General features: G+C 36.3%; 1 protein-coding gene across 1 annotated transcript; it reads left to right on the forward strand.

Moving 5' to 3' along the window:
- Positions 1-18,600: 18,600 nt before the first annotated feature.
- Positions 18,601-41,172, forward strand: LOC137246893 (uncharacterized). Its single transcript, XM_067777916.1, has 2 exons — positions 18,601-22,226; positions 41,036-41,172. The coding sequence occupies exons 1-2, from the start codon at positions 19,886-19,888 to the stop codon at positions 41,140-41,142; spliced, it is 2,448 nt and encodes an 815-aa protein (XP_067634017.1). The 5' UTR covers positions 18,601-19,885; the 3' UTR covers positions 41,143-41,172.
- The last annotated feature ends 30,917 nt before the right edge of the window (positions 41,173-72,089 follow it).

Here is a 72,089-nt window from a genome sequence, read left to right on the forward strand (position 1 = left end):
TGAGTGGCAGCTTATTCATGTCACATACATACAGACACATTAAAGAGATTTGCTTCAAGGCATTTCAGCATGGATGCTTCTGTCGTTCATTTTCTCATTTGATGCTACTACCAGATTTGTTATAATCACATGCAATTGACCGAGTAAAACACCTTATAACTGAGTAATGGACAGTTGGATATGTATTATGGCTGTGTAACTCTGTGCGGCGTTGAGCTATTGAGTTGACATCGAGGGTGGAGTTACTGGTGCTGACACACTATTACGAGACACCGTGGCGTAATATGGCGCCAATAAAACTAGATAACCCTTCAAAAAACGCGAGTACTCTATAAATAATGTAAGGAATACTCCTTTGGGAGTATAGGACTTCTCCAAATCTAATCTGTATTCATTCAAAAAATTTGCTCCAATTAACATTGCGATGTCCTAGGAGAAGAGTAGGTTATCCTACTCTCGCTTTGTTTGTGAGTATTCTATAGAGTACATACGTGAGAGTACTTTCCAAAGTACTTTCACTGTAGTACTCCATGGAGCACCCACAGAGGATCATATGCCAAAGTACTAAAAAGGAATTGTGTCGGAAAGAATTATCGAAGTGAATTTAATTTAAAATAAAAGTAAATGAAGAGGGGCAATACAACTTTTATATTTTATACTACGAATATTCTTATGTTATTTAGCATTTGCGTCAATAAAGAAACTAATGTAATATGTATACATAAAACCAGTGCGCTGTTGCATTTTATCAGAGTTGCCAAAGTAAAATTTTATTATTAGTTATTTGCATGCAATATTTTACTTTTGGCAACTCTGTCGATCGTCATCGTGTCGCGATCACTGTCGTTAAAAAACGAGCAATGATCGGCTGATGGTGGTCCGCAAACGCATTGCAAAGGAGTATTGTTAGAGTACTCCAACATGAAGAAAATGGAACACGTAATCCAACAATTTTTTTAGGGAAGTACAAACTCTGTATGAGCTGGCAGCACTTCAACTCACTTCCGCCATGACTGCTAAAAGCTTTAGGAGCAAATCTCTTGACAGCTATTGTGTTGTCAGCCATTTTATCTCTATTTGGTTATTACTCAACATTTTTACTCTGTAAGGAGCATTTTCACAAGACAGAAAAATGATGCGCAGTAGCCGAAATCAAAACCAATTACATAGAACTCAGACGATTGTTGATTTGTGATTGACATGCTGAATTACCAGCACTGCCGTTATCAACTCAGTGCCGCCAGTAGCGCCAGTAACACCAAATTTGTGACTGTTACACAAACATCATTCGACTCAATGGCGTATGCAACACCACCAACTCACTGCTAAGCAGCGTCAAAAAATGAGTTGGTGATATCATGCTAACTCAGTGAGTTGACGCTGGCCACTGGTCTTTGTGTCAACATCACAAAAAGGCGCCGAAGCCCAGGCTTAATTTGCATGTATACATATGTGTATATAAGTACAAAAATTACTTTTTTAAGGCATTTTACATTAATTGCCAGGAAAATCCAACGCTAGCTACATATAATTCAACACATACAGATACAAAACCGATGTGTTTTTTCGCCATACATTTTGCTTATGTTCTTCATATCCTCCCTTTGATGCACAGAATATGAAAATAGAGCGAGGTAGAGAAATAAGATGAAACAAAAGTTCACTTTTTCAAAAATTGAGACCGCTACACAGAAAACCAAGATTTTCGAAAATAGTTTATGATGGATTTAGGTCCTCCTACAGAGGTAGTGGAAGATATATATTCTCTCGTACTCTCTATGCCAATAGAGGCCTAATTTATACCAATCGCGACTCTAAGGACTGATCCCTGGACTGAGGAGACGTGCACCAGAAAATCCCAACGCTATTCCCTACTACTCACGCATTGGTTGGTCCATGGCCAGGGTAAGAGCTGAGGAGAAGTGGTTGTGCAGTCATTAGGACATCGAGCCACTATGAGAGCTATGGGAAGGTAAAGAGCCTTAAAATATCTGGTCCTCTGGTCCAGAAAATGCGAGAAGTGACCTATGCCATGGCGGTCCCTTTCGAGATAACTAACACGAGTAGCTTCAGTAGGAGGCACTTATGCCTTCAATGCAATCTCCAACGGGTTAAGCGGCTTAGAATTATCCCGCTTTAATGCGACATGCCTGCCGAAGTAGGTGACAAACAGCTGAAAACCCGAAGGTTTGTTGAGTAAAAAAACGCTTTATCGAGGCGATTGGGTATTAGAAGAAGTGGCTTGTACCGGGTGTAACTGAGTCATAGCTCACAAAACGCCGTCTAAATCCATAGCACACCCTGTGCATCTACTACCTTAGGTTTACGAAAAGTACGCTTCCTTGCTGTGCTTCACCGCCTCCGTGAATTATATGTGACATAGTAGGCGTTACCTTGGACACGTAATTGAAACCAGATTTATAAAAGAATTTTTGAACTGTCAAAGTTTTTGAAATTTCAATAATTAAACACAATTTTGTAGAACTTTATTGGGCATAATTTTGAAGAACAATTTGTCACCTTTTTAGACTCTTGTACTGCAAGAATTGTAGAATATCAGAACTTTTTGGAAATTTTAAAAATATGGCGCAGGCTTTTTTTTTTATCCTTTTGCGAAAGTTTCTAACTATTGTAAAGCCAGTCAGAACAGTTTTCTTTTTGAAATTTTTGGAGAAATTCTAAGTTTTGTGAAATTTTGCAGAGTTTTTTGTATGATTATTTTCAGGAACATTAAGACTGTTGAGAAGATACATGGAACCTATTTTGCTGATTTTTTTTTTTTAATAAATAAAATGCTACAATTTTCTCCAATTTTTTTTTTTTTGGTTCACGCCTCAGGCAAAGCAACATCAAAATTTTAGAAACCAGTTTTTTCAATTACAATAAAAATTTTCTAAGCGGGGTCGCCCCTCGATAGGCAAGCACTCCGAGTGTATTTCTTCCATGAAAAGCTCTCACTGAAAACTCATCTGCCTTGCATATGCGGTTCGGAGTCGGCATAAAACATGTAGGTTCTGCCCCGCCAATTGGTAGGAAAAATTAAAAAGAAGCACCATGCAAATTGGAAGGGTAACTCGACCTTAAATCTCTTCGGAGGTTATCGCGCCTTATATTTTTTTTATACTCAGTTGAGCAGAGCTCACAGAGTATATTAACTTTGATTGGATAACGGTTGGTTGTACAGGTATAAAGGAATCGAGATAGATATAGACTTCCATATATCAAAATCATCAGTATCGAAAAAAAAATTTATTGAGCCATGTCCGTCCGTCCGTCCGTCCGACCGTCTGTCCGTTAACACGATAACTTGAGTAAATTTTGAGGTATCTTGATGAAATTTGGTACGTAACTTCCTGGGCACTCATCTCAGATCGCTGTTTAAAATGAACGACATCGGACTATAACCACGCCCATTTTTTCGATATCGAAAATTTCGAAAAACCGAAAAAATGCGATAATTCATTGCCAAAGGCGGATAAAGCGACGAAACTTGGTAGATGGGTTGACGTTATGACGCAGAATAGAAAGTTGGTAAGATTTTGGACAATGGGCGTGGCACCGCCCACTTTTACAAGAAGGTAATTTAAAAGTTTTGCAAGCTGTAATTTGGCAGTCGTTGAAGATATCATGATGAAATTTGGCAGGAACGTTACTACTATTACTATATATGTGCTAAAAAAAATTAGCGAAATTCGATGAAGAACACGCCCACTTTTTAAAAAAAAAATTTTTTAATTAAAATTTTAACAAAAAATTTAATATCTTTACTGTATATAAGTAAATTAAGTCAAAATTCAACTCCAGCAATAATATTATGCACCAAAATACAAAAATAAAAGAAAATTTCAAAATGGGCGTGGCTCCGCCCATTTTCATTTAGTTTGTCTAGAATACTTTTAATGCCATAAGTCGAACAAAAATTTACCAATCCTTCTCAAATTTGGTAGGGTCATAGATTATATGACGGTAACTGTTTTCTGTGAAAATGGGCGAAATCGGTGGAAGCCACGACCAGTTTTTATACACAGTCCACCGTCTGGCCTTCCGCTTGGCCGTTAACACAATAACTTGAGCAAAAACCAATATATCTTTACTAAACTTAGTCCACGTACTTACCTTAACTCACTTTATCTTGGTATAAAAAATGGCCGAAATCCGACCATAACCACGCCCACTTTATCGACATCGAAAATTACAAAAAATGAAAAAAATGCCATAATTCTATACCAAATACGAAAAAAGGGATGAAACATGGTAATTGGATTGGTTTATTGGCGCAAAATATAACTTTGGAAAAAACTTTGTAAAATGGGTGTGACACCTACCATATTAAGTAGAAGAAAATGAAAAAGTTCTACAAGGCGAAATCAACAGCGTTTGGAATCTTGGCAGGAATACTGTTAGTGGTATTGCATATATAAATAAATTAGCAGTACCCGACAGATGATTTTCTGGATCACCTGGTCCACATTTTGGTCGATATCGCGAAAACGCCTTCACATATACATCTAAGGGGCACTCGCTTTTAAAACCCTCATTAATACCTTTAATTTGATATCCATATCGTACAAACACATTATACAATCACCCCTGGCCCACCCTAATGGCAATATCTCGAAAAGGCGTCCGCTTAAAGACCTAATGCCCACTCCCTCTTAAAGTGCTCAGTAACACCTTTCGTTATTTACCCATATCGTACAAACATTCTAGAGTCACCCCTGGCCCACCCTAATGGCGATATCTCAAAAAAGCGTCCGCTTAAAGACCTAATGCCCACTCCCTCTTAAAATGCTCAGTAACACCTTTCGTTTGATACCCTTATCGTACAAACATTCTGGAGTCACCCCTGGCCCACCCTAATAGCGATATCTCGAAAAGGCGTCCACCTATAGACCTAATGCCCACTCCCTCCTAAAATGCTCAGTAACACCTTTCGTTTGATACCCATATCGTACAAACGTTCTAGAGTCACCCCTGGCCCACCCTAATGGCGATATCTCGAAAATGTGTCCACCTATAAACCTAATGCCCACTCCCTCCTAAAATGCTCAGTAACACCTTTCGTTTGATACCCATATCGTACAAACATTCTAGAGTCACCCTTGGTCCACCTTTATGGCGATATCTCGAAAAGGCGTCCACCTATAGAACTAAGGATTACTCCCTTTTAAAATACTCATTACCACCTTTCATTTGATACCCATATCGTACAAACACATTCTAGAGTCACCCCTGCCCACCCTAATGGCGATATATCGAAAAGGCGTCCACCTATAGACCTAATGCCCACTCCCTCTTAAAATGCCCAGTAACACCTTTCGTTTGATACCCATATCGTACAAGCATTCTAGAGTCACCCCTGGCCCACCCTAATGGCGATATCTCGAAAAAGCGTCCACCTATAGACCTAATGCCCACTCCCTCTTAAAATGCTCAGTAACACCTTTCGTTTGATACCCATATCGTACAAACACATTCCAGAGTCGCCCTGGCCCACCCTAATGGCGATATCTCGAAACGGCGTCCACCTATAGACCTAATACCCACTCCCTCTTAAAATGCTCAGTAACACCTTTCGTTTGATACCCATATCGTACAAACATTCTAGAGTCACCCTTGGTCCACCTTTATGGCGATATCTCGAAAAGGCGTCCACCTATAGAACTAAGGATTACTCCCTTTTAAAATACTCATTACCACCTTTCATTTGATACCCATATCGTACAAACACATTATAGAGTCACCCCTGGCCCACCCTAATGGCGATATTTCGAAAAGGCGTCCACCTATAGACCTAATGCCCACTCCCTTTTAAAATGCTCAGTAACACCTTTCGTTTGATACCCATATTGTACATACATTCTAGAGTCACCCCTGGCCCACCCTAATGGCGACATCTCGAAAAGGCGTCCACCTATAGACCTAATGCCCACTCCCTCTTAAAATGCTCAGTAACACCTTTCGTTTGATACCCATATCGTACAAACATTCTAGAGTCACCCCTGGTCCACCTTTATGGCGATTTCTCGAAAAGGCGTTCACCTATGGAACTAAAGCCCATTCCCTTTTAAAATTCTCATTACCACCTTTCATTTGATACCCATATCGTACAAACACATTCTAGAGTCACCCCTGGCCCACCTTAATGGCGATATCTCGAAAAGGCGTCCACCGATAGACCTACGGCCCGCTCCCTCTTAAAATGATCAGTAACACCTTTCATTTGATACCCATATCGTACAAACAAATTCTAGAGTCAGCCCTGGTCCACCTTTATGGCGATATCCCTAAATGGCGTCCATCCATAGAACTATGGCCTACTCTCTCTTAAAATACTCTTTAATACCTTCCATTTGATCCACATGTCATACAACCACATTCCAGGGTTACCCTAGGTTCATTTTCCTAGATGGTGATTTTCCTTATTTTGTCTCCATAGCTCTCAACTGAGTATGTAATGTTCGGTTACACCCGAACTTAGCCTTCCTTACTTGTTTATTTTACTTTCTATTTTTCGCTAATAATGGATAACTTTTCTGAAACCTATCAAATTCCGAATGAGCTTACCAGCACCAATTTGAAGAGATCTAAAACAGTTTAGGTAGAAAAAGCCCATATTAGACAACTCTAATCATTACTTCGTTTTTTGCTCCTTCACCTTCTTTTCAAGCTGCAATTTGTTTACTTGCTTGATGTAGAGTCAGTTTTGGAGTATGTAAGTGGTACGCGGCGTATGAGCAACTTTAAGCTTAGTGAGTCAGCGTATCTATGTATTAACAATTGGAATAATACGTTTATTTATGAATATGTATGTATTAAATAATATATACATATGTATATCCTTTATATTATATATTAGATTATAATATTAATATCTTCCGATTTCTTGCCGTTAAATTTTATTGGCATTATTACTTTTTTATGCAATTTTCCACTTTTTTTTATTGATCTCATTATATTCAAATGCGTTCGCCATACGTAGATCGCGCACAGAGGAAACAAATTCAAATTCAAATTTCTGCACTTGTTTTTTAATCTCCCTATATACATATATAGCCTTTAGTTGCCCATGATTGTTAACGTTAGACTGGTATTGTTTTCACCTAATGCTACTTCACTTCGTCGTCAGCTTGCTCGCCGTGCCCGTATGTACATATGTAAGTGAATTTGTACTACGTAAGATCTATGTATGAGTTGTCTCGCATACTGTCTTCACTGTCAACAGTAATGTTGTTATTTTTTTTTTTTTTTTTTTGTTTTTTGTATTTCTCTAAAACTGCAAACTATCAGCCTTACACTGAAAGAAAAAGACTGGTAAAATCAACCGAAATACGGGTCAATTCAACCGAAATTTCTGTTAATTTTTGTCCATCGCAACAAGATGTAGAATCAACGGCGCACAAATCGTTGATTCGTAATTGACCGTTTTAGTAGTCAAATGAACCAAAAAAGTTGTTGCCACAGCTTTGTACGAAAGTACCTATGTTGCCATATACATAAATAAATAAATGTAAGGCGCGATAACCTCCGAAGAGATCTAAGGCCGAGCTCCTCTTCCAATTTGCCTCGTGCTCCACGTGATTTTCCCTACAAATTGGCCGGACGGGACCTACATGTTTATGCCGACTCCGACCGGCATCTGCAAGGCAGATGAGTTTTCACTGAGAGATTTTCACTGCAGAAATACACTCGGAGCGCTTGCCAAGCACTGCCGAGGGGCGACCCCGCTTAGAGAAATTTTCAACTAATTGAAAACCCTTATTTCTAAAATTCTGATGTTGCTTTGCACGGGGGTGCGAACCCAGGGCATACGGTGTGGCAGGCGGAGCACGCTACCATCACGCCACGGTGGCACTTACTAACCGAACGGCAATTGCGCTACATCCATACATGTTAAATTCCAATTAGAATTAGTAATTGATGCAATTGGTTTATATTCTTTAATTCTTTAAACAATTAGAAATAGTTCACCTAATTCCCATTATATAATTGAAATTTATTTTCTAATGATAAATCTAATTGCAATTAGTTGCCATTAGCAAAAAAAATTGGTGTACCTTTACAATTAGAAATCTAATTGACTTTTGCTAATGCAATTAGTTATTCAATTAGCTCGAATTAGAATCAACCATAATTCGATCAATTTCACCGAATCTCCGTTCAGTCAAGAACAACAGAACCAATTTGTTGATTTTACTAGCACCATTTCTTTCAGTGTATGAGCACCATTACAAATTTGCATATACTCGTATAGTTTGCCTATTTCTTCGTTGACAAAAGTTGAGTTTTTAATCGTTTGCAACTCAAGTACTGACATTGATTGTTGCTGACATTCACAAAATGCAATTTATATTCAAACTCATTAAAGCAGCCATACACATTTGACTATACGTACTTAGTTGTGTGTTTACTCTCAGTTTAGCTGGTATTTGGTAGCATAACAACACGTTGCCAACTAATTTGATTTCGTTACAGTTTTGACAACAACTATTGATTTGTAAACATCTGGGGGAATATAGAATGTAAGCGAAAGCATATTAGGAACTGTTATGCTATGGAGTACAGAATTTAAGCGTATGTGTTGTCACTTCATTGTATCATAATGTAGGAGCAATGCAAGGCAAGGCAAGGAACGTAAAGGAAAGTTTGTTATAGGTTTGTCATCGTGTAAGGGGATATCGACAATTATCGGTTTTTATCGAAGTTTTATAGATTTTTTATCGATAACAATGGCACCGTGTTGTGATGGTAGCGTGCTTCGCCTACCACACCGTATGCCCTGGGTTTACACCCCGGGCGAAGCAACATCAAAATTTTAGAAATAAGGTTTTTCAATTTGAAGAAAATTTTTCTAAGTGGGGTCGCCCCTCGGCAGTGTTTGGTAAGCGCTCCGGGTGTATTTCTGCCATGAAAAGCTCTCAGTGAAAACTCATCTGCCTTGCAGATGCCGTTCGGAGTCGGCATAAAACATGTAGGTGCTGTCCGGCCAATTTGTAGGGAAAATCAAGAGGAGCACGACGCAAATTGAAAGAGAAGCTCGGCCTTAGATCTCTTCGGAGGTTATCGCGCCTTACATTTATTTTTTATTTATTTAATGGTTATAGATGAGTTATCGATTTTTATTGACGAGTTATAGGTTTGTTTTAAAAAATTATCGATTATTTATTGATGTGCTATCAAAAGGTTTTCCAAAAGTCATCGATATGTTAACAAAAAATTATCGATTTATCAGAAAGTTATTGCTTATTTATCGAAAAGTTTACTATGCGTCATCGGAAAAGTTTTGAATAGCTGTCGATCAAAAAATTATCGATTTACTATAGAGTATTTAATATAGATATTATTTAATATAGATATTAATTATAGACAATTTTCGATATGCTATCAAAAAGTTATGATTTCTTATCGCAGTTTATCGTAAAGTTATCGGTTTGTTTTCAAAACCTTGTCGATTTGTGGTTTGAATTTTAGAACTTTCTTCATACGATCATACGATCTGTTTCCTCATCATTTTTAGAGCAATTTAAGATCTGTGCGAGATCATCTGTGTATCATTACGAGACTACATCAGAATAGTATCGGAATTGTTTTACGGATAGTTTCATGATCATTTTAGTATTATTTCGGGAATTCAAGTGCTTATTGGGCGACCTTTTTACTTTATAAATATGTTTTAAGCTGGCCAGAGGTCCATGGATCATAAATCAAAATGCAAGCAGCGAAGGCGTGATAAATCATTTCCTCTGAAGACGATTACCGTGTATAATCGAAATATATTGGGAATAAAATAAATACAACTTGCGCTTTAATTTACGACCCAGGGACCTCAAGCCAGCTTAAAACATATTTATTATTTCGGAAATATGTCCGGATTTTTTTAGAAATTTTTTAGGGATATTTTCGCAACTATAACTGTATTATTTTGGGCCCATGCCCGTATTATTTCGGAGTTATATATGTTTTGTTTTGGGTATTTTTTCGGTCTATTTTCTGGTCATTTCTTCTTTCTTTGTCTTACTTCAGGATTGTTTTCAATGTAGATTTAGCACTATTTCGGTACAGTTTTGTACAGTTTTTCCTCATATAATTTCGAAACTCTATGCGGAACATTTGGGGATAGTTTTTGGTAACATGTTGAGCTACTGCACCCTCATTTCGGGACTATATACGAAACATTGAGGGACTGTTTCGGTATAATTTTAAATTATTTCGCTATGATTGGGGCATTATCTCCGAACTATTTTGACAATGTTTTCGGATAATGTTGCTATTTTTTATTTTTATCTTTAGTTCACATTGGGACTAATCCCGAACGCATCTCGAACTTAATACATTGTTTGCAAAGTTGCTATTTCCATGGTTACACACATCTTTCGATTATGCGTGTAGCTAAGTTCTAATGGGTGGTTGAGGCCTTTTTCTTAACTTTCGTTTATCTCTTGCTGCCGGTGTTTTCATGTTCTTGTTGTGCTGTGTTGTTGTTTTATATCTGTTGCATTTGTGACTTTTCTTGCTAATTGAACTATTTTCTTGAGTGGGTATTTTCAATGTGTCTTTAGAAATATTTAACCACAAATTGCAAATTGAATTATAAGTGATATGAATCTGTTGACTTATTCAGTTAATTATTCATGTGGTCATTTGAATGTTATTTAAAAAATATATATATATTTTACACATTTAAAGGGAATTTTATGTGATTGTTTTGTATGCAAAAAAGTATTGAATTAGCCATTTTGAAAAAGCATATATAATTTGCTAATTAACCAATATCTACTTTCATTTAATTTTAACTAGTATCGCCCGTGGTCGCAATTCGACCAACTTGTATTTTTTTCAACTCAGTCTATGCATCCAGTGTTGGGGTAGTGCAATAATGGGTTAATAGTTGAGCAGTGCGTGGAAATATAGCAAACTGATCTATCTTAGTTAAAGTTCTCATTAAAATTTTAAATTTGACCTAAGACGTTATAATCTTTGATTGTATTTTCTTAAATTTTCTACAAACTTTTCAAATGTAATTATAAGTTTTGGTATGGAGCTCCTTAAAAAAAATATAACAAATATGTAAAATCAAAAGAAATTTACATAGAATTGTGGTGAAATTACTTGAATTGAAAATTTGCTTTTTCCACACCACCCGGGAGATACGCCGTTGGCGCGCTATCGAAGTTAGTTTTGGGTGCTCGGTTCCCCAGTAGGCCTATATCACCAATATAAACTACATATACATATATCGCCCATTTACCTCAATAGCGTCATAATACAAAAAACACGAATTTTTAGTTAAGAACGAAGAAATGTGCTAAAGGAATTTAACCTATTTCACACCACCGGTTAGGTATGCAATTGGCGCTTTACTATTACATAGGTATTTATAATTAATTAAATTAAATTATAATTAATTAAATTAATTATAAATGGCGGCCACCGTGGTGTGATGGTATCGTGCTCCGCTTACCACACCGTATGCCCTGGGTTCACACCCCGGCAAAGCAACATCAAATTTTTAGAAATAAGGTTTTTCAATTAGAAGAAAATTTTTCTAAGCGGGGTCGCCCCTCGGCAGTGTTTGGCAAGCGCTCCGGGTGTATTTCTGCCATGAAAAGCTTTCAGTGAAAACTCATCTGCCTTGCAGATGCCGTTCGGAATCTGCATAAAACATGTAGGTCCCGTCCGGCCAATTTGTAGGGAAAAGCAAGAGGAGCACGACGCAAATTGGAAGAGAAGCTCGGCCTTAGATCTCTTCGTAGGTTATCGTGCCTTACATTTATTTTTATTTTATAATTATAAATACATATGTAATATGTAAACGAAAACGAAAATTTCGAATCGAATAGAGGATACCTTCATAAAAAATAAAATAAAAATATAAAAATAAATTAGCATAAAAGACAATATACAAATTTTAATGTAATATCTTTGTAGCAAATTTATTTATTTTTGTTCACTATAAGACGTGCTATATCCAAAATGAGCATAAAATCTGGAAATGCAAAAAATATTTGGGTCAAATTTGCAATTAATTGTTATAAATAAATAAATTTAGTGAGTTTGAACAACAGTTGACTCATTATTTCTGATTTAATTTTTTTTAAAGCACCTAAAATGAAAAACAAAGAATCTCTTAAATAAAGACCTATGCTTTTACGTGTAAGTAAAATTTGTCCAAAAAAATAGGCCGGTTAAGTTATTACTTCTCTTTAAAGTTTTCTTGTGCACTAACAATTATTTTAGAACAATTTTTTAAGGATTTTGGTACAGACCAATATAGGTAATTGGCAACAATGGGAAACAATATTTTATTTCAACAGAAAATGAGCGAAGCAGTAGTTGTCTCACCATTAGGCGTGTACAAATATATACATATGTAGAGATGAAACATTTGAGCAACGCGACAATTGAGAATTTGGAGCTTTGTACTCAGGGAACATAATTCGCCCTACAGATGGCAATTTCGATAGTTGCACAGATTTTCGAATTTGCAAAAAACTTTTTCTATTAATTATAAACAAATAGAGTAATATTTGTTAACAAAAATAGGCCTATGCACTGCGGCTGATCCATACGAATCGATTCATATAACTTTTATATGATTTTACGTATGCTAAGTATGCGAAACAGCCGGTCAATTGATTGTTTGGAAATTTTGTTAGCGTATTAATATATAGATTATATTGCCGGAATATTCTATGAATTCATTAACAGATAAAAAACAGTTAAATGGTATGTTATTAGAAGTAGCTTGACAGAACAAAAATTGCACTGCAAATGGCACAACACCAAAATCACTTTGTCTTAAATTGGTTCTAATATAATAATTAATTGGCGCTTAACCGTTGAAGCGAATATGGCCGCCCACCAAGGCGCGCCCGCCGCTTCTTCGCTGGATTAACTGGCACCAATTGGTCACCCCAAGGAAACTTAAATCGTTTAAATATATAAAAGAAAAATGTATGTTTAAATAAGTATTTATATGGTTGGTAATGTAGCCAGTAGTTCGCTAACTTGGCGCCATTTTCCATTCCGTCTTAAAAAAACAGACGAGCAGGGCGGTATTTGAACCTGCATTTTCTTACATTTTAAAATTTCTAAATTAATTAAATTAAATTCAAATTCATAATAAAACATAAAACCTTTTGCTAAATATAATAAGATATTTCTCCTAAGGTCTAGACTTTTCACGAACATTGACCAGTTTTATCGCATACTTTCATGGCAGAAATACACTCGGAATGCTTGCCAATTCTTCTAATTGAAAAACCTTATTTCTAAAATTTTGATGTTGCTTTGCCCAGGGGTGAGACCCCGGGGCATTTGGTGTGGTAGGTGGAGCACGCTACCATTAAACCGCGATGGCCCAGAAACAACTTCTGCTTTTAGCTAATGAGCACATGTGTGTATGTGAGATATCTCTTCACTTCGAGCTGCTGATTATGTATATTCTTCGTTACCTTGTTCATAAGCGTGGCTGCTTGTTTTAGTGTGTAAATGTAAACAAGTGTGGCTGCTTGCTGCTTTTGTTGTTGTGATTATTTACTAACAGCATAGTGATGCCAACATTTACCACAATACTTATTTACTATAAAATATATCATCTTAAGAAAAATCATAGAAATGTTATAAATGTTAACACCAGTTGAACCTGTTAACAGTTAACATTGAAATTGGAAGGAAAGTGGTGAAACGAAAGACGTGTCCGCACGCAAAAAAGTTGGAATCTAACAAAAATGCCTTCTCATTGACAAAGAGTGCTTCTTTAAGGCACAGAGTTTTGCGTATAAATCTGCAGCTGTAGGATTAGTTTTTCAGAACAAGTTAAATTTGATTTGTCAGTTTAACAACGTTTAAACTAATTTGCAGTTTTTAAGTCAACTTTTACTGAAGTTTAGCGGAGGTTAAGTGGACGATGTGGCAGAATTAAACTCTAGTTAACCCAGCGGCTGTTTGTTTTGATTGCAAAATATTAAATTGATCATATCAAAAGTTGCACGATTCTTTAAATTCACATATAAACGAATAAATGTTTTTATACACATACTTTTTACTTGTTTGATTATCGGGGTTTTCTGAGTAATGCTTCCGAATATGTTAACAAAAGCCAGCTGTTGGCGTATCTACAAACTATCTAGATAATGAAGAGCCAATGTTGCCATACAAAGAAGCTTACACAAAAGCGACCATAAACTGGGGCTGGGATACTTCTTTATAACTCAACTTGAGTTTATATTTAACAAGAGTTTAAGGAAACTCAGTTAAAGCTTAGCTTAACAAACTACTGAAAAACTAGATACAACAATAATAATAAAATTTCTTATTCTAAAGAACGTTCCTAAAATTAATCACGGTATTTTTAATATCATGTAAATAAATGAAGCTGATGCCTGATCAGTTTAGCCAAAGAAAAACGTTTGATTCGCTATCTTTCTTTTCATGAAAAAAAAATCCTATTACGTATTACGATCAGTGACTGAAACCCATTTTCACTCAAGTGATAACTATGCCACTGTAAAATCTTTCTAAAAATTATAATAGGTTATGGATCTAACGAGTACTATTTGTTGCTAGCTCACATATGGCATTAATATGATCCCATTTTAGCCATATCACTAAAATTTATTGTGAAATATCACTGGAAAACTCCAGACGCTTTCTGCACTATAACTCAGGATAATGTTGGCTGATGTCAGAATGTACCGGATATACATCCCCCAAAGGACCATCAACATCGATAGAACTTCTAAAAGCCTTCGTCTATATATCTACTACATAGTAGATTATCTCTTATTTTTCCAGCGTAGGTAGGTCATGTTTGTTTGGTTGTCCTACAGGCGTTCGATCACTTATAAAGTTAGTTTATTTTTATTTTTAAAACTAAACGATGCATCGTGAACGCTTCAGTAATGTTCGACATTGCCCCTGCTTTCGTCAATTGATCTTCCTTTTCATTACACTCATGTCCTCTGTCCAGGTACATTTTCGAGCATAATTTTTGAGAAAACTTTAATGGAACTCTATGCGTTGCATTTCCGCTTTAGACGTGCTTGGGCGATAGGTGGAGTATTTAAGATCTCACAGGCCTTCTCTTAACCATAAAAGATCATATCAGGTATTTACTCCCTGCCGGCCAAACCTTTCCTCCAGCCGCGTTCTAAGGAGAACTTCACCTTATAGCTCCTGTCAGCCTTTCATTATTGTACAGTTCCCGCATGGCGGAACGATATAAGGTGGCAGCATGGGACAGCTGGTTATAAATACATCAACTTTCGGCGCAGTACGATTTTGACATTTGTCCATCGAATTTACAAAAACAAAGTACATGGAATTTTTATTTATTTATTTATGTTGTAACTGTAGCTGTGTTAGTAAGACTAAAATCATCGTAGTGGTAGTGGTTTAGTTCTTGATTAATGAGGTAGGGCGTATGCACGCATGTCCGTTAATATCCAAAAAATAATTCCTAAATATGACACACAAATACCACTCCCGTGCTTGAATCTAACGAAAAAATTTTAACAAAGTAAATTGTCCTCATTAAAACATGAAAATATTCTGCACATGAGCATTTGTTTGAAAAGTATTCTAACGAATTAGGGAAATTCCGCTTATTTGAAACCTTCTGCTAACGTTCGAATCGCTAAACCGTCTAATAAATAACTCCTATATTCAGTATTGCAAACTGGTTTTATTTAGATTAATTTGGGAGTAGTACTTCACAACCAATAGCGTATTTAAATCAAAACTGATTCCTTATTACTCAGCTTGCGCTGCTTATATACTCTCTGTTGTCTTTTCTGCATATTTCTCCAAAGGTCTAGACGTTGCACCTTCTGGAACTCTTGTATCTCCTGCTGGGTAATTAGTTATATGCGAGTGTATGTGTGAAAAAGAACTTCGGCTGATAATGACATGTGTGCGTGTGAGATATCTCTTCACTTCGAGCTGCTAGTTATGGGTGTGCATGCACTTCTTGTCGCCTTCCATGTGTATATGTGTGTAAATGATGATTGATGTGTTGATGTACACAAGTGTAGCTTTAATGTTTTTGTTGTTGTGCCTTTATTTACTTACAGCTTAGTGATGCAAAAATTCGCCACAATATATTTTCGCAAATAAATAATAGCCTCCTCCATGTTACTACTCTGCTTGTTCAGCGCCGCCTAAACGAAAGAGAATAATAATACGTGTGAATTGAGCACGACTAATTATTTCACTAGCTGACGACCACTGTATTAGAGAGAGGATGATTTGGAGAGAGAGAGAGAGCTAGCGCAGAGGGTGGGACACCAGCGTAGTCTACTCGTGAAAAATAAGAAAATGATTGATCTTTTAAATCGATCGATCTGCTTTCGACTCCTTTAGGCTTTCAAAAAAATATGTTACCTACATACATATTTAAAAAATATTTACTGGTAACAATTTCGATCGATTTAAAGCCCATTTCTTTTGAACGAAGTAAAATTCACTAATAGCGTTTTCTTTTCTGGTTAAAGTGTTACGCTTTTTGTACGCCGCGCAAGGGTTGTTGTTCTATTCTAAAAAATAGGCAACGCCTTTACGGGGTATTTCGTTCTTTTGTGAAAATTCTTGCCTGCTCGCAACGCAAAAACACTTTTACCCCGTATAAAATGGCGGTGTGGCAGTGCAACTCTGTGAAACTCTCAATTCGCTCTTAAGTTCCACATATACTCTGTTAATATGAGTGAATATGGTGAGTTGAAATATTCTTTGTATGCACTATAAATGTTGAAAATTTTCTGGGGTAGGAGTAACTCTATTAAGGGTTTACCATTTACTTAGGCAACAATTTATTTCAGAAAAGAAAACGCTATAAACTAAACTTCCATGCCGAGTTTCAAGGCATTAGGGGGACTCATGTAACCGTATAAATGCCTTATAAAGTGTGTAAACATATAAATTTATCTAGTTTACGGACGAGCTGTCAAATTTTGTATGAAAAATCATTTACACAATTTGTATAAATTTACGCGCACATTTCATTGTGTAAACGCGGTAAACTCAAAGGAATGCAACCTTGCAGACATTACAGACGGCGTTTTCATCAAAAATCTCCAACATCAGCAAGTAAAGGCGTTTTAGTTTTGATTTTTCACTTAATCTTGGTATTTTTTAATTTGTATAACAATCAAAAAAATTTTTTTGGAAATAATACAGCTGAAAAACAATCAAGTTTATCAAGAGTATTACTAGGTGCGTTCATATAACCGCGTGTGTAAATGGATATAATTTTACACCTTATAAGTTTATATGCTATCGTGAGTCCCCCTATTATTAACCTATAATTCTTAAACAGTGTAGAAGCAATTTCCAACTAAACGAACCTTTTCTATGTTTGTGTGTGTCTTTGCCATGAAAAAAACGGTTCTATCTTCTCTTAATAATTAAAAAATAGTATGTATACTTTTAATCTATTGTATTTGTGCATCTATTTTTCTCAGCTGATGAGTTTCTCTGTAGCTGAGCAGTTTTAGATTTCGGCGCTTAAGAAGCCACTGCCTCTCAAAGACTCGATAACAATAAAAATTATAAATAAAACATAAATAAGATTTAGAATAACAATTTGGTTTAGTTTGCACTGGATATTTCCCTCTAGCCTTAATGTTTAAATATGGAAAACCAAACTTTTTAATTTAAATGTTTACTATAAAAAGTGAAAGCTGGGATTGAAACCAATTTTCTCTCAAACGATGAATATAAAGCTGTCGTTTCTGAGCTGGACTCGATACGAGCAATGATATCTGTGGCAATTTGAAAAAACAACCTACACGAGTTCGGATAAAAATGATATTCTGGCGTCATAACAGAAATTCGTTACAGATCTCCCTGCGTTACTTACTCATAGCCCTAGAGCCAAATGGCTGCTACAAAATATAGGAAGTTACAATGGTGAATTGCGGGTAGCTTTTCAGATATAGGTATATGTATCGCCATTAGTCTAACTCGAAATAGGTTGTTTTGTTTTTTTTTTCAAATTGCCACAGATATCGTAAGCTACATTTTTATCTAGTGTAATTTCTCCTCGTTTTTAATAGTGGAGCAATTCTATTCCCGTTATTTACTTTATCTCAGTCAAATTTTCCTTAATTTATTAAGCTTCATTTAATTTTAGTTTTTGTTTATCCTTATCATAAATACACATACACATATTTCTTATACAAATTTATAAACAATTCAGACTCCAAACCTTTCAAATGTTTCCTCAAGCACTTTATTTTTAACATTCTTAACAATAATTTACGCAACACTTAATTAGCTCACTTATTCATTATTATAATGACTTATATTCATGTAGCTTACGCACTCACAATCATATAGCTCACACATTCAGTTTTATGTAGCTCACTCGCTCACAATTGTGTAGTTCACTCACTTAAACTCATATAACTTACATTGAAGCTGCTCACTCACTCACACTGATGTAGCTTACTTACTCAGAATCATATAGCTCATCCATTCACATTCGCTGCTCACTCACACATACATTTCCCATTGGTACTCAAATTCTGCTCATTATTCAAAATATTCTCTATTTGTATTTTTGTCTCTTTTTCTTCTTCTTGTCTCTAATTCTAGTTGTTTTTATATATAAAAAAGTGCCATGTTTATAATAATGCAACAAATACAACCCAATACGCACCAAGTGATAAATGAAAAGTATAAAAGGAGATATCACTCACTACACAATAGTACATATTTATTAATAGCAAACAAAGAGCAAGTGAATGTTACGTAAAAAATATGAAATGGCAATAACAAATGAATGAATAAATTTAAACTATATATAATAGATTTAAAAACAAGCAACATAAATCAACTCTAAAAACTCACATAGCTCTCGTCACTCGCAAGAGCTTAAAACTGTTACAAACACAAAAACAAAAGCAGAGCATTGAGCAACTAAAAGGCTTTTATGAATTTATTTGTTTCACTCCTTCATGAACTAGAGCGTATGTTATCGGTAACAAATAAAAAATACAACAACACGGCGACTGTAGTGCTTAAATGCTAGCTACACACGCAAGCACACACGCTAACATCGTATGTAAAGAGCTTCACGCACATGCGCATTTAATACAAAAATTTACGAAAAATAAAAATTTACTTATTAAATAAATATTTTGAGTATAAAATACATATATATGTTTATATTGAAACAAATATTGCATATTTTGCTAGCGCTATTTAAATTACTTTGTTTGCTCAACCATTCACTCACTCAATTCAAAACAACGCTTACAGCAAAGAAAAAACCAAGACACAAACCTTTTTAAAATATTTTGTAAATCGTGTTCATGTATATGGCTGTGTGTGTGTATACGCTCCTAATTACATATAGTTTTTTATATTGCTCATATTATGTAAATTAATTATTTTATATATAATTTAAAGTACGCACCCAAATAATCCAGCAAGCAAAGACACCAACCACCACCATTATCAAAACAGAAACCGCACCTTTTAACGTTGTCACCTAAAAAAATCCACTTACACAAATTTTGCTTATAAAGTACAGTCCCACCAGCTCACCAGCACCATCACCAAAACCTAAAGTCCACCAGCCTTTTTATAATTCACCAGTTAATCAAATAGACGCAAAATTACCGTCACACCAACGCACTCTAAGTGTTAACATAGACGTAAACATAAAAGTAAACATCATCGTTATCATAAAAGTAAAAGTAAGATTAAGCCTAGCAGCAACCGCCTTAAACGTCACCATAACCATCACCGTCACCGTAAACTTTGTTGTATTTATATATCGTAATTGTAATTGTAATCCTTCCCGCGCGCCAAATCCTTATCCAGCACCACAATTGCACATTACTATAATAATAGGCACCCCTACTACCACTATTACTACCGTATGGAGCGCGGCGCCAGCGGTAGTAGTCACCATCATCCGCATGCTGCCGCCACCTCCACCGCTGCTGCTGGCCACGATTACATGACGCACCATGGTGCCGCCGCCGCCCACTCCTCCGCTGACATTGAATATGAATATAATGCGTCAGGCAAGTCTTCCTTTGATAATCCCGCCACCAAGAAAAAACCACCTAAACTGAAAGCGATTAATCGTTCCTTATCAATGGCCATCGATAATTATGCACCACCGATCGGTAGCGGTGGTGCTAGCTCACAGCCTACGATGTTACTAGATGATACACTTTTTGTTGAGCAACCGCTGATACATCGATCTGCCTCACCACTGCCTTTGCGTTCTGCACCACCACAAACACTCGCAGTACCTAGTCGTCAAATGCATGGCGGCGGAGGTGGTGGAGAAGGCAGTAGTCGCGCCGTTTCACCCGCACTTTCAGCACGTCAACAACATCACCAGCAGCAACAGCACAGCCAACATGCGTTTCAAGCACGTCAACAACAGCAACAGAGCTATCATCATTCGAGCTCGACAAGTTCGCCTACATCACATGCGGTGAGTCCTTTACCGGTACGTGTGCCGTTGGCGCACCAACCGGACATCTACTTGGTCAGCAGCAGCAGTTTGGGCGAAGATGTGGGTGGTGGCGCACGGGGCAGCAGTAGCTCACCAATACAATTCATCGATGATTATATGCTGCCGCCGTCGTCGTCGCATCGACATACGGTCAGCGTTACGCACCCGCTTAAAAAGAATATGTTTCGTCGTTCTGATACAATTGACGTACATCCAGCTTCCACTTTTCAGATGAAGAAAACGCACTCATTTCACGCACAGCAAGATTCTGCTGCGACAATGGATCAATTGCTACTCTCCGCAGCGGCAGCTTCATCGGCAGCTTCGAGTAGACGCACAAGTTCAGTGCGTAGCAATTTCCTAATGCCTGGCAACCCCACAGGGAGCGGAGGCGGAAAAGATATAAGTCGCTCACCGTCGCCAAGTAGGCGCGGTAGCCGTTCACATCGTTCTTTCAACGATCCAGGACGTCGGCCTATCATAAAGCCGGAATCCGTAGTCGAATCACAAATACGACACCCATCGCTCAACGACGAACTAATGGAATCACTGGAGGGGCACACAACTATCGGTCACTTCACAAAACAGAAGCTATCACTGGAAAATGAACTTTTCGTAGAGTCACGTTCGCGCAGCAATAGCAATACAAAAATGGAAGATGTTGGCATGGAAGTCACGGCAGTACAGCGTGCAGCTGCTGTGTTATTAGCGCGCAAAAGTTCGGGCTCTTTTGAAGATGCAGCTGGTATGAAACATAGCGGTACACACCCTCCATCCGGAATGTCAAGTAGCCTCAAAAAGCGTGTTGAACATCCACACTCGCGTCAGCATAGCTCACAAAGCCTCGAATTAGATGGACGCCCGTCAACGTCTGCTGCAGCGGCAGCATCCGCCGCCGCACATGGTCACGCACCGCACACACTACAGCTGCATAGCGCAGCGGCAGCAGCAACTGCTGCATATCATTTCAAACGTGGCACACAACACGGCCGCTCGCTCTACTTATCGCCAAATAACCTCGAAGAACTGCAAGTGCATCAGCGACCGACTGTACTTTCAGCAGCGGCTGCCTTTCAGGGCACCAACGCCAGCGCTTCCATCAAACAAGCGAAAGCACTACACAGTGCCAGCATGCGTTTACGCACGTATCGTGAAAATTTAAGTGCAACAAAAAAGTCGAAGAGTTTCATTGCCGATAGCGCCTACCCACCTAGTGCCATTGCGGGCGACGAATTCGAACTCACATCACCTCAACGACGCAACAGTCGCCCATTGTCCAGTGCTGCTAGCGGCGCTACTGTGGACGACATCAAACGCAGTCCACGTCCGTTAGCACTTACACCAGCCTCAGCAGCGGCAGCTACAGCCTTTATGGAAGAGAAACGACCCTCTTTCGAACGAAAACCATCGCTGACGTACGAACTTAACGATGCCGCCTTCGAGCAGGTACTACGTCCATTCCATCACAAAGTTGCCGGGGGGCGAAAACTTTCAATGAGTGGTGGTACACAACAACATAAAACACTAAAGAAAAAATCACTCAGCGACGCAACAGACGACGACGAAGAAGCCGATCGTAAACGCAAACGTATCGTTTGTATTGTGATGACAGTATTCTTGTGCCTAGTATGCGCTAGCGTCCTCGTTGTGATACTTACGCTCACACACTCTTCTAGTCAGTCGACGCATCATCATGGACCTAGCAAAAAGATTTATACATTTTCACGTGAAACACCAGTGCATTATAACGGTACGATGTGGGGTCTTAAGTGTGCTATGTTTGATAGGGGTGTGGGTAGGAAGAGAGAAAGAGAAGGTGACAGTAAAGATGGTAGAGAAGTAGGTAGGTGTCGCTAGTTGTTGTTGTTTTTGTTGTAGCGATAAGGGTACTGCCCGAAGGTCTTGGGGAGTGTTATCGATGTTGATGGTCCTTTTCGGGATGCAGATCCGGTACGTTCCGGTAACAGGCTCCATAAAGGTACTAGCCCGATCATATCGGGAACGATTTCGTATTACCACATGAAATCTTCTAGGCCATACCACCCTCCCACCGCCTAGATCCATCAGGAGTTCAGGGTCGCCAGAGCCTCGGCTGTCAATGAAACAGGATTCGCCACGGGTAGTTGAGGTTAACAATTGGGTTGAAGAAGCTATATATTGCGCTGCCAACCCCTTGAGACGGTTGCGCTACACAACTTCTTGAATCAATTTGGTATTTTAGTCGCCTCTTACGACAGGCATACTTAGCGCGAGTATATTCTAAGCCCCCTGACCCCCTGGGGGGAGGTGTCGCTAGTAGTGCACCGTCATGTGTGGTCGGAGCTTGATTGGCATTTTTAAAGGGCACTGTCCCGCATAAAATTAGCCTTTAATATGAATACATGTATATATGTATACTCATGAAATCTCTTAGCCAGCACATAGTTTTCATTGACCTTATTAAGTTTGCATATGACGCCTCTATGGCTTTGTTGCTGTAACCTTGCACAGCATCAGGAGGTATATCAAACTAGCTTAATATATAGTCCAAGAGCTTAGTCGTAGAATAGCTCTCGACTGATTCAATTTAGGTTATATTAATACTAGTCGTTGTTGGACTTGCTCGGTTTGAGTCAGACTATTTCGATTGATTACGGAATACTGCGATTGAAGCCAAATTCCATTTTAGTTCAATTAATAAATTATAGTAGAATAGTTACACTTAAGTCAAGTTCTTTACAGATTAGTATTTTAGTCCGATTAACATTGATAGTTGCTAGTTCGTTCTTTTTATACTCAATTGAGCAGAGCTCACAGAGTATATTAACTTTGATTACATAACGGTTGGTTGTACAGGTATAAAGGAATCGAGATAGATATAGACTTCCATATATCAAAATCATCAGTATCGAAAAAAAATTCGATTGAGCCATGTCCGTCCGTCCGTCCGTCTGTCCGTTAACACGATAACTTGAGTAAATTTTGAGATATCTTAATGAAATTTGGTATGTAGGTTCCTGGGCACTCATCTCAGATCGCTATTTAAAATGAACGATATCGGACAATAACCACGCCCACTTTTTCGATATCGAAAATTTCGAAAAATCGAAAAAGTGCGATAATTCATTACCAAATACGCATTAAGCGATGAAACTTGGTAGGTGAGTTGAGCTTATGACGTAGAATAGAAAACTAGTAAAATTTTGGACAATGGGCGTGGCACCGCCCACTTTTAAATGAAGGTAATTTAGAAGTTTTGCAAGCTGTAATTTGGCAGTCGTTGAAGATATCATGATGAAATTTGGCAGGAACGTTACTCTTATTTCTTTATGTCTGCTTAATAAAAATTAGCAAAATCGGAGAACGACCACACCCACTTTTTAAAAAAAAAATTTTTTTAATTCAAATTTTAAAAGAAAACTTAATATCTTTACAGCATATGCCCACTCCCTTTTAAAACACTTATTACACTTTTCGTTTGACACCCATATTGTACAAACGCATTCTAGAGTCAACCCAGGTCCACTTTTATAACGATATTCCGAAATGCGTCCACCTATAGAACTTAGGCCCACTCCCTTTTAAAATACTCAATAACACTTTTCATTTGATACCCATATAGTACAAACAAATTCTAGGGTCACCCCTGGTCCACGTTTATGGCGATATCTCGAAAAGGCGTCCACATATAGAACTAAGGCCCACGCCCTCTTAAAATACTCATTAACACCTTTCATTTGATACTCATACGGTACAAACAATTTCTAGAGTCACCCCTGGTCCATCTTTATGGCAATATCTCGAAAAGGCGTACATCTATAGAACTTAGGCCCACGCTCTTTTAAAATACTCATTAATACCTTTTATTTGATACCCATATCGTACAAAATAAATTCTAGGGTCACCCCTGGTCCACCTTTATGGCGATATCTCGAAAAGACCACCTATAGAACTTAGGCCCACTCCCTTTTAAAATTATCATTAACACATTTCATTTGATACCCATATCGTACAAACAAATTCTCGAGTCAGGCCTGGTCCACCTTTATGGCGATATCCCTAAATGGGGTCCATCTATAGATCTCTGGCCCACTTCCTCTTAAAATACTCTTTAATACCTTCCATTTGATTTCCCTTACTTTGTCTCCACAGCTCTCAACTGAGTATGTAATGTTCGGTTACACCCGAACTTAGCCTTCCTTACTTGTTTTACAGATCAGATCGATTTAAGTCAGAATCATTATGATAGTTTCCGGATTAGCTTAGTTAAAAAGAAATTCAAATTTAGAGTGCTACTTTACAGACTAGTTCGATTTAAGTCAGATTGTTCACATAACAGTTCGCCTTTAGTTCGATTAAAACTAATATATTGCGGAATATTTCAATTTAAGCGAGATTATTTATAGACTGGTTTGATTGTTGTTCGATCAATAATGATAGTAGACTATTTCGATTTAAGTAACAATAACGTTAACAGTTTACAAACAGTTTAGATAGTTATCTAGTTCGGGTTTTACATATTAACTCCATTTAAATCAGCTTAAGGCTAATAGTTTTCGGACTAGCTTGACTAAAGTAAATTTTATACAGTTAGTTTGTGGATAATGTCGATTTAATTCAGATTTATACTGTTAGTTTACGGAATATTGCGATTTAAATCATACTATTACTTATAGTTTTCGTATTAATTCGATTTAAATCAAATTAGTTGTGACAGTTTACGATCTAGTTTGATTAAAGTTAGATTAATGCTAGTAGATTACGGCCTAGTTCGACGTAAATCAGACTAATACTGGCACTTACGGTTTAGTTCGATTGAAGCAAATTGGATGCTTTATTTTTCTTAAATCTAGCTTGGGGCTCTACATGCTAATATGTACTTACACACACTCACTTATATGCAATCTTATGTGCATAGTGTAATACGTGTGAGGTTCATATCTTGCAAACAATACACAGCCCATCTAAGCTCATTTGCAAAACATTTCCGCTTCCTTACCATTGCGAACAGCGCTCTTCTTCAAAGACAAATAAAACAATAGCGGCACTTCTCCACTTCCAATAGCACCGTATGTTTGCACGTTAAAGGGCCAATTAAACTGCCTTAACCCCAACGCCATAGTTGTAACCATACCTATATCCATAACCATCTCCATTGTGATCGATTAATGGTGCCATAACCTTAATGGTGACGGCCACCGTGGTGTGATGGTAGCGTGCTCCGCCTACCACACCGTATGCCCTGGGTTCGCACCCCGGGCAAAGCAACATACAAGTTTTAGAAATAAGGTTTTTCAATTAGAAAAAAATTTTTCTAAGCGGGGTGTTTGGCAAGCGCTCCGATTGTATTTCTGCCATGAAAGGCTCTCAGTGAAAACTCATCTGCCTTGCAGATGCCGTTCGGAGTCGGCATAAAACATGTAGGTCCCGTCCGGCCAATTTGTAGGGAAAAATCAAGAGGAGCACGACACAAATTGGAAGAGAAGCTCGGCCTTAGATCTCTTCGGAGGTTATCGCGCCTTACATTTATTTTATTTTTATCTGACATTTTCATAAAAACGAGGAAAACGCAAAAAATTACAAACATACTCCACAAACAATAAGTCTCTTAGTCAAAACGTATCCAAAACAATAAATAAAATATACAAAAATTTTATAAATTCACCAACTCAAATATTTTTAGGTTATGGATATGGCGAAAAACCAAAAACCAATTGATTGGCTATGATATGGTTATGGCTTTAGCATTATAGTATGGCAACATTAACCGATTGCATTGATTTCCATAAGGTTGGTTCGATGACCTGTTTTATCTGGTTATGGATAAATCACCATTAATTGGCCCTTAACACTGCTCTTCAGTTCTTCCTACTAGCACATTCATACATATGTACATGTGTATCTGACATGAAAATTGTATATGTATGTCGTTCCACGAGTATCTTAAATCTAGAAATGTACGTAACGCCATACTGTCACTGTCATAGTTATGTAAAAACTGCCTCTGCCTGTGGGTTCTCACTATCCTCTTTTGTGGAAGTTATGTTACCACTTGTGGTGACATTGGTTTAATGCTGCTTGCTGCCTGCTCAGTTGGCTTCTAACGCTTGATGTGACGTGCAAAAAAATAAAAGATAAAATGCACAGTTGTAAACAATGCAAAGAAAAAAATTAAGAAATAGCTGATGCTGCAGATATTTTGCATGTTGAAGTCACTTTGCAGTACAGCATGCAGTAGCCCCATATGGCAATAAACGCTATCTGCATTTAGGACATGTCAGATACAGGGACAGTGCTTGTGTGTGTGTGTCTATGCATATTTGCATATGTAACTGTAGTAGGGTATTGTGCAAATAGTGATATTAAAGTGAGTGCAAAAATCCAACAAAACGTGTTAACAAGTGAACTGCAACCACAAAATGAGTGCTAAAGTGTTAGTTGAAATTGTACAACAAATATTGGCTAAATACTTACAGGGGTTAGCCATATGTGTAACTGACTATCTACGTTTTGTGTGGTTCCCTTTTTGTGTAATTAAATTTAAACAGGTTCTTTTTTTTTTTTTGTTTTGGTATTCCATGGGTTTATGAATTGGTTTATGATTACGCAGTCAATGCACTTTGGGTGCAAATAACATTTTTTTTTTTCAGCAGAGGAAACATCGAAAGCTTCAAAGTCAGTGCGCTTTAGTACATTCATAACAGAAGGGACGCTGAAAATAGCCCAACGCCAAAACCGGCCAGTCTTCAAACCAATGTTTGAAAGCTCTGACGAAACATTTCCTAAAATACTTTCAAACGTGCAAAATAAACACGTTATAGGTTAAGTTGTATATATTTACAATAGGCCTTTCGCCCATCCTTTGTCTTTATTAGATTAGTTCAATATATGGTATAGGTACGATCTTGCTTCACAGAGTTTGTGGAATATAAAAGGAAGTAATTTTTCTTTTTGTATATATATTGTTCTTTGATATGTTTGCAAACGCTTTATTTTTTTTTTTTTATTCTGCCATTTAAGTGATTTTAAGTCAATATTATTGCTTAGGGTGGGCATAAATATAAAGAAAGTCTTGAAATATAAGAAGAACTTCTTAGGAGTCTTCTTAGGCATTTCCAGCTTTCTACAATATCTCTAAACATGCGATCATGGCTTGTCTTAAGTACATTGAAGAACATCCAGCCCTAACCAAGTGGCTGCATGCCTATTTGCAGGAAGATTGCTTCATGAGCAACATCCCTTGCAATCCTTTCAAATGATGCACCTGAGTTAAATTGCTTCATCTGCCCATAGCACCGGTGCTGACCTTGCATTAAATTTTCCAGATTTACATCTTCTTGTAGACACTTCCTTAGCTTCTCTATGCCCTATTCATCGGTTTACGTTATTGTCTTAATGGTTCCTCTTCCAATTGTTCAGCTGTAATAGGCAACTGCCTCCTCCTGTCATCATCAAATCACTTCAAAGTACCTTCTTTTGTCTGCGTTCGCAAGGACAGACAAAGTCAAAAGCCACAAAACTTCTATCCTGGCATACCACAACCCAAGCTTTTGCTACTTAAAAACAATAACAACGCAATATGCTGGTTAAGCATTGGTGATATGTCGACCACGTTTACTTACGCTGTGTGTTGACTTTTACTTATAATAGTTTAAGCCACTCAAACCTTTACTCCCTCATGAAGATCTATAATTGGTTGAAAATAGAGGCATGAAGAGATACAAACCCAAACATATACGAATGTAGGTTCGAGCTGCCAAGAGTAATAACCCTGCCAAAAATGCGATTAGTCTAAGATTAATCCGGGATGAGTCGCAAACGATTATGCAACCAATGCCAGTTTTGATTTCTTTGTATGAGTTGAACTGTTTGAGCATGTCCTATGAAGGGACTAAATGTACTCATTTATACACAAAAGGTATCAATAGGACCAATCCCCTTTGTACCCACATGGGAACATATGAAGACTAGTCCTTTCTCGTATCAATAAGGACTGCTCCCTAAGTCGCATGTTTAACCCCATTGGTAGTAGAATGATAGTGGACGCTTTCTTGCGTCAAAAGACGTGTATTGACCTCGACAACAATAATCCGAAAACGGAAAAGAAAAATTTTACCTGGTGCAGTGATAGAATATTTTCCCCGATCCAATCAGAATATGAGTGAGTTTATCCCTAATGGTTATGTTAGTTACCAGCATTAACACTAACAACAACATCAGCTCTGAAATCCAGCGAAGAATCACTCTTGCCAATAAATGGTGCTTTGGACTAGGTAGCCAATTGAAAGGTAAGGTCCCCTCTCGGCAAACGGAAATCATACTCTACAAGTCACTTATCGTACCCGTCCTGCTATATGGTGCAGAAGCATGGATCAACATCAGATGAAGCGGATCTGGGAGTAGTCTTCGAAACATTTATGCCCCTCTACGCGTTGGCGATGGCGAGTACCGTAGAAGATTTAACGATGAGCTGTATGAGCTTTACGCAGACATCAACATATTCCACCGAATTAAAACGCAGCGGCTGCGCTGGCTAGGCCATGTTATGCGAATGAATGATGATGCTCCGGCCAAGAAAGTTTTTCTATCGGAACCGGCCTATGGAAGCAGAGGTAGAGGGCGGCCCCCACTCCGTTGGAAGAATCTCCCCGGTTTAAACTCCCTTGGTGTGACCAATCGGCGGCAGTTTGCAGAGAGAAGAAGCGACTAACGCGCCTTGTTGGACGGCCATAACCGTTTAAGCGCCAATTAAGTAAGTAAGTTATGTTAGTTTGAAAATGAAAAATCTCCAAAATAAGAACCAATAAAAGATGAGAAAGAAGGTAAGAAGATATTTTAAGCTGAGCCCATGATTTGAGCGCTGAAGTGCCGATAGTGAAGAAACATTATAAAACTACAAAATTTGATAATGAGGATTCTTTTTTGATTTTTACAATTTCTGCGCATGCTTTGAAGTGCTCCTATTTGATGGCTTCATAAACGTCTGTGGTTTTTTGTGTTTGTGCGCTCGCCTAATTGAATTGTATTCAAAATGCGTTCGGTTCCGACAAAATTGTATCGCTAAAAGCGAGTGATATTTTGTCGTTGCCGTTTTGTGGTGTTTAACAAGACCTTGAGAAGACCTTTACAAGACCACATTTGACCATAGTTCACTAACGCCGCTCCTTTGTACCTTTTTCTACTCTGATGTGTGCCCTTAAGGGGTACTGTTCGAAGGTCCCCTTTTACCACAACGGGTGATGTTGGACAGGCCTCTTTCTACCTGTTTGATTACTGTCTTGCAGACCCTCTTCGTACCTCTACGGATGCTATCGGACAGATACTCTTTCTTCGCCTTCGAGTACTGTCCGATACGTTATCTTTTTACCTTTACATGAATTCTTACCGATTTTATTTTTTTAACTTTAATACAATTTTTTTATATGATAATGAAACCTAGGATACTGGCATATGGCTTGGTATGCGGCTCCGGATATTTATGAAATAATTCGTTTCAACTCCATTTAATTTTTTTTACTATACCCATTTGTTTTTTTTTTATTGTTTCTTAAAATTTGCTACATAAGTTTTAAACTGGTTTTTTACCCAAAAGGGACTAGCGGGCCTTAATTATACCCCAATAAAGACAAAGTAGATTAATCACAGATCACTCTCTTTATGGGTTAATCGCATGATTTTGTGCAGGGAAACTTTATAATGTATATGTACATATGTATGAGTCTGTGAAAGTTTATTTGTATGAGATTGTAAGCTTATATTTTGCTCAAACCGTAAAGTACAACTTTGAGCAGCACAAAACAAAGAAATGAGCAAAACTCTTGGGCATGCAGGCAGCACAAACTAACCATTGGCCACATCTAATAGCCTGCTATAGACAGAATCAATTCAGAAAGCTCATCATATTTCTAGTGTGCAAATAGTATGAGCTTATACTACTGTATTTAATTGAATTAACTTAAATTAGTATGAGTTATACGATGTTCACACGTAGCCTGTCATTATTAGTTCAGTCTATCAACCATTATTCAGGCTCAAACTAATAGCCGCACTACGTGGGTTCCGTATAAAAATTTTAAAGTGGAATATGTATTCGACATTAGCTCTTTATGAACTTATACGATGGCCACATGAATATAATTCTTAGTAACTTAGTAACGAACTACTTCAAATTCCATAAAAAACTGCAAGCGAACAATCTCATTCCATCTTAGTTTTTTCTGTACACTTCCACACTGAACCCTATCTCTTAATAATTTCATTTCGTAAGTTAATTCTAAACTAGATGATGTCCACTCACTCTCTCTTAATCAGTACTGAACTAAGTAGGGAACGAACAAACTTATTCGGTGCTATTCTTTCTAAACTAATTCTAATACCACTCTCTCATTTCTTTTTCAGGGTCGTACAAGTAACTAATCACTTCAAATTACATAAGAAAACTGGCAGTGAACAGTCTCATTCCATATTATTTTTGTACCTATTTGCTGTATACACTGAACCTCTATCCCTTGATAATTTCAAGATTTAGATTAGTTAATTCTGCGCTTAAGCGATGTCCACTCACTCCCTTATTCCTTATTCAGCCTCGAACTAAGTGCCGAACAACGTCAAATTCCATACAAAAATTTGAGAGAAAGAATTTCTTTCGGTTAGTTAATTCTGAACTTACAGAATGTCCACATTTAACGTCATATTCTTACTTCACTCTCTCATGCCTTGTTCAGCCTTAAACGAAGTACCGAACTATATCAAATAAAATGTATCGGGCCTGTTCTGGATTTCGATTCAGACCAATTTATTCGGAATCGAAATGGATTGGTGTTCGGAATATCGATTCCGACCAGACTTGGTCGATTTGAAAAGTTTTGCCTCTGAGCAGTCGGAATCGAAAGTAATTAGCCTATTAATCACATATAATTATATTATTTTTCTCACAAATAAGTTTTATTAAACTATTCATTTTATTTGGAAGATTCATAACAAATTTTTGCTAGACTATTTGTTTATTTAATATAACAATTCTCAATTTGAAGATTCCTATCAAAAATTTTCCAAGCTAAACAAAGCGTTTCTGGTCGAAAGGAAACCGACGTTTTCTCAATTTCGATCGATAGATTTTTGCGATTTTTATGCACAATTCCACGTCTTTTTGCCTATTCTGAAAACCATTGATGCTGGCATTTTGTTCAAATTTTTGCATAATTTTAATTTAACTAAAACCAAATTAAATAAAAACAGCTGTTTAGCTTGATTATCGACTCGAAAGGAAAACGTTTCGAAATGGACTTCGAATCGATTTGTTTCAATCGGAATTGATAACACCAAAAAGAAATATACTCGGAATCACCCTCGTTTTATTTTTCAAAACTAGTCGGAATTCAGAACAGGCCTGTATATAAATGTGTATGGCACAATCTCACTCGGTGTTAATTCACTCTGTACCTATACGACGTCCACACTGAACATCTAGCTCAAAGTTCAGTCTCATTCCTTATTCAGTCTCGAACTAAGTCACAAACTACGTCAAATTTCATACCAAAAATTTGAGACCGATTAATCTCATTCGGTTGATTAGTTATAAGCTTAGACAATACTCATTCGGAACGTCTCATTCTTAATTCCCTCTCCCATTCCCTCAATTTTATATAAAAACTTAGGGCACATTATCTTAGGCGATTTTTAATGATTTTCCAAGAACGATAAATAATTTGTCTAATTCTTATCGAAAGTCTACCAAAATCTGGACGTGTAATACGATCACGCATCGAAAGGCAATTTCGCTCAAACTATAAATAAGAAACTGCCAAGATATTAGTAAAAATAATAATAAATTACGGATCTAATGAGTTCTGTTAGCTACCATTTCATATATTTCCTCAATCCGGTTAGCCGTTTCAGAGCAATTGCAATGTAAAAACTTGGTTTCGATCACGGACCCAACACAAACACAGAAACAAAGAAACGAAAAAAGCCCAAAAAGATATTTTAAAAAAATATTATATTAAAAAATACAGTGTGGTCAAAAATAAAATTAGCAACTACAGAGGAGGCATTTGCTCATTTCCTGACTGCCAGACGAATATCGAATTAATTACGCAGGCCTCGAGTGAACAACACACTTCGCGAACAAACTTAGTGAACTATTTCGATCGCCAATTAGGTGCCGTGTGAACACCATTTTAGTATAAATCAGGGATGCACCTTAACGTTAAGCGAATCGTTTATCAAAAAATTTCCACCGTTTCTGTTGAAACACTTCGAAACATTATCGATAAAGAAATTATCAAGATAAATTGTATTTCGTTTTTAACCGAAACGAAAAGCTTTCGTTAACGTTAAAAACGTTAACAAAAACGTGATACTTTATGTTTGGATTGTGCTGGCAATGCTATAGCCATGGTGAAGCCGTAAGGTGGTAACAGCGAGCGGACATACACACACAAACTCCATGTAATTTGTTTGTGTAAGTGGTTGGTGGTAATGTCAAAAATACTCTGAGAAATGTTCGTACTGTCAAAATTCATGAGAAAAGTTGCAATCAGCTTGGCTAATGCTTTCACCTTTAATGACTCCGCCATCAATCAGCTTTGCCAGCATAGTTTGAAATTAATAATCAACATAAACGATTTGATTTCGTTTTGATATGGCAGAAAACGAAACAAAATCACTTCGTTAATTTGACGTTCTTAACGTTAATAAACGAAACAAAGTCATTTCGTTTCGTTTATTAACGTTAATTATCGTAACGAAAAGATATTGGTTCGTTGGTTAAGCATGCCTGGTATAAATAAAATGAAAGGAAAACGAATGTGGCAAGACAAGAAGCTAATTTCTTTGTTGAATAATCGTCGAAACATTTTACGCTAATAATGCCGCATAAATATTCATGAGTGTGTGCAAGTGGCATTATACGCTTTAGAAGGTCCGTGCATACGGAATTAATAAAGCAAAAGTTTCTGTGATTGATTTTATTACGTGCGGCGTGCGGTGAGCTTATGTAAAAAACCACTATTCAGCCAACTTTGTTGTCAAACACATCGCCCAGCACAGTTAGTAACAAATTACATATAAATAATAAAACTTGCGGCACTTGCATAACACAGCAATGTGTTTTATACGAACAAATTTTATTATTAATTTTGTTTAATTTTTTTATTTTTTTTTTTTTATAAAAAAATGTTTTTTTTTTCATTAACTTCAGCTTTTGTACTTTTCTCACTAAAACCAATGTGCAAACAAATTTTTAATTAAATTTTCAGTAATTTGTGTGCACACATGCGTATTCACTCAAATGTTCATATGGCAAAAGTCGTTAACATTTCCGCTCGATATGTCGTATGAGTAAATTTTTAAATGGCTGACATATTGACATCAGTGCACGGACTTTACCATTTTATTGGTAGATCTACCAACTTTTTAGCCCATTTTCATTTTCCCCCACTTCTACCACCAAAGCCCAAAAATCTACAAACATTTCAATATACACATTCGCATTGGAACCAAGAAACTGCGATCATTAAGTAAAGGTATATAATTGCCGAACAGACGCAAATAACATTAAGAGGTGACACTAACCAAACGACTACATAAAATCAGGCATGCTTAACCAACGAACCAATATCTTTTCGTTACGATAATTAACGTTAATAAACGAAACAAAGTCATTTCGTTTCGTTTATTAACGTTAAGAACGTCAAATTAACGAAGTGATTTTGTTTCGTTTTCTGCCATATCAAAACGAAATCAAATCGTTTATGTTGATTATTAATTTCAAACTATGCTGGCAAAGCTGATTGATGGCGGAGTCATTAAAGGTGAAAGCATTAGCCAAGCTGATTGCAACTTTTCTCATGAATTTTGACAGTACGAACATTTCTCAGAGTATTTTTGACATTACCACCAACCACTTACACAAACAAATTACATGGAGTTTGTGTGTGTATGTCCGCTCGCTGTTACCACCTTACGGCTTCACCATGGCTATAGCATTGCCAGCACAATCCAAACATAAAGTATCACGTTTTTGTTAACGTTTTTAACGTTAACGAAAGCTTTTCGTTTCGGTTAAAAACGAAATACAATTTATCTTGATAATTTCTTTATCGATAATATTTCGAAGTGTTTCAACAGAAACGGTGGAAATTTTTTGATAAACGATTCGCTTAACGTTAAGGTGCATCCCTGCTTTCATGCGTTGAGTACTAATAGTCGGACGACAAAAATTGGTTAATTGAAAAATTCTTAATTGGTATTGGCAAATTAAATTTTTGCGTTCTAGGTGTATGTGGTAGTTGTTGGGACAGCACAAAGCCAAACAGAATTTAAAGTGTGCAAATTAATTTCACTTTCCCATCATAGGGGAGTGGAGTGTAGAATAGAGAAATGTAACGGAGGTAAGCAGAAGATTAGCAGAGTTCTTCAGTGCATGTAAATTAACCATGTAATATGTCCGAAATATTTCGATATTACATACATATGTATGTCAGTATATTAGGCTTACCGTAGAGTATACGAGAATTACCTACCCTAATATACCAGATGATACCACCATAGTTTTCCTACGTAAACAACTGTGCAAAAATGGTAAAAATGCCGGGCCTCTTCATAAATTTTTTATCACAGCTCGCAAATAACAGTTCCCGAAAACGATATTTTTTATTAAATCAGTCATTTACGCCCCGATCTAGTGTGGTAACAACATTTTTCACCACGGTAACGAAATCATGTGGCAACTTTTACACCCTTTTGGTATTCTACCTGCGAAAGTAGCCGGATAATTTTTTACCCACAAAAGTAGGTGGTTACATCGAAATAACCACACAACAGCTGTTGTTCAGAAAAGGACAAAACTGAAAAATAAAGAATTGTAAGCGCAAATAAGTAAAGATAATAGTAAAAAAGTGTTGCCTCTTGCTATACATATTTGTTTACATTATGTACTTTCACAGAATAAATTACAATATATCTACCTATGTAGAAACCTAACATGTATAATATGCATATACATATCGTCCCGTTTATTCGTTAACCTCGTATTTACAAGTGAGACATTTTCGGTAAAGCGAACAAGGTTGCCACACCATGTTTTCATTTGCGACCAAAATTCATCGAAAAAAAGAACCAAATTTTTGTTTTATTTTATTAGTATAAAATACAAAATTTTAGGATGTTTCTATATAAAATTTGACTAAACATAGTGAAGACTTTCCTTTAATTCAAGCTGAACAAACAAATATATGGGCATGCAACCAAAAATGATACTATATTTTGACATAGGATAAGTATATGTCTTCCACCAACCAAACGTTGTGAACCTAGTTTCGATCACAAAGCTCTTGGTTCCAGCATTATGATGTTGATTGCAATGAAATAAAATGTATGGTGCAGTTAGGTTTCAGTAAGAAACGGTTCAAAATTTGCGTTCTGGTGTTGCCGTACTATGTATGTGGAAAAATCAGTAAATCATAAATGAAACTAAGCAATTTTGTTTGTGCTATTTTTATAGATGCTTACCTTTTCTCTTAGCGTTTAAACTTAATATCAGAGCCTAGATTCAGTAAGTGTGAGTTTTGATCCCAGGACTCAGGGATTCTGCTAGCACCTACGGGAATAATTTTATACAAAACATTTCTTCCGAAATCAAATCTCTTTTGCATTTGCCCTTCTGTCTTCGAGTTAAAATATTTCTTGTGCGAATATACTTAGTTTTCAATTACCTTGCGTGGCTTAACACCACAATAGTCCTGGAATTCCTTGAACTCATTGAGCTGGGTGAGAAAGATTTAAATATCAAATTTCCAAACGAGAAGTAATGCATCGAATTTGTTTGTATAAGTTTTGAGAGTGTTAGGCTCACGACAGAGTGCTCGCTATAAGCTATGCTAGGCGAGAAGAAATTTTTATTTTAATATATTTTACGTAGTGTTGTATAACCGATCGAAATATCTAGCCGTTATTAATATTATTATAAAACAAGAGTTTTTTTTGATTAGTCGGTTATTTCATCAACCATTAACGACAATGTGTTTGCCAACACTTTTCTTTTTAATGCCTGGCTTAATTATATCCTAGGTGAAATGTTATTGTTCTGGTACATTTTACTGACTGCCCTTCAAAAAACGTGAGTACTCCATAAATAATGTAAGGAATACTCCTTTGGGAGTATAGGAGTGTTCCTAAACTAATCTGTATTCATACAAAAAATGTGCTCCAATTAACATTGCGATGTCCTAGGAGAGGAGTAGGTGAGCCCACTCTCGCTTTGTTTGTGAGTATTCCATAGAGTACATACCTAAGAGTACTTTCCAAAGTACGTTCACTGTAGTACTCAATGGAGCACCCACAGAGGATCATATGCCAAAGTACTAAAGAGAAATTGTGTCGGAAAGAATTATCGGAGTGAATTTAATTTAAAATGAAAGTAAATGAAGAGGGGCAATATAACTTTTATATTTTTTACTACGAATATTCTTATGTTATTTAGCATTTGCGTGAATAAAGAAACTAATATTTCTCTATACTATAGTAAGTATATATAAAACCAGTGCGCGGTTGCATTTTATTAGAATTGCCATAGTAAAATTTTATTGTCAGTTATTTGTATGCAATATTTCTACTTTTGGCAACTCTGTTCGATCGTCATCGTGTCGTGAACACGTCGTTAAAAAACGAGCAATGATCGGCTGATGGTGTTCCGCAAACGCATTGCAAAGGAGTATTGTTAGAGTACTCCAACATGAAGAAAATGGAACACGTAATCCAACAATTTTTGCAGGGTGAGCAATTTTTTATGGTGAGAGTTCCATTGAAGTAAATTCAAAATTATATGGGGGCTACCGAAAGTGTGGCGAAGTTTTGGGCAATATTGTGAATTTTTACCTGAGTGAAAAAGAAAGAAAAGTACCAATCGTGGCTACTGCCTAAAAAGGACCAAAATTGAAGAAAAGGGATCAGCGTACCAAATGGGGTTGGAAGGAAACATTTTTGGTCCAAATGGACCAAAGTGGCAACCGTGAAAGTGAAGAAAACTACCATTCAAATTTCTCCACAGACACTGGTGAGTTTCTTGATGATGACAGCGTTACCACTTGGCCAGAATCGCGAATAAAAGAATTGGTAACGATATTCGGTTACATAATGTTCTGGGAACTATTTTACCGGTAACGCTCAGAATCGAGGCGTTAATGACCACTCTTTAAATAAAAATTAAGTTCGAGTACTGCACCTTTCGGTTTCTTACAGATAGCGAACGTTTTGCAAACAAATTTAAAAAAATGGTCAGTGAAAGAAAACAACCGGATACTGGAAAAATAAAAATCATGTTTTTAGGCGTACATATATGGGACAAAAAAGTAAAAGGATTTGTTTTCAAAAAAAATATTTATTTTTATCGAAATATTATCGATGTGTTATCGAAAAAATATCTATTTTAAAACCAGTAAGGAAGGATAGGTTTGGGTGCAACCGAACATTACATACTCAGCTGCCAAAACTTTTTTTTCTGCAGCTTACAAAACTTTTAAATTACTTTCTTTTAAAAGTGGGCGGTACCACGCCCATTGTCCAAAATTTTAATATTCTGCGTTATAAGGCCAACCCACCTACCAAGTTTCATCGCTTTATCCATCTTTGGTAATGAATTATCGCACTTTTTCGGTTTTTCGAAATTTTCGCGATCTGAGATGACTGCACAGGAACTTACTTAGCAAATTTCATTAAGATACCTCAAAATTTACTCAAGTTATCGTATTCACGGCCAGACGAACGGACATGGCTAAATGAATTTCTTTTTTCGCCCAGATTATTTTGATACATAGAAGTCTATATCTATCTCGATTAGTTTATGCTGTTACGGGGTACCGTTATGCAAAGAAAATTAATATACTCTGTGAGCTCTGCTCAGCTGAGTATAAAAACAAGTCGATACTTTTCCCATAATAAGTCTTATTAATTTTATCGACAACAAATAGATATTATTTCTATAACAAATCGATGATAAATCAATATTTTCTCGATAACTTTTCATTAACAAATCCATATTTGATCGTTAATACATCGATACAATTTTCATTACAAATCGATAATACAGCGATAGCACGGCAATAATTCAACAGCAAATTATAATGCCGATAGTAATAAAAGCCCGCTATTCTTTCGTATTAATAAATTTATTTTTTCTAAACCCTGCTAGATGGTTTCTAAGTAGTACCAAAATAAACCCGAAATAGTCTTTAACGAAATCCCGTAACTATTTCGAACTTTTTGCGGAATGATCGCAAGATCATTCTATAGCGATCTCAAAATCAAGGCTGCATAATAACGTTATTTTCATCAAAAAAACAAAAACATTAGCACACATATGACAGCTCTGAGTGGCTGGCAGTTGTTATAAAAAGTTCCAACTGTTCCTATAATTTATAACGTTTCAATGAAACCAGAACTATAACAATTGTCAGTCGCCGAGGGTCAGAACGTGGGTGATATTATCAAAAAAGCACTTTGTTTTCGAATTTAAGAATTTTCTTCCGCATAAAATTTGCTCAAAAAAGCTCAAAACTCGAAATATTGAAGACACCAGAAATTTTTTTGATTTCGGTTTTGATAACTACGAAAAAAAAAATGTCTTTTTGATATTTTTTTATAAAACATTAAAAAAAAAACTTTGTTTTTAACAAAAGTTCCAAAATAATCCTGAAGGGTTTCCTAGCACATGCCCAAATTGATCTCGAAATGGCACATAAAACAAACCCGATGTGATCTGCAAAATATTCCAGGAATAATCCCAATATGTATTATTGAAAAAAAAGTCCAGAAATTATCTAAAATAGGTCCTGGAAATAGTCCCTACATGAACACAAGAATATAGGATCGGGACATTGTATGGTTTTTCTGATTTAAGTTTTGCAGAATAAGAATTAACAGCGAGTAACGGTAACTTCCCTATCTGCCAAATACACTGGAGTGGCCTATTTGAACATTCCTGTATTGTGTGGGGACGCCCACTTCCTCTGCTTCCATAGGCGAGTTCCGATAAAAAAAAAACTTTCTTATCCGGAGCATCATCTTTCATTCGCATAACATGGCCTAGCCAGCATAGCTGCTGCGTTTTAATTATCTGGAATGTGTTGATGTCTGCGTAAATCTCGTACAGCTCATCATTAAATCTTCTTCGGTATTCGCCATCGCCAACTCGTTGAGGTCCAAGCTTCTGCACCATATAGCAGAATGGGTACGATAAGTGACTTGTAGAGCACGATTTTCATTTGCCGAGAGAGGACTTTACTTTTCAAAGTAGCATTTATTGGCAAGAGTGATTCTTCGTTGGATTTCAGTGCTGATCTTGTTAGTATTAATACTGGTTCCCAAATAAACGAAGTCTTTTACTATTTCGAAATTATGGCTGCCAACAGTAGCGTGGTTGTCGTTTTGTACTCATTCACCAACAAACCCATCTTTTCCGCTGCTTTTGGAAGTATAAACTAATATCAAAATAATTCCCCTATATATATTTATATTAAATTACATATACTATTCTGCCAATTCTTATCAAAATGTTTAGAGAAACGCAACCGTTTTTTTTTTTTTTAATATTTAGAGTACCTACTTTTGTTGCCAAGAGAGCTTTTGAGTTTTCATTTACATATATTTCGAAATTTTGGTTAATTTTTAATTTAATTTGTTACCATTTATTTTTTGAGCAAATGAGGTACAAGAGTATTTGTGTTCTGTTGTGTTGGGGTTAATTACACTTAATTGTGGAGTAAAACTTCTTCTTGTTTTCTGTAAGTGGTTTTCGGATATCTTCGTGGGAAATATTCGCGTATACTAAGCTTATGTATTCCAGTTAAATAAGTCAACTACCAAGATATCAGTGTATCTATCGTTCTTTAAGGTAAGATTAGACCTAGTATACATTCAGATTATACAGGATTTTCTTCATTTTCGTACTTAACTACTTATCGGTAGTTAAATAACTGGATTTCCCATATAAATTTTTCGCTTAGATAATCGGTAATTATGAACAAATTTTAGTGATGACAATTTTTATTTTTTTTGCTAGTCCAAGAAACATCTCTAAATGGAAGCACGAATTAAATGTGAAAATTCGACAGCTATTAATCTAATTCTTAGGGACGGGACTTATGTATGTGAACGGCTAAATTAACTATTGTGGATTTATTTGTTTGATTTTCAATAGAAAAAATATTGCAAAAAATGTTAAACTGTTCTTAAAGTAAATAGTCTGGATTGATGAGAGTTTCTAAATACTCATCAACAGACATTTACTTCAATCACAGTTTAAACAAAAATCTACAAAATATATATTTATATATATTCAAATGCAATGTGTTCGACGAAAGTGTATATCCCTACTGCTAGTTTGAATAATAATATAAAAATAAAAAATTATTAAAAAACAAAAGCTCGAATGCGTAAGATGTTTAAGTGATTTTCCTGTTTTGATACTTTTAATTTACATACCTATGCTATACAAACGGTAACCAATTATTTATCCCTTAACTAACATTTATCTCTTTTCCCTCTCTTCCCCCCTTTTTCTACTTGCTCTCATCTATACAGTTCGCCAAGAAAATGAGCGCTTATTCAAGGAGACGTTAGATCGTGCGCGTTCTATTAAAAATGCAACAGAAGCTGCATCACAATTAGCGCAGCAACAAATTCCATAACACCACAACGATTTGACGGAACGCAATAGAAACTTAGATTTCCCGCCACAATGGTTGAAGCAGCAACAACTGCCATTGCAACAAGAACTACAGCAACATGAACAAGAAGAAGAAGAGGAAGGCGTTTTACCAAATTTTGTGAGTAGCGCATTGGTTAACTTTTTAGCACGTTTTACGGAAGGCAAGACGAGGATTCAGAGTAACAGCGAAAGCGATAGCAGCAAAAATATTAATGCAGCAGAGGCAACGACAACATACGCAGCAACATCTTCATCTAAGGCAACGTTTGCCACTCATACACATCTAACATATGCCACTGCTTCTGCTGCAACAAAAGGTCGGCAGGTCCGGGAAATAACAGAGGCAGGTCGGGGAATAACGCACGGGCAGATGGCATCAATATATAGCGACGCACGCACACGGAAACTGCACACACAGCCGCATGATGCAAATGCAGTTATACACCAACAAACAAAAAATCAACATAGACAAAAGCAACAGGTGGATGCGCCATCAATGCTATCAATTTCAATGATGTCACAAATTTTGTAGCGTTACAGCTCGTTAGGTTACCCCATGTGTGAACAAATCTTAGTGCAATTACTTGTCGGCACCTTTGTGTTGCTTAACAAGAACAATCTTGTCTACACGACTTATAACAAGCAACATATGCAGCACAACAGCATCATCACAAGCACCATAGCCACCAGCTGGTATCGTAAGAACAAGTATTTTAACATATCCGTTATCGCCGGTACTGTTAACATTGAAAATTTTACGCATACAGTCAAAACCATAAAACTTTTAGCCAGGCAATTTTGTAAAGAGTGCTATTGAAGTTGGTGCAACACTCAAGGTGCCACATTTATGAGGAGTACATACAAAATGTTGTCAAACGAAAGATAGTTCAGAGGTAGTGTTACGTACATAAGTAGTGAGGTGAAATTTGTTGAATTAATAATAGCAGTGCTTATGTATTGTTGATAGATATTTATGTAAGAAAGGATTCGTATTTTACCTGGTATTCTACCGGTAATTGCTTACGAAAACGGAGTTTATAGAAGTCGAATTAATCGTGTTAAATTAATGGCATTTTGCGGTGGTTGAGTTTCACTATGAATTGTGTATAATTAATATAACTTATACAAAGTTTTTGGAAAACTACTAATAAACATCTGCTTAAACATACACGGCTAGAAATGTGAGCCAAAGTTTTTTACCGGAATTCAAAACCTCTTATTTTGCTACTCCCGTTATTTAATTTTATTGAGTTTAAAGCAAAAAAGTTCAAAAAACTAAAAATAGAAACTCATAAATACTTCTGGCTCTTTTTTAATTGTTTTAAAACAATGTGACATCAGCACGGACAAGGCGACAGCTGTTTCGATTGTGTCTTGTAAATCTCTTCAGCGTCCTGTCTACATTGAGTGGGATGCGAACCCGCACTCCTGTGATGGATGAACTATTACAAACACATTAAGCTAAATCGATACCTTTGTTGTTGTATAACTTTTCCCAATTTCCATCTTTGTTTTTTTTTTTCACAGTTCATACTTTTGTATGGTATTGCTTTGTTCTATTTATTTCCATTGTGAATTCATACAAGTGAAAAATCTGTCTATTCCTCCATTGCCATACCTACCTGTCAAATAATCGCTGACAGGGAGAACGGCTGTCGCGAGTAGCCAGAGAATGGAAGAAAAGTTTGTTTTTTGCTCACGGTTATTAAATTGAAGTGCCATTGTGTTCCAAATCAGCTTTTCTTTTAAATGTGAATACAGAAAATCAGACTACATATTAATATTCATTTCTAGAATCTAGTTAATAAATTAACTATACTATGAGCAACCAGTTAAACAAACATTTTAAAATATGTAAATAATGCAGTATACCAGTCGTCTACAAAAATGTTTGAAAAACACTATTGAGGAAATGATTTAAGTAATCGAACAGCGACTGAAGAGGTGTTTAAGAGGCTGTTTAATATTGTAAAGGTTTTTATCAAACATTCGCCACTTGTATGAATTCACAATGATTTATTTCTATAAACAAAGACTTGAACAATGAATTTTCATTTGTTCAATTAAGCGGAATATAGAGCACGTTACATCAATCCGGGGTACGACGATTCGAAACCGGTCCATCGCTCACTAGACTTTTCTCATTTTTAAGAAGATCGTTATCATTGTGGATAAGACAAATGTGATAACTTCTGCATAGATGTCAAAATTACAAATAGAATGTATGACCAAAGAGGATAAATACAATAAGAGCCGTCACTCGTTATTTTTTAGGCTCTTATTGTATTTATCCTCTTTGGTATCACCTGATTTGTAATTGACTATCGCTGTCTCATTCTGTATCTCTTTCTGTCACCCGCTGAAGATAGCCGGCCCTATGCACCGCCATATTGAACCAAAGAGGATAAATACAATAAGAGCCGTCACTCGTTATTTTGTGGCGAGTATTTCGCTAGAAATTGAAAAAATTGATGCCGAATGTTTTCTGAGAGGGACATTTTTAATTGTCTCGCATTTATACATGCCGCGTAGGCCCCTTGTGCAACTGTGATTTTTGGAAAGAGAATTAAATAAATTAATTAAATACAGTCGGAAAAATAAACACAAATACCCCACGAAAATGTATAGAAGACATTTATAAACATCTCGCCCAAAAAAAAAGTAGCGACTACCTCTCAGTATACATCGAGTAAATGCCTAAAAAATAACGAGTGACGGCTCTTATTGTATTTATCCTCTTTGATTGAACACCCTGTCAAAACGCTAAAAAGTAACCATATTTAACATCCTTTGAGGTAGCTGACGGATAAGATGTCACATTTGTTTTATCCACAATGATCGTTCTTACAAAAATAAAAAATTGTTTGAGCCTCCTTTGCATTGAAAAAAAAAATTAAGATGCAAATTTTCGAAAATTTCACCTAATGATATCTTTCAGTACCTCAAATAATATTTTTCACTCTATATGCATACAACAGGATTTTAAGCCTCACTAGGAGACTCTCCCAGTGCATTACCCTTACTCTTCTCCTCTTTTGAAAAGCTATAATCAGGAGCCCTTTTTCTCAATTGGCTAAAAGTATGTGCCTTGAATGGCTCTGCCCGCTTGGGCTGACAAATTTTTATTCTATCCTTCCTCGGCTAAAAATTTTGTCAGATAGAAGTCGATCTCTCAACGCCGATGTTGTACATATTGGCATGGTTCCTTCATTACATCCGGTAAAATTTCTTCACCGTTTAGACGGTTTATAATCTAAAGCTGATGCTAGCAATTTCCTTATACATCGCATATGTTTGCTATTAATCTACTAAGATTTGCAGCCCTTTCACAGGCTCCTTAAATATACTCCTTATATATACTCCGAGAAAGTGAGTTTACAGTTTATACTTAAATATATAAACGAAGTCGCATTACAACAATATACGCTTTATACTGAACCGTGAGTAGTTCCGCCAGCTAACTTCACCTTTATTTGACCGCAACTTCTTTCGTACGTTAGATACCGGTCTCTCGGGTAGTCCCCCAAGATATATAATAAATATCGCACTTCATTGAAAGAGTCTTTTATTGCCTCATGTATTCCATCCCACCTGGCTAAAAACATTTTGTGCGCCCATCGCTCTTGTTTGATAGCACGGCATTCATGACTGCGTCTATCACTTCTACTATGGCATCAATTTTGGAGTGTCCTCTGGTGAAACCATGCTTTCGGTGAGACAGAGTCTCCCATTTCTCCATTGCCTCCGTAAAGCGTTGCTACATGCAGGGCACAAATACGACTGAGAGTTTTTGTCCCCTTTGTCCTTCGGAATGAGAACTAGTGCTTTCTTCCATCTGTTGAGCTATAGAAGCTTCGAGCAGTTATTTGCAGCTATTACAATTTCCGCCGCTCAAAGCGGTTTTAAGCTTTACTTTATGAAAAAGTTCTACAGTGCGGTCTTCTTATGTAAATTGCCGATTTTTTTTTTTTTGGTTGTTGGGGGGGAAACAGGACGTCATCAGTGCCTCTTATATGTTCCTCGTCCATCACCTGGATCAGTGATTGGAATTTCGTTTTTACTTCTCTTTATTTACGTTCCCATGATTCAAAGTCTACTTCCTTGCAAAGTTTTTCCAGCACGTAAATTTGCTGTACTTGGTGACGGCGCCAGAAGCTTTCTGATAAGTGATAATTATAAGTGACGTCTTTTTTTTGCCTCCGCGACTTTTTTGTTCTATATGCTTCTTTCCCCTCTATAGAAACATTGCAAGTGTGACAAAGACAAGATATTGTCTGTTCAGCCATCTCAACCGCCGCAATAATACTGTGATTAGAAAACTATCGCAAATTCAATTGATATTAAGATCGCATTAGAGGAATACTTTCGAGTTCGATTGGAGAACTGGAAAATTTTGATAATGAGGTGCCATTTTGTTTGAGAACGCTCAGTTCTCTAGTGCTTCTCGAGTCGTCCTCTTACATTATCTATACAAGAACAAAAGTAGTTATCTAACTTCAGTGTTTGTTGCATATGGAAAAAATCGAATTTTACAAATCATAATTTAGTCAGTTACCAGATTTTTAAAGTGAAAGGGGGGATATATTTTACATGCCGAAATCTGGTGCTTAGTTAAAGATTCTAAAGTCTCGCACAGAGCATTAAGCTGAAGTGATTAAGCATATGATTTAAACTTTGTAACTTCTATGGTATTCGAAGGAGAGCTAGAGTTTATTCTAAAGGTGTCCAAACTTCCGAGAATGTTAGGTTTAGCTTCCAAACTGTTAAAACAAATGTTTATAGATAGTATTATATAGTTTAAAATCTAGCATCTTGGGCGATGCTTTCCGTACCAGAATTATAATTCTAAGTCAAATATAAAATCTGTCTTATAGCATAATAATAATATTAAATAGAACATACCTCTTGTATATGTTATTTTCTGTGATCTTCAAATCTCTCTGTTTTTTTTTATTTCCTTTTATTTTATTAATTTCACTGCACAATCACTTTTCTAATTGCATTTCAATATTTTCCAAATAACTCTAACACATTGTCTTTTTTATTGTAAATAATAAATGTAAGCTTCGAAGATGCTTGCCCAGCCATGAAATGTCAAGCGCTTCCTGTAACCTCGAACACTCACTACCCTCAACCGCCGCCTTTTGTCCTCGAAGAGTACCTACCTAGAAAAGAAATGTGAATTATATTAAAATGTTTATTGTGCTTTTTATATAAATATTATGTATGTAAATATGAAAACAAAAAAAAATATTAAGAATGAAAAAAATTGATAAATAAACGCATGGTCCCAGGCACCTATTATCCAATATGGTTAATCTGAGCTAATTAAATTGTATGAGCCAAACGAGCTAGTTATTTCTTACTTAGTAATTTGTAATAATTTATTATAGCAATTATAGAAACAATGAAGTATATGTAATATCCTATGCAGCAATTTATTTGCTGAAAATTTATGTATACTTATGTACTGTAAAATTTGTTATACGCATGAAAGGAAAATCGAATTTTTTAATTAAGTACTTATTAAAATCGACTTAATAATAACACTAAATAAAACTACACTAAACAAAAATTGAAAAATTTATAAACATAAGGATATAAGTCAGATAAAAAAGCATACGTACAAATGATCTAATAAAAATTAAGATATAAGAAAAATCTCTATAAAAACCCGTAATAAAGTAGGCATAACAAATATTTAATACTTAGGCCCTGTTTTTCAGTAGTTGGTTAAGCTAAGCTTAAACTAGGCAAATTTAAACTCCAGTTAAACTACTGAGCAGTTTTTCAGTCACAGTTTAAGGTCGCCTTTGGGGTAGATAATTTGTAGATAATTTGTAGATACGGCAACAGTTGGATTTTGTTTACCCAACAAGCATGGAAAAAATATTTCTCCAGCGAAATATATCTAATTCCGGAGGTGATATCCAACATCATTATTTAATTATTCTTAAATCAGATAATTCTCTAGTTTTTATCCCACTTCATTCTCCAACAGCTCCTTTTTTGAGCCAATCTCAGGATCAGAAATTTTAATTGCAATCAAATCTTTGAAAAATAGTAATTCTTCCGGTCACGATGCAATCTCTAACGTTATGTTAAAGAAAATCTCATACAATATTGTTGATGTTTTAAAACATATCTTTAACTTGAGTGTTACAACTAGGATTTTCCCAGAACAATTAAAATTAGGAATTGCAATACCGATTTTCAAAAAAAAGGTAATAAAAAAGAGATGGATAGGCCGATTTCACTTTTGTCATCAATTACTAAAATTTTTGAAAAAATTGTAAAAGTATGGACGTTATCCTACTTTGAAAAAAATAAATTTTCTTAGTCCTTTGCAATTTGGTTTCAGGGATGGTCTTTCTACGGAATATGCTCTTTTGGACTTCTGCTCAACTATATACAAGAGTATAGATTCAAAAAAAGATTGAGAAATTTTGTAAAATATATAGTTTTCGAATCTCCAACGTCGAAACCTTACTTATAACATTCATTCTTAAATTATTTCCCAACCTTCGAGAAATTTTGAGAAATGTACAATTCTCAAATGAATATTCAACACATTTCTCCAGTGATATCCTATATTGGATATCGAGTTGATATGGAATTGAAAACAAAATCTCCAAGGAGGTACCGGCAAAACCAACAGCTGTTTATTGTGAGAAATAATAAGATGAGATAGCAGTAATGAAGCGTAATTAATCACAAATAAATTATATATATTTCATTTTATTTTCGTGAAAATACTGTGGTATGGAATCTTACATTGGAGTCCAGTTAGAGAACCGCAAGTTTGGAATTAAATTTTTTCTACTTAAGTAATAGCATTTTTTGTTTTATAAAAAATCCCCTCTGTTGCTGAGTACGCTTTGATTCTCCATTTGAGCCACTGCTTCGAAAAAACTCTAGAGACTTTAGAAGTATGTATGTCTAGGTATCAACATGAGCTGTAATGGTACTCAAGCCCAAATGCTTGTTGGGTATAGTCGACCCTATTTCGAACGTACGCAAATAACTGATATGTTAACTAGAGTTTAACCCTGCCAGATCAGCCGCTTAAGCTCAGCTTAAACTTCAGTTAAAGTAGACTGAAAAACTGCAGATTAAGGTTAAGCGTAGTTTAACTGACAAACTGAGTTGACCTTGTACTGAAAAACCGGGCCTTAAATATTATTGCCAAATGAAGTGGTTGTTTACCAATTTTAGGCAAGTGACATGAAATGTAGTCTCTGTCATTACAAACAAGGCACACATATAACTGGTTACGGGAAAATCTTTCGGTAGTATGCAAAATATATATCGATTTTATCGTCACTTGAAATATCAGCCGAAATTCTCAATGGGTTCTAAAACATAATACATTATCGCAATGTCTAGATAAGGTCTCTTACCTTAATGCTTCTGTCAATTCTCTTAACTATAATGGGTACTCATAGAGATGATACCATATTAAAGATGGCAGCAAAAAGACGAGTCGTATGGAAAGGTCGAATGGTGAAAACGACTAAAAGAATCAGGTGATGTTGGCTGAAGTACACTTTGCCGTCTTTGTCTAGGATATCTTAATGGTATGCGTACACTACATCACAAAAACAAAGTTTGCTAATTTTATTAAAATATTTAAATTTAAGCCCAAAAAGTGTGGCAATGCATCATAAGCTGCAGAAATGTTTCTATATATACAGCCCTTTGAATTTCAGTTGACGATATAAAAGCATTAGGCAGAATTTTATATTTAAGATTGCTATTTTACCCTTGTCGCGCTCTTTTTTTCTATAATATTCTCTTTTAAGATTGCTAAGTACCAGAGGAGCTCGTTTGTTTAGTCCAAAGGCTGTCATTTAAAGCCAACCATATTAAATTGTCCCGCGGCTCTCTTATCCTCTGGCCAGCAGCTCTACGCGGTAGCGCCCGACTATGGGGCAGAGCGGTTTGGGACCGGCACCTACGCCTTTTCGCCTCATAGGAGGGCAGCGGGATATACAGGGTGTTATGCGGACCGGCCAGGGGATATATTCGGAACAGAGCCTTCCCGATTCCGGGCCACTTCGGGAAGATAGATACCTTCCACAGTAAGAGGCACTGCTCTGGCGGACGGTTTTTTCTTCGCATTTAATACTGGACTGCTGAGACCGCCTTGTCGGGCAGGTGGTCCGATGATAAGGGGAGGCGTGAGTCGCAAGCCAAGGACGACAAAAACGCATTAAGCGATGCGTCGGGCTCGGGGAGCGAGAGTACAAATGAAAACGGAGAAGTAGGATGGAGAAGGGTACGGAGCAGAGGAAGTAAAAGAGCTCTGTCGCAGTACCGTGTAACACTAAGAATTGTCCCACGGTTGGGAGCAGTGGTCAACCGCACAGAAATGGAGATCGAGCGCTTATAATGGGCTCGTGAGGCGGTAGAAGGGCGAAGACAGTTCAAGACTGTAACCGTTACGAGGAGAGAGAAGCGTCGAATGGAAGAATGAAGGGGATAATGGTTGAAGATGATGGCATGCGACAACATCGTGAGCCTGCGGTGGCTGGAGGTGGTTCCAAACTTGCAAATGCAACGCACGAACGCGCGATTTGAGGTGATGGAGGAAGGTCAGTTCTATATCTTCCAAATAAACAACCACACGGAGGATATATTATACACGCAGCTTAGCAAAATGTCCTGGGGTGCAGGCAAAATTTACATGCTACTGAGAAAAATAAGTCCCTAGGATAACAATCCTGACACGTTAGAAGTGGGCAAAGTCGAAAAGGACCTCAAAAGCCTTATTAAAAAAGGACAGGTGTAGGACGCAGACGTCACAACGAAATTGGTAGAAGAGTACCAATAGTCAAATGGTGATGCGAGTCGCATAGAGGAACACCCAGCATAGCATTTACGACCCGAGAAAAGAAGTACCGAGTATAAGAACCGTATTTTGCAAGAGTGGGAGAGGCTGAAGAGGTCCTCGGGCGTCGAGCGAGCTCCTCCTAACCCTTGAGGGGGATTCAATTGACGTGGCGGTAATCCAGAAGCCGGGGCTCTCGTCGGGAGGAAAGGTTTCTGGGCTCAGCGCGCGCGGATTTAGCGTTTACTATGCGCAAACGAAAGGGCGAGTGCGAGCTGTAGTAATGGCAAGGAAACAGCTGCATTCATATATGCTACTAATTACAATACTGAGGGACCTCGCAGTGGTGGCCGTTGAGCAGAAGAATAAGCAGGCATTTATGCTGGCATCCTGCTACATGGCTCATGCTGCGGAGGTTCTACCGATGGAGTGCAAGGGGCTAGCACAGGACGAAGGGCGGTTGGTCATAGGCGCGGATGCAAATGCGCACCACAATGCGTGGGAGGAGGATATACGAATGAGAGAGGCGAATATCTATTTTGTTACATCCTGCAAACCCAACATCCTGCATAGCCAACAAGGGAACTGACCCACTAAAGAGGAAAGAGAAGTGAGGAACATTTAGAAACCCTAGGTCAACGAACTATACGAAATTCCAGAAGTATGTAGAAACAAAACTGGGACAACCCAAAACGGTTGCCAATGTGGAGGAACAGGAGGAGTACAAAGATTTCCTAACAAGGACGCTTATGACTGCATATAACAGAGCTTGCCCTATAAGGAGACTTAGGGGAAAAACAAAGCCGCCAAGGTGGAGCAATTAGCTAAGTCTTCTTAAAATACAGGTTTAAGCTGGCAAAGACCGGGGAAAGCGAAGCGTGCCGGGACGAGTATAGGGATCTATTGAGGATCTAGTGAGGATCTACAAGCGGGAAATTTCCAGGGCGAAGAGAGTCTCATGGAAAAATTTCTGTGCGGACATAGAGTGCTCCAGCGAAACAGAACGGTTGAAAAAAGTCATAGCAAGAGGAAATATAGTCCAGGGACTAATAAAGAAAGAGAACCGGGAATGGTCACGTAATAGTGAGGAGTCCCTTGATGTGCTTTTCGAAACACATTTCCCAACGATAGATGATTCAGAAGAGCCAGCACTCACACCTCGCTCACGGGGCAAGCGGGAAAGGCGTGGGTTCAAGCGCGGGGCTCGAAGACTATTTGTAGGTCTTACAACCTTAGACTAACAAAGTTGATTCTATCATAAAAAGAGAGGACTGTAGTCTCGTTACGGGTATTCTGACTGAGCACTGCCGTCTGGCGTCACGTGCCTTTAAATTAGGCTTCATCAGTGATAGCAGATGTAAGAAGTGCGGGTTGGAGGAGGAAACGGTCGAGCACGTTTTGTGCTTGTGCCCCGCTCTTGCGAGATGTCAGGACTAGAAGCAGCAAATGGCATAGATCCTGGAAAGCATCTAGTATTTGCCAAGAGAACGGAGTTATTTTATAACATTGGTCCTTATTTTTGTCAGTTTGGTCGTTAAATAAACTTCTAGTAATAATACGGACTCATTCAGTCTATGTGAGGTCCTCATGGACAGGCCAGTTTAACCTAACCTAACACTTGTAATCGAGTCGAGAATGATGACGAGAACTATTGGAAATTCAAATTCACATTAGGATCCGCTTAGATAAATACATTAGAGTGCGATTGGAGAACGTTATACTTCTCCAGTGTTTCTCGAGTCGTGCTCTAACATAGAGATTCGAGAACAGGGGTAGTTTCGTAATCTTTATAGTGGTCACACCTAATGGTAGAGCGAAGCGCAACAACAAATTAATACTCAATTTATCGAAGAGGACGTTATGCATAAATGTAGTTGTTATGTAATTATGTGTAGCCCCGTCTTAACTTATTTTCGCAGACACCTAATTTGGAATGTATGATGTTCTTTGTCATCATTATAAAGCATTTACACTGGCGGTTTCAAATTAAAAATTAAAAACAAAAAAAGATTGCAAACTAAGACTTATTTTTGTATGTAAAAGGCAGGCGGAGCTAAGTAACAGGCGAAAATAATATTTTATAAACTAGGTATAAAATTTAGTAAGTAATAATAAAAACAAAATTTAACAAGTACTTTGTATATAAAAAACGAAACCACACAAACTTGGCATTAAATAAGGCAATTGGTCTTAAAGAGCCATAAACGATTTTACCTCTTTTTTTTATTAGTTGAGCTGATTCGTTATAAAATATGTGACTTAAATTAATATGCGACTTTTCAAACTCACTTGTAAAAGTCATTAGTTGACTTTCTTAACACTTAAATACATAAAAGCAATAGAAATATGTGCAAACTAGCACCACAATAAAAAAAGCACAAACAACCACAATTAAACCGACAATTCAAATAAGCAAACCCTTTTTCAACTCTTCCAACACGCGCTCCGTTTTCCGGCGGAAAGAACATAGAGATGACATTGTGCTAGTGATGCCCGACTTTATTTGAATGAGTAATGTTCGGAGATGCCAGATTTTTTGTAACAGTGTTGGCCAAACTCTTAGATTCAAATTTGTATCATGAGAACATTCCTCCTATTAGACATTACTTTGATACAGGGATGCACCTTAACGTTAAGCTAATCGTTTATCAAAAAATTTCCACCGTTTCCGTTGAAACACTTCGAAATATTATCGATAAAGAAATTATCAAAATAAATTGTATCTCGTTTTTAACCGAAACGAAAAGATTTCGTTAACGTTAAAAACGTTAACAAAAACGTGATACTTTATGTTTGAATTGTGCTGGCAATGCTACAGCCATGGTGAAGCCGTAAGGTGGCAACAACGAGCGCACATACACACACAAACTCTATGTAATTTGTTTGTGTAATTCGTTGGTGGTAATGTCAAAAATACTCTGAGAAATGTTCGTACTGTCAAAATTCAAGAGAAAAGTTGCAATCAGCTTGGCTAATGCTTTCACCTTTAATGACTCCGCCATCAATCAGCTTTGCCAGCATAGTTTGAAATTAATAATCAACATAAACGATTTGATTTCGTTTTGATATGGCAGAAAACGAAACGAAATCATTTCGTTAATTTGACGATCTTAACGTTAATAAACGAAACGAAATGAGTTCGTTTCGTTTATTAACGTTGATTATCGTAACGAAATGATATCGTTTCGTTGGTTAAGCATGCCTGCTTTGATACCAATTAGAGCCTACGATTTCTCGAACATGTTCGAGAAGAGATTTCCCACGAGTCTCGCCTTCTCGCGAGATTCTCGAATCTCGAATTACTCGTAAGGCTCGCGAGATTCGCCGTGCCGTGTTCTTGGTGTCTCATTGAAAAATAAAATATTGCGAACAAAATTATATGTATAATAAATATTGTGACGAATATTAGTGACACTAAGTGATACTCACATCACTAGTCTGATGCTAAATAAATGAAGCCACATAAAGCAGGTAGTCACTTGTATCTGCATAAACGAATCAATCATTATGTCTACACATATGTACGTACACGCAGCGGAGAGAGACGCACAAACACATGCATATATCTCATCTGAGATGCTCCCAAAAGTAGGAAATTATCTGTGGAAGTATCACTCACATATACACGCGCATATGAGAAGTTATAACGTGCATCTGTAGTTATGTTATAGCTGGTAATTTTATAGCTGGTAAACAAGTGGCAAATTCTAGAAATAGAAACGCCTATAAATACGTCAACAAGGAAACCAAAAAGTATAAAAGCAGCAGCAGCTGAGGCACGACGTATCAGTTTGATTTAAGCACGCTATCTGTCGAGCAGTAGAAGTGTAATTGTGAAGTACTTTAATAAAGGCCATTTTACATTATTGAATAGTAGAGTTATTTATTCAACAGTTTTGTGATTCGAACGTTAGTAGAAGGTTGCAAATAAGCGGAATTTCCCAAAATTCGTTACAATATGTTTTGAGTTAAATGTCATAGGAAGCAATATAATCAATGAAAACGTCACAAGAAACAAAACCAAGTGTATAAATACTGTCCATACAGCGATTAAGTAAGAATGTCGAGAAGCTCGCAAAATTTACAAGTACTTCGAAACACGAGAATCTCGCGAGAAGTCAAGTTCTCGATTTCTCGGGTCTCGAAAATCTCCCTTGTGTTCAAGAAGAAATCGTAAAATCCACTACCAATTGTATTAAAATAATTTTGAACACAGATATTTATTTGCAGCCGGTGCTGATTCAGTCGGCACCACATAGAAAAGTGATTACCATTCTCCAACATTACTCAAGCTAATAAACCAACTAAGGCTAAGACAAAAGAAATGCTCTTATTATGAGGGCTAAAATATATTAGAAAAGCAATTGCTATTATAATGGAACTATCCTATAAAGGCAAATTTCTAGTACAGTGATTTTGTAGTGATTTTGCAATTTTCTACAAGATTTATGACTGAATGCTTGTTCACCAGAGCTAGTTGAAAGTTATAACCAACATTTAGAGTTTAAATCTTGCCTTAGCCCAAATATTATGTATGACATGTATGCATAATCAAAGTTTAAGCGTTTCCATAACGAAGAAGATTACTCGGACAAGCATAAAGTTGATGGTCTCTTATTATAATAAAAATAGAGAGATTCGATTATTTGTGTTTGGTTAACATTTCGTTGGACTTAACGAATTTAAGGCATCTCATTAAAAATATGTAATATTGATTTAAGATGGCGTTAACTTCCTAGGAACAAATACAAATTATGTTAGTAATTTATAAAATCAGTCATATTTCAAAGTTTAATCATATTTTTAAATATTTTTGTGCCCAACTTCAATCCCTGTAGAGTTCAGCAGGTATTATATTGCTCTCATATAGGAATTTAGAGTATTAAGATCGATAATTGGAAAGGCAGGTTATTACAGCTCTTACTGATAGTTGGGATGGCCCATACCCAGAGTATTCTCGAGTATATGTATGAAGTATTACAATGTATCCAAATACTGGACCACGAAAACGACCACCAAAATTTTGTATTGAAGAGCGTAGCTAAGATCATTTTGTACAAGAACAAGATTGATATTTTTTGTGTAAAACCGTCTGAAAAGGTGTTCAAGATGGCATTTGATAATACTTTGACATCGTTTTGACAGGGCTTTCTATATGGTGGCCGGCTATCTTCACCCTACGGCGCTAGGTAAAATTTTGATAATTACGATTGTGTGCCTCATTTTTTTTTTCAAAAACCGTTATTAATAGAAGCTTTGCTCAACAGCACCAACAAAACGAACAAACAAATCTTAAAGGGAAAGCGTGCAAAAAAGTTAAGTGTAACAAGAAATAGGGCCTTCGAGCGTGTTTATCGATAATGTTCCTTAAAAATTTTATGCTGAGCCAAAATAAGAAATGAAAACCTAAAGCTGTTGTCCCACAGCATTTGGTTGTTGCCGGTAACTGTGATTTGATTTCCATGTAAAATCGTAACTGTAATGCCAGATTTGCATAGAACGTTTTGTTGCGTTGCTTCACCTAACAGATAAGTTTAATGTACGGTCGTACATATAACTTGCTACCAAAATTTTTTGAATGTAAAACGAGGCAAAATGTTCAGACATTTTTATATTATTGCGCTTTCAAAATGTCAAATCGAAGAAACGCGACAAAAGTTCCATGTCACGTATTATCAGAATATGACAATGAGCTGTCTTAAAACGCTTCTTGTATTAACTTCGTCGTTTTTATTAGATGTTTTTCTGACTTCTGAGGGTTTTATAATCTTTTGATAGATATTTTGGGTTTAAATTATTTTTTTTTTTTTGTTATTTTATATAAATTTTAATGGTACAACCTCCAAGTAAGAAAAAAGCATTAAACATAAGGTGTTATGGATTCGCATAAGATTATCCCTGTACTTAAAGAAACGGTTTTAAAACGGGTACCAACTTATCAAGAAAATTTTACTAGAACCAAGCAAAATATTGAAGTTTCAAATTAGTTATACCTACTGAGCACCGGTAAAAAAATAAGTATGTGCGCACGTAGACGTTTGTAAAAAAAAATAAGCATAGTATATGTAAAATATAGTTCGGTGAGTGATTTTGAAAGTTATTGATTGTACTGGCCATTTAAAAAAAAATACTACAATCAACTATAACATGTAAGGACTTTATAAAAAAATAAAACTTAATTGGTTTGAATAAGCGTTGAATTGAAAGCTTTCAAAAATGAAAAGTAAATAAAAAATATAAGAGGTTTTATCAACGTTATTAAATGATTTCCAAAAAAGTTGTCTGTAAAAAGAGATCAATTGTTTGTACCCGAATAGTAGTATTTTTGTGGTAGTAGAAATTGTTTGTGCAGTTTACCAATGTTCAATAAACCGCTATTATTAAAATATACATATATAAATATAAACAAAAACTATAAAACAACAAAGGATTTGTTGATGGTGTAGCGTAATTGTAAATCTGTCAATGTTTTGCTCAATTCAATAGTTATGTACTGACTACTAATAGAAATACAAAGAAATTTTTTAACGAATCCTTGATGAAAGACAAACGAATTAAAGTAAAAAACTAAGAGCTTCATTCTGTATTGCGAACGATAGAACAGACGAACGAATCACCACCAAGCGATTTTGTCTAGCAATAGTATTTTCTATCATTTTCGATCTGCCTTTAAGGTGTAATTAATGGTGACTTATAACCACAAAACCATAACCAGATAAAACAGCTGATCGAACCTACCTTATGGAAATGGTGCCATACCATAACGCTAACGCCATAACCATACCATAGCCAACCAATTGGCTTTTGGTTTTTCGCCATATCCGCAACCTAAAAATATTTGAATTGGTGAATTCAATAACTTTTTGTAGATTTTACTCATTGTTTTGGATACGTTTTGACTAAGACTTTGACTTTGACTTATTTTTGTGGAATATGTTTGTAATTTTTTGCGTTTTCTTCATTTTTATGAAATTTTCACGATTTTTAGGTTAAGGTGCCATTAATCGATCACATTGGAGATATATATGGATATGGGTATGGTTACGCCTACGGCGTTAGGGTTAAGGAAGTTTAATTTGGCCTTTACGTTTCTTATGTTATGTCAAACAGAAAGACAAAACCAACTGTCAAATGATATGTTGCCATTACGGCTGATTACGTTCAACACGGCGTCTACAGACCACAACCACAATAAAGCAAAGCTTGACAACAACCGTGGCCAAGCATTGGCTTCTTAATTACTTTAAAAGCGGCAACCATCAATATAAATTACAGCAAAGAATAGCGAAAAATTTAGAAAAAAATATTAATTATGTTTAAAAAACGCCCAAAAGAATGATTTTAGCTTTTATTATCTATTATTTACTTCTATTTTAGTTTTTATTGACAAAATAAAAAGGACGCCACTCACTATCGCTTCCCAAAAATAGAATTAGGCTTAATCTGGCTACAACGGCTTTCGTAATTGATTGTCGTGCCGCTCTGTCGCGCCGAAAATAACGACTCTAATAAGAACATGTGTAAAAATAATATGACAGATGTGGCGGCTACACCGCCGTCGTGAATGTAATCAGCCTTATTGTTTAACATAATGCAAATACACAAGCGATACATCTCTGAGGCGAAACTCACGTTCGTTTCGCAAAAGAGAATAAGGCCTTAAAGGGCCAGTTAAATTTCCTTGACCCTAACGCCATAGTCGTAACCATACCCACAACCATCTCCATTGTGATCGATTAATGGTGCCATACCCTTAAACAACTGACATTTTCATAAAAATGAGGAAAACGCAATTACAAACATATTCCACAAACAATAAGTCTCTTAGTCAAAACGTATCCAAAACAATAAATAAAATATACAAAAAGTTAAAAAATTCACCAACTCAAATATTCCTAGGTTACGGATATGGTGAAAAACCAAAATCCAATTAGTTGGCTATGATATGGTTATGGCTTTAGCTTTATGGTATGGAACCATTAATCGATTACATTGATTTCCATAAGGTTGGTTCGATCAGCTGTTTTATCTGGTTATGGCTAAGTCACCATTAATTGGCCCTTAAAAGCGAGTCTACACTCAAAAAAAAAAGTATCACTATTAATTTAATACACGATGTGCAAAAATGAAACTATAAACGGTATCATTTTCGTGGTATCAATGCAACGATAAATATTATATAAAGTATAATTAAAAGTATCAATTTTGTATCTTGACTATTGATTTGCCCATGGAAAATATTTGTTTCGCCCTTAAAATATATCAAAATGATACCTGTATAAATTTCCTAGTTTCAGTATGATAACATTTAATACTAGATTGATTATAAAACGCATTACATTTGTATGTAGTCTATTAACTTGACAAATACAAGTATCAAACTAATATTTCGAAAATGTCAATAATCATTGATGACGAAAAAAAGATAAGCAAAAATTGCACATTGATGCCTAGATGGCATCGTCTTGATGATAATTTTTTTTTGAGTGTATAAAGTATTACTTAGTGCAAAATAAAAACATAATGAACAAACCAAAATATATGTAATACTTGCAAAATCAATAACAAAAATACTCAGTTGAGTAATTTTTATCAAACCAAAAGATATTTTATGTTCTAAAAGAGCTACAATAGGAAAAAAACGGAAACGGCTAAAGTTTCTATAAAATGTAATGTTAAATAAATGAAATGGAAAATGTAAAAAAAAAAACAACTGCAGTAATTACAGACAACACAATTACTGTAGAATAAATAACAGAATATTTATAGCTACTTATATTTGCAAATATAAAAAAAAATCGATAATTTAGGATTAAAAGTCAACAAGGAAAGATCTAAATTAGCAATAATTATTTACGAAGTAATCATGTATTTATGATAATTGTAATGAAAATATATGAAAATGCTAATTTAAATAAAACTTAGAAATGACAAACGGACACACACAAAAGTAATTCTAAATGTTAACTGTTGGTAGATGACTTTAGGCTAAGTAAACGATCAAAAGAAGAACTAAAACAATTAAGCGCAAGGATAATGCGAGTTAAAATGGCAATTATATATACATAAAAAAATAAATGTTAATGCATAAAATAGTTATTAAAAGGAAAAAACAAAGAAAGTCAGCTGCGCGTAGAATCAGAAAAAAATATTTGTAACTGATTTAATTATAAAAAAATACAAAAAACATACAAGTCCTTTTTTTATTCATGGGTTAACCTAGTAAGTATAATGATAAGTATTAATATGTATGTAAAATTATTTTGTTCTTTCCATGATTTTTGTACAGAATTCTGAATTGTAATTGAATTCTGAAGAGACTCACATCGCCCGATTTTTTAAATTCATTAATTTAAACAATTTGTTGCAAAATTACCTCTTTTTGTAGAACTTTATATAATATATATGCATTTGTGTAATCTTTTCGTGACCATAAAGTTTTTACCCAATACTTAATCGTGTGAAATTAAAGAGATCCGAGGCATTACTAATTTGAGATTTGATATTAATTTCACAAAATTCATTTGTTTAAACAATTGGATGAACAGAATTCTGCAAAATTTTTTTTGTACAAAATAAGTGACAAATTAAAATTTTATGGAAAAAGTGTGTTCGAAAAAGTAGTTTCCTTTTTTTAAAAAATATAATTATTTATAAACAAATTATTAAACAAATAGTTTTGCAATTTTAACAAACCACTTAACATCTGGCGGCCACCGTGGTGTGATAGTAGCGTGCTCCGCCTGCCACACCGTATGCCCTGGGTTCGCCCCCCGGGCAAAGCAACATCAAAATTTTAGAAATAAGGTTTTTCAATTAGAAGAAAAATTTTCTAAGCGCGGTCGCCCCTCGGCAGTGTTTGGCAAGCGCTCCGGGTGTATTTCTGCCATGAAAAGCTCTCAGTGAAAACTCATCTGCCTTGCAGATGCCGGTCGGAGTCGGCATAAAACATGTAGGTCCCGTCCGGCCAATTTGTAGGGAAAATCAAGAGGAGCACGACGCAAATTGGAGGTTATCGCGCCTTATATTTATTTTTTACTTAACATCTGTACGAAAATAAATAATAATATACCCATAAAATACATATATTTACTAAGGGGATTTGTGATTTATTGAATTCAAATGTTACTAAAAGATTTGCAAAATGAATTTGTTTAAATAAATTAACAATTTATTTAAATAAATTTTACAAAAATTCACTTTTTTAGCAAAATTAATGCCAAATTTAAATTTTACGGAAAAAGTAAGTTTTAAATGAAAAGTTTTAAAGTCAAACTTTGACCTTAATAAAATATTTTTAGAACATACTGTATCCCAGAATAATGAAGAAATATTTCAATTTAGTTTAATTTTAATAAGTTCATTAATTTTTAAACGATTTTATTTAGCTTGACTTGACAGGCAGGCCACACGGCCGCATGCACGGCCGTTGTGAACGAATTTTGTAATTGAAATTTAAGTAACTTCCCGATAAGCTACAAGCTTGAAACTTGGAATATAGTTCAGAACCCGATGACAATGCAATAATAGGGAAAAAATCGCCGCTAGGTGGTGCAAGGATCTATATATTCTCAAAAATCGTATTTGTGGTTCGATTTGGCTCATATTTGGAACACATAATACATACAAGAATAAAAAGCGACCTATGAAAAAAATCGCCGCTAGGTGGCACAAAGATCGAGATTTTCAAAAAATCGTATGTGTGGTCCGATTTGGCCCATATTTAGAACACATAATACATAAAAGAATAGAAAACGACCTATGATGTCCGATTTGGCTCATATTTCGAACAAATATTACATACAGTCCGGTAGAAAATAGTTTGGAGTTGGAGGGGGGAAAAGCATACGTGGCGCAGAGTCGAGTAAAGTCTTTGGAGGGATTATGTATTGAGGACTTAGATTGTAACAAATTGTCAGGAAAGAGTCCTTGTAATAATGAGTCACTAATTGAACTAAATAGAATGAGAAATATTAGGCAATTAAATAAAGACTAAAAACTTGAGAATAAAATAATTTAAAAAAATGTTTAAGTGAAACGCATGTAAACTTGTAAGGTGTAAAATTATATCCATTTGCACACGCTGTTGTTGATAAACTTGATTGTTTATCAGCTGTATTATTGCCAAACAAATTTTTTTGATTGTTATACAAATTAAAAAATGCCAAGATTAAGTGAAAAATCAAAACTAAAACGCCTTTATTTGCTGATGTTGGAGATTTCTGATGAAAATGCCTGCTGTAATGTCTGCAAGGTTGCATTCCATTGAGTTTACCGCATTTACACAATGAAATGTGCTCGTAAATTTATAGAAATTGTGTAAATGATTTCTCATACAAAATTTGACAGCTCGTTTACGCACTAGATAAATTTATACGGTTACGCACTTTATAAGGCGTTTATACGGTTACATGAGCCCCTATTTCACGCGCCCAACGCTTTTATTTAATTGTCTGATCAACGCCATAGATTGATGAGGAGTATGATGACTAGTACCTAGGACCTACCTAATTATTTTCTAGCTTTTATTATTATTATTTGATATAAGTATTGTTTTCAATAAAACCGTTTGACTTAAATTTTTTTTAATTATTTTATTTTACTATTTAAGTTGGTTATAATGTGAATAACCACTACTTTGTTATTTCTTTGAGGTTAAAGTCAACATTTGATTTTAAGAAAATATTTTTACAACAGATTTAAGTTATATGCATGAAAATAATGTAGGTATTTGGTATATATTTTTTTAGGTTAAGCTGGAAATAAGCTTCATCTAGTGACTCTAAATTGGAGTTCCTTGGGTCAAGATACAGGATAGAAAGTAAATGCATGGTCGATTAGGAATTTCTTTTGTATGTTTATACAATGCGAAAGATTTTAAGCAAAAATTTATTTGATTTTAACGAGTTTATTATTTGAAAATCCGATCATTATGAGTGTGAGTTCGGATTTAGCGGGTCAAATCATAAATTTTCTATTTTATTCATTGATCAACATATCTTTAGCTGCCTTAAAGGAAGTTTTGTATTTTTCATTTTACATCTTAAAGAAGCAATATATGGATCTGATGAAAGTAATAACTTGTGAATCAAGTCGGTATTTGTATAAATTCTGCCACACTTTTGTGTATTAAGCTTTCGGAAATGTTTAAAGTCTTTATTGCGAGATTCCTGTGCTTCCTCAGACATTAAACCAATCGGTATAAGTGAAAAGCTATTGATTACACTGGTCAACAAAATTTTTAACATGGGTCGTGCGTATATTTTTTTTATTGCTTTTGCACCCAAAAATAAGAATATGAACATAAAAAAGTTTTTGATTTGGTTTTGTTCGAAAAAAATGAGAAAAACGAAAAACATGAAAATTCATCAAAATTTGACATAGATGTGATTTATTCTAGTATAAAAATCAATTTAAGGTTTATTCTTATAAATTTAGTTTTAAAATACAGTTTAAATGTTTAAAAATGCTTTTTCCTGCTTTTCCTGCCATATTCGGTAACATTTTCTCTTACTAACGTCCAAATATAGTCCCCCATCATGCTTTCCGTATACTGGCCTTGGTAGCGTTTCTCAAACTACATTATATCTTGATGGAATCGCTCCCCGTGTTCTTCTGAATAAGCTCCCATATTATCTTTGAATTTATCCAGATGTGAATGTAACATGTGCATCTTTAGCCACATTCTACATGCGATGGCGGAAAAATTCGTAATCATGCCAGTTATCAGCTCATCATAATTTTCATCCCTATGATTTCCAAGAAAGCCATGAACTACTGCCTTAAAACTGTTCCACGCTAGTTTCTCCTCATTGCTAAGTAGGTCCGGGAAAATATCGCAGTTCATAATTTTTTTTATTTGAGGGCCAACAAAGACTCCAGCTTTAATTTTCGCCTCTGACAGCTTTGGAAAAAAAGTCTGCAAATATTTGAAAGCTTTAGACTCAATATTAAGAGCCTTCACAAATTGTTTAATAAGGCCCAATTTAATGTGCAATGGCGGCATCAATATATTTTTAGGATCGACAATTCCTTCATGTTTAATATTAAATCTTCCCACTCCATACTCAGTACGTTCAGGCCAATGTTTTTAGCGATAGTGGGCGGCATCATTTTTGCTATCCCATAGGCAAAGATAACAGGAGTGTTTGGTATATCCACCTTGCATTCCAGTAAAAAAAAACAAACCATCTTAAAGTCTCCAATAACTTCCCACTTGTATTCCGTATATTTGTTTGCAGTTAATAGCATTTCAATACTGTCATAATTTTCTTTGAGATGTATGGAATGTGCCAGTGGAATAGATGGAAATGTGTTCCCATTGTGTAGTAGAACTGCTTTTAGACTTTTTGTTGAGCTGTCGATAAAGAGGCGCCATTCATTTGTATTACAAGGAATACTAATTGCTTCAAATAAACCTTTCACGTCATAGCAAAAACAGAGTCCATCTTCCTTACTGTAGAAACGAGAAAATTCTTCATGACGCTTTCTTTGCCAAGATATTCGAACATCAGAAGTAAGTAAATTTCGTTGTTTAAGCCGCGATGCCAATAACTCTGGTAGATTTAAGTCTCTTATTAAGTCATTGAGATCTTCAGAGTTGATGAGATGTGGTATTCCTGGTTCAAATTGAGGAACAAATTCGGAATGTACGGATGCAGATGAACTCGGTATTTGCAAGCTGCCTTGAGGGAATATTTGCTTTTCCAACACAGGTGGATCAGGTACAGGATTTTGTTCCGAATGTGGTACTGGAGCGGATGTCGATGGTAGTTCCGGATATATTGTTATCCTTAAACGTTCATGGCTCTTTTCTCACCCTGGTACCAAACTATAATAAAACGTAAAGCATTTCATAACAATTTCAGTTATTATGCAATTATATATATGTAGATATATGTATATATATATGAAACAGTTAGTAAATAAAAAAAGAGAAAATAAACTTACGCTCCAGAATGCTTCTGCAAGAGTTACATGAAACATGTGGAGCCCATTTTTTGCCCTGGTTATTAACAGGTAGACCGAAGTAGGCTAGGTAGGTCTCGCAAATCCTTGTGTTTCTAGTTAAATCAAACTTTTTTTGATCGCGGGTTCGAATCGAGCTCAAGGCCTAACAATAATTTTTTATCATTATGATTGTTATGATAAATTTTTTCTTAATTGAAAAAATTTTTAAATTAGAATAGAAGAAAGAAAAAATTTAGACAACTGCCAAAGCTCGTTGTATAGATCCATTTCGGGAACTGTTAAATTCCTTCATCGGCTACGTTTAGGCGCCGCTGCTATAACCATTCAGCCATCACAGCGGTTTTTTGTTTGTCTTCATTAATCCTACTTCTATTCTAGTTCGTGCCAATTGATATTCACAACACTGCGACATCTAATGCAGAATGGATGTGAAAATTGGACTTGTTTGATGGCAATGCTGCCATAGTGTCATATTTTATTAACACTTTTTTCCCGTGCTCTGGGATGTATTAACAATTTTTTTGTTATATCGGCCTACTGATTTGTAAGATCGCGGGTTCGAATCGAGCTCAAGGCCTAAAAATAATTTTTTATCATTTTTTTATCATTATTATTGTTATGATAAATTTTTTCTTAATTGAAAAAATGTTTAAATTAGAATAGAAGAAAGAAAAAAATCAGTACAGTACAGTACGATATAACAACAAAAATTTTTAATACATCCCAGAGCACGGGGAAAAAAGTGTCAATAAAATATGACACTATGGCAGCATTGCCATCAAACAAGTCCAATTTTCACATCCATTCTGCAACAGATGTCGCAGTGTTGTGAATATCAATTGGCACGAACTAGAATAGAAGTAGGATTAATGAAGACAAACAAAAAACCGCTGTGATGGTTGAATGGTTATAGCAGCGGCGCCTAAACGTTGCCGATGAAGGAATTTAGCAGTTCCCGAAATGGATCTATACAACGAGCTTTGGCAGTTGTCTAAATTTTTTCTTTCTTCTATTTTAATTTAAAAAATTTTTCAATTAAGAAAAAATGCATCATAATAATAATAATGATAAAAAATTATTGTTAGGTCTAGAGCTCGATTCGAACCCGCGATCTTACAAATCAGTCGGCCGATATAACAACAAAATTTTTTTGTCTTCTTTTAATACATTCGCCACATATATAGCAAAACGAATTAGCCGCTCGTTTACAACTTCTCGAAGACATCATTCCTCTGTGATATGCAAAAACATAGTGTCGCCCACAACGAGTGACCCAAGAAACTACAACTTCTTAAAAAAAATTTTACTTACAAAAACGCTATCAGGTAGCTGGCATACTCTATTGCTAGGCCTGCCAATCCGTCAATAAAAGTTTCGATGAGTTTCTTAATATGTACTTAACGAATTGCCAAATCTACCTAAAATCATGTGTATCTGGGACCTTTTATCTCCTTTTTACTGTTTCCCAGCCACATTTTTTGGTTTTTTTTAAGATGAGTATGTTGTGCTTTAAGTAGATCTTTTTTCGATGCATCGCTGCATCAGATAGCTACCCGCCGCCCTCTATCGACCGAAATAGCGCGAAAGGACCTACATTAGCCTGGTGCAAAAATGCATAATTTTTAAATCGCTATAACTTCTACAAAACCAAATATTTTTGATTCGTAATCGCATTTTTTTTTATAGAATTGAACATAGTAACCGAATGTATAGGGCAAAACCCATGTACAAAAAAAATTTTTTTTTTTGTTGACCTGTGTTATTTTTGCAGGCATATAGTACCAATCATATAGTTTTACATATAGTTGTACAGTTGAAGACGGGTATTTTAATATACATAAACTTTCGTACTTTCGTATTTTAGTATACAATACGGTTGTTTCGGACGAATTTGTTCGGTAAAATAAGAATTTGGTAGTTATTTTTCAAAAAAAAGAAAGTAATAATAATTTTACTAAAATTTGTTTAAAAAATTCTTAAATTATTAAGAACATACTCATTTGTTTAAATAATTTAATTTTACAAATTTTAAAGGCAATTTAAATTCAGCAAATTCTACACCTTCTTATACTATGATATTTTGTACTTATATTATTATTTATTTTCGTATGGATGTTAATTGACTGATTTATTAAAATTGCAGAACTATTTATTTAATAATTTGTTTATAAGTTATTGTATTTTAATAAACAAAACTATCATTTTGGAACTTTTTTTCTGTAAAGCCCAAATTTGGCACTTAAGTATTTAGAAAAAAAAAATTTGAAAAATATTCTTTAAAAACAAATTGTTTAAACAAATGCAAAACGAATGTCAAATTTCAATAGCAATACCTACTATCTCTTAAAGTGTATATCATTCTCTTAAGTATTGAGCAAAAGTTGTATGTCACGAAAGTGTTAAATAAATACGTATTATAATATAAAGTTCTGCAAAGAATAGGCTATTTTGCAACAAATAGTTTAATAAACAAATTAATTTGAAGAATTAAGTGATTTGAGTCTCTTCAGAATTCAATTACGAAAATGTCTATGTAAATATTGTTGCAATGGGTTGATTTTTCGAACCTGTAAATGGTTTTGAATGAAATTAGTGCTTAATCCCCAATGTGCGTCAATGAAGAAGCCACGCCTCGTGTACATCTTCCCAAAGACGAAATAAACCTAAATCTGTAGGTCAATTCACTAACTTTTAAAGTTATTCGTTGTCATTAATTTAACTTGGCAATAATTTTTTCACATTTATAATTCACAAACTTGTATCACCTTTATATAACTTCTAAATTTGATAATGCAAACTTAGCCTTTATCCTTGTCGTCTTCAAAAGCGAGAATTTATCACCGTTTCAGTTGGTGTTGTTAACGCTTTTGTTGAAATGTGCTAAAACCCACTTTTTGTAATTAAACAAGTAAGGAAGGCTAAGTTCGGGTGTAGCCGAACATTACATACTCAGTTGAGAGCTATGGAGACAAAATAAGGGAAAATCACCATGAACCTAGGGTAACCCTGGAATTTGTTTGTATGACATTGTATCAAATGGAAGGTATTAAAGAGTACTTTGAGAGCGAGTGGGCCATAGTTCTATAGATGGACGCCATTTAGGGATATCGCCATAAAGGTGAGCCAGGGCTGACTCTAGAATTTGTTTGTACGATATGGGTATCAAATGAAAGGTGTTAATGAGTATTTTAAAAGGAAGTGGGCCTTAGTTCTATAGGTCGCCTTTTCGAGAAATCGCCATAAAGGTGGGCCAGGGGTGACTCTAGAATGCGTTTGTACAATATGGGTATCAAACGAAAGGTGTTAATATGTATTTTAAAAGGGAGTGGGCCTTAGTTCAATGGGCGGACGCCTTTTCGAGATATCGCCATAAAGGTGAGCCAGGGCTGACTCTAGAATTTGTTTGTACGATATGGTTATCAAATGAAAGGTGTTAATGAGTATTTTAAAAGGGAGTGGGCCTTACTTCTATAGGTGGACGTCTTTTCGAGATATCGCCATAAAGGTGGACCAGGGGTGACTTTAGAATGCGTTTGTACAATATGGGTATCAAACGAAAGATGTTAATGTGTATTTTAAAAGGGAGTGGGCCTTAGCTCTATAGGTGGACGCCTTTTCGAGATATCTCCATAAAGGTGGACCAGGGGTGACTCTATAATGTGTTTGTACGATATGGGTATCAAATTAAATGTATTAATGAGGGTTTTAAAAGGAAGTGGTGGTAGTTGTATATGTGAAGGGGTTTTCGAGATATCGACCAAAATGTTGACCAGGGTAACCCAGACCATCATCTGTCGGGTACCGCTAATTTATTTATATATGCCATACCACGAGCAGTATCCCTGCCAAGATTCCAAGGGCTTTTGATTTCGCCCTGCATAAGTTTTTCATTTTCTTCTACTTAATATGGTAGGTGTCACAGCCACTTTACAAAGTTTTTTTCTAAAGTTATATTTTGCGTCAATAAACCAATCCAATTACCATGTTTCATCCCTTTTTTCGTATTTGGTATAGAATTATGGCATTTTTTCATTTTTCGTAATTTTCGATATCGAAATAGTGTGCGTGGTCATAGTCGGATTTCGGCCATTTTTTATACCAATACAAAGTCAGTTCAGATAATTACGTGAACTGAGTTTAGTAAAGATATATCGATTTTTGGTCAAGTTATCGTGTTAACGGCCGAGCGGAAGGACAGACGGTCGACTGTGTATAAAAACTGGGCGTGGCTTCAACCGATTTCGCCCTTTTTCACAGAAAAAAGTTATCGTCCTGGAATCTAAGCCCCTACCAAATTTCGCAAGGATTTGTAAATTTTTGTTCGACTTATGGCATTAAAAGTATGCTAGACAAATTAAATGAAAAAGGGCGGAGCCACGCCCATTTTGAAATTTTCTTTTATTTTTGTATTTTGTTGCACCATATCATTACTGGAGTTGAATGTTGACATAATTTGCTTATATACTGTAAAGATATTAACTTTTTTTTTTTAAATTTGACTTAAAAAACATTTTTTTTTAAAGTGGGCGTAGTCGTTCTCCGATTTTGCAAATTTTTATTAAGCATACATATAGTAATAGGAGTAACGTTCCTGCCAAATTTCATCATGATATCTTCAACGACTGCCAAATTACAGCTTGCAAAACTTCTAAATTACCTTCTTTTAAAAGTGGGTGGTGATACGCCCATTGTCCAAAATTTTACTAATTTTCTATTCTGCGTCATAAGTTCAACTCACCTACCAAGTTTCATCGCTTTATCCGCCTTTGGTAATGAATTATCGCACTTTTTCGATTTTTCGAAATTTTCGATATCGAAAAAGTGGGCGTGGTTATAGTCCGATATCGTTCATTTTAAATAGCGATCTGAGATGAGTGCCCAGAAACCTACATACCAAATTTCATCAAGATACCTCAAAATTTACTCAAGTTATCGTGTTAACGGATGGACGGACGGACGGACATGGCTCAATACAATTTTTTTCGATACTGATGATTTTGATATATGGAAGTCTATATCTATCTCGATTCCTTTATACCTGTACAACCAACCGTTATCCAATCAAAGTTAATATACTCTGTGAGCTCTGCTGAACTAAGTATAAAAATTTAAATTTGTGAATTACAAATGTGATAAAATTATTGCAAAGCAAAATTAGTGACAGTGAATAACTTTTCTTGATATTAGAGAAAAATTTTATAAAACAATATGAGCAAGACCCCCAGCGGGTTAGGGGGTTAGAATATACCCGCGCTAGGTATGCCTGTCGTAAGAGGCGACTAAAATACCGGATTCAAAGGTTTGTGTAGCGCAGCCCTTTCAGGTTGCCAGCGCAATACATAGCTTCTCCAAACCCAATTGTCAACCTCACCTATCCGTGGCGAATCCTGTTTCATTAACAGCCGAGGCTCTGGCGACCCCGAACTCCTCATGGATCTAGGAGGTGTGAGGGCGGGATGGCCTAGAAGTTCGCATGTGGTCATAACAAATCGTTCCCGAGATGGTCGGGCTTGGTACCGGAACGTATCGGATCTGCATCCGGCAAAGGACCACCAACTCGATAACACTCCACAAGGCCTTCGGGGAATGTCCTTATCGCTATAACAACAAAAACAATATCAGCAAGTCTCGCTAACTACAAATTCAGATGATGACAGTGTATAACGTTAAAAACGTTAGTGAATTGACGTACAGACATGATCAATGACGGTTATTGTTGTTGTTGTTGTTGTAGCAGTTGATGTTTCAACAGGGGTGGACCATAGTTAGAGGGGTGTTAGGGGCGTTGGTTCTACAATACAGTTAAAGAGATGGTTGGTGTCATGTGAGAACACATTACAATCAGGACATATATATTTTATGTCGGGGTTGATTCTGGATAGGTAAGAGTTTAACATGCTACAGTATTTAGATCGAAGTGGAGCTAGAGTGACTCGCATTTGCCTAGGCAGAGTGCATTCCTCTTCTGTTTGTTTTGGGTATTGTTCTTTGAGTACAGGATTCACCGGGTAATTCCTGGCATAGAGGTCCGACGCCTGTTTGTGAAGTTCACTGAGACCTGCTTGTGTTTTTAGCTTGTTGTTGTTGTTGTTTTAGCGATAAGGTTGCTCCCCGGTGGCTTTGGGGAGTGTTATCGATGTGATGGTCCTTTGCCGGATACAGATCCGGTACGCTCCGGTACCATAGCACCATTAAGGCGCTAGCCCGACCATCTCGGAAACGATTTATGTGGCCACATTAATGAATCTGGTATTTTAGTCGCCTCTTACGACAGCCATACCTACCGCGGGTATATTCTGATCCCCTAACCCGCTGGGGGGTGTTTTTAGCTTCATACGGCTGTATTCTAAGGTGCCGTATTTCCTCAAAATTGACTTCTTAAGCCCCTAGGCGATGTTGGTTCATCAATCAGGTGTCTGTTGGGATGCCTAGGTTTCCGGGTATTCGGCAGAGAATGTTTGGTTAGCAATTCCTTTCTCTCCCTAATGGGAAGTATTCTCCCCTTATTATGTAGATGGTGTTCTGGGGACATAAGAAGACCACCCGTGACGGTTCTGAGGGCGGTATTTTGGCAGGCCTGTAGCTTCTACCAGTGAATTTTTAGGCTTGGCGACCATATCGGAGACGCGTAGCATGCAATCGGCTAGCCAATTGCTTTGGAAGTAGTAATGAGCGTTTCTTTGTCTTTACCCCAAGTACTGCCAGCAAGAGATTTGAGGATTTTTATTGCGGCTCTGGATTTTCGGTACAATTGCGTCTGCACGCTCACCAAAATTTTAATCCTGATCAGACGTCACACCCGAGATTTTGGGGTGTAGACCAGTCGGTAGCGTGGTGCCATCGACGTGGATGTTCAAAATGGTCGACATTTGGGCGTCCATGTTGTAAATAAGGTCGCCGATGATTTAGTTGGTGATAATGTCAGGTGCGAAAAAACCGTAGAGATCAGGGAAGTAGGCGTTTATGTTGTTGCAAAGCTCATCGATCTGTGGGCCTGGGCCTGTGGCCATTATTGTGCAGTCATCAGCGTAGGAAACGATAATGACTCCTTCTGGTGGCGAAGGTAGCTTTGATATGTAGAAGTTAAACAAAAGTGGGGATAGGACACCACCCTATGGCACCCCTTGTTTAATTATTCTTGGTTTCGATGTTGCGTTCCTAAATTGCACCGATGCCTGCCGATCACTCAGATAATTTGCGGTCGACCTTTTAAGACTTGGGGGAAGGGTAGACCCTTCCAGGTCTTGCAGTTATGTGCCATGGTTGACATATCAAAAGCTTTTGATCGGTCTAGCGCTACGAGTAGGTACTGTTCTATGGTCGGGGTTTTGTTTTAAACCGCAATTTATTTGGGTGCTAATGGTATTTAGCGCGGTGGTTGTGCTATGTAGTTTTCTGAAGCCATGCTGATGATAGGCGAGTTGAAAATTTGCTTTAAAGTAGGGGAGCAGAATGATTTCAAGTGTCTTGGCTACTGGCGTTAGGAGAGATATCGGGCGATAAGCGGGACCACCTTTGCCACTTTCCATTTATTCGGCGATGACAAAGGTGGAAAGGGACAGGTTGAAGACATGTGCTAAATATTTCAAACCCTCTTTACCTAGGCGTTTAAGCATCGGCATGGTTTACCATGACCGATGGTATCCTCAACCTCTTTGGTGGTGATGGTAATTGGGGACGTGCTGAATTTCTGTTTATGTGCGCGTCTGTTGGCCCACCGTCTAACTTTGTCAACGGTAGAATGCATTATATATTGTCCGCAAAAAGCGCTCACCCTATTTTATGCGTCCGACAGCTCTTTATCGCCAAAAGCATTGTCATTGTGCTTAGACGGATTCGATAGGGACTTTACAGTGGAGCAGAGAGGTTACAACCACTTAGAGGCTCCTCCCATTTCGCCCGCTTGTGTTCATCCACAAGCAATCTGATGGGTTGGTTTATATCCGTTATTTGGGGGTCGCCAGGATCGAGCTGTCTTATAAGGTCTCGTTCGCTCGCTAAATTTGAGGCCTCCGCCGGAAAATGAGGCCACATTTCGGGAATTCTTCCGGCGGGAATAAAACGAGCAGAGACGGTTTCAATGACCTTGCGGAAAGTACGCTCCCCTAGGCGAGCATCAGTCGGGA

Source organism: Eurosta solidaginis, chromosome 3 (genome assembly GCF_040869045.1).
Source record: "Eurosta solidaginis isolate ZX-2024a chromosome 3, ASM4086904v1, whole genome shotgun sequence".
Taxonomy (NCBI): domain Eukaryota; kingdom Metazoa; phylum Arthropoda; class Insecta; order Diptera; family Tephritidae; genus Eurosta; species Eurosta solidaginis.

Bases quoted from the DNA above. Each gene is read 5' to 3' on its own strand.
- LOC137246893 (XM_067777916.1), top strand. From the start codon at position 19,886: ATGGAGCGCGGCGCCAGCGGTAGTAGTCACCATCATCCGCATGCTGCC. The intron at 22,227-41,035 runs GTACGATGTGGG...TCATCTATACAG, and splicing joins AACACCAGTGCATTATAACG to TTCGCCAAGAAAATGAGCGC.